The 72,089-nt window shown below is 34.2% G+C and overlaps 1 protein-coding gene and 1 long non-coding RNA gene across 2 annotated transcripts; both read right to left on the reverse strand.

The window, feature by feature from the left end:
• Window positions 1–26,599: 26,599 nt before the first annotated feature.
• LOC128285379 (uncharacterized) lies at window positions 26,600–27,223 on the reverse strand. The gene is made up of 2 exons (XR_008275890.1): window positions 26,901–27,223; window positions 26,600–26,634 (listed from the first exon to the last, which is right to left on the reverse strand). It is a non-coding gene; the product is annotated as an uncharacterized LOC128285379 (long non-coding RNA).
• Window positions 27,224–28,971: 1,748 nt separating this feature from the next.
• Window positions 28,972–32,186, reverse strand: LOC108466516 (short chain aldehyde dehydrogenase 1-like). The gene is made up of 2 exons (XM_017766881.2): window positions 32,072–32,186; window positions 28,972–29,913 (listed from the first exon to the last, which is right to left on the reverse strand). Exons 1-2 carry the CDS (start codon window positions 32,107–32,109, stop codon window positions 29,109–29,111), a joined length of 843 nt encoding a protein of 280 aa, XP_017622370.1. The 5' UTR covers window positions 32,110–32,186; the 3' UTR covers window positions 28,972–29,108.
• Between the last annotated feature and the right edge of the window lie 39,903 nt (window positions 32,187–72,089).

Consider the following 72,089-nt stretch of genomic DNA (forward strand, 5'->3'; position numbering starts at 1 on the left):
GTAGAACAAGAAGATAAACATATTCTACCTCATCAAGAATCTGTTGAGATAGTAAACTTGGGAAATGAAGAAAAGAGGCAAGAAGTGAAGATTGGGACCTCCATTGCAGATAATACCAAACATGATTTGATCATTTTGCTTCATGAGTATAAAGATTTATTTGCATGGTCGTATCAGGACATGCCAGGATTGGATGAGGATGTAGTGGTCCATAGACTCCCACTGAAACCAGAATGCAAACCCATTCAATAGAAGCTAAGACGAATGAGACCTGAAATGCTGTTAAAGATAAAAGAAGAAGTCAAGAAACAATTCGATGCTGGCTTCCTACAAGTCTCCAAATACCCACAATGGGTAGCTAACATAGTCCCAGTACCAAAGAAAGACGGCAAAGTACGAATGTGTGTGGATTATCGTGATCTGAATCGAGCAAGTCCTAAAGATAATTTTCCCTTGCCACACATCGATACATTGGTGGATAATACAGCCAAACATTCATTGTTTTCGTTCATGAATGGATTCTCGGGTTATAATCAGATAAAGATGGCTCCTGAGGATATAGAGAAAACTACTTTCATAACGATGTGGGGAACATTCTGTTATAAGGTGATGCCGTTCGGATTAAAGAACGCTGGAGTAACATATCAGAGGGCCATGGTGATGTTGTTTCATGACATGATGCACAAAGAAATAGAAGTCTATGTCGATGACATGATCGCCAAATCCAAGGGGGAAAGAGAGCATGTTGGAAACCTCAGGAAGTTGTTAGAAAGACTGAGAAAGTTCCAGCTGAAGCTTAATCCAGCCAAGTGTACATTTGGAGCTACCTCGGGAAAATTGCTAGGCTTCATTGTCAGCGAGAGAGGCATCGAAGTTGATCCATATAAGATAAAAGCCATACAAGAACTACCACCTCCGCGCACGCAAAAAGAAGTCAGAGGATTTTTAGGGAGGTTGAATTACATCGTTCGGTTCATCGCTCAACTTACCAACCAGTGTGACCCAATTTTTTGACTCATTCGGAAACATAATCCGGGAGAATGGAACGAAGAGTGCCAAGTGGCTTTTGACAAGATAAAACAGTATTTGTCTAGTCCCCCGTTGTTAGTACAGCCAACTCTAGGAAGACCGTTAATATTGTATCTGACTGTGTTCGAAAATTCAATGGGTTGCGTACTGGGGCAACATGATGAGTCAGGGAAAAGAGAAAAGCCGATTTACTATCTCAGCAAAAAGTTCACAGAGTATGAGACAAAGTACTCGTCAATTGAAAAATTCTGTTGCGCTTTGGTTTGGGTAGTTCGGAGGCTCAAGCAATATATGTTGTATCATACGACATGGTTAATTTAAAAGCTGGACCCAATAAAGTACATGATGGAATCACCCGCACTCTCTGGAAGAATGGCGCAATGGCAGATCCTATTATCAGAATACGACATCGTCTATGTAAGCCAAAAGTCGATAAAAGAAAGTGCAATAGCTGACTTCTTCGCAACTCGAACAACGGATGAATACGATCCATTGAGATTTGATTTTCCGGATGAAGACTTGATGTGCATTACAGAAAAAGAGTGCGAGTCATCAAAAGAGAAGTCATGGAAGATGAGCTTTGATGGTGCATCGAATGCATTGGGGCATGGGATTGGAGCAGTCTTAGTATCACCGGAAGGGAACTATTATCCGTTCACTGCCAGGCTGAATTTCTTCTGTACCAATAACATAGCGGAATATGAGGCCTGTATCATGGGACTTTGTACAGCTATTGAACGAAACGTCGAAATCTTAGAGGTATATGGGGACTCAGCGTTGGTGATATACCAAATCCGTGGAGAGTGGGAAGTGAGAGATTTGAAATTAGTTAAATACGGTGATCTAGTGGCAAGACTGATTAAAGAATTCAAAGAAATAACTTTTAATTACTTCCCACGAGAAGAAAACCAATTAGCTAATGCCCTGGCCACTTTGGTTTCAATGTTCAAAGCGAACAGAGAAACAGAAATAATGCCTCTTCAAATGAGCATATATGATGTCCCTGCACATTGTTTCAGCATTGAAAAAGAGCCAGATGGAAGGCCATGGTTCCATGATATCTTAGAATATGTCAAGAATCAAAAGTATCCCGAATAAGCAAATGAGAACGATAAAAGAACACTCAGAAGAATAGCAGTAGGATTTGTTCTTGATGGGGACATTCTGTACAAAAGAGGAAAAGATCAAGTGCTCTTGAGATGCGTGGATGCTGTCGAAGCCAGAAAAATACTTGAAGATGTCCATGAGGGAATTTACGGGACACATGCTAATGGTTTCACTATGGCTAGGAAGACTATGAGACTCGGTTATTACTGGCTGACAATGGAAAGTGATTGCATTAGTTTTGCACGAAAATGCCACAAATGTCAAATTTATGGTGATAAAATTCATGTACCCCCTTCGCCCATTCATGTCATGACTTCACTGTGGCCTTTTTCTATAAAGGGCATGGATGTCATAGGGCCAATTTCCCCAAAAGCTTCTAATGGACACCGATTCATTTTTATAGTGATATATTACTTCACGAAATGGATAGAAGCCGCTTCATTTGCTAACGTGATGAAGACTGCAGTTTGCAGGTTCTTAAAAAAGAAAATCAGTTGTCGCTATGGTTTGCCCGAAAGAATCATTTCAGATAACGCTTTGAATTTGAACAACAAGATGATGAAGGAAGTGTGTGAACAATTTCAAATAAAGCATCATAACTCATCACCCTATCGCCCGAAAATGAATAGAACAGTTGAAGCAGCCAACAAGAATATTAAGAAAATTATTGGGAATTGATCATATAAAGATTGGCATGAGAAGCTACCATTTTCTTTGTATGCATATCGCACATCTATGCGGACATCTACGGGAGCAACTCCTTTCTCTTTGGTCTATGGAATGGAAGCTGTGTTACCTATCGAAGTTGAGATCCCTTCTCTACGAGTCTTAATGGAGTCGAAACTAGAGGAAGCAGAATGGGTTCGAGCTCGATATGACCAGTTAAACCTCATCGAAGAAAAATGTTTAAAGGCAATTTGTCATGGACAGATGTACCAGAAGAGAATGATCGCGGCCCACGACAAGAAAGTACAGCCAAGAGAATTCTATGAAGGAGAACTCGTGTTGAGAAAGATTCTCCCAATACAAAAAGACTTCTGAGGAAAATAGGCAGCAAATTGGGAAGGACCATATGTCGTAAAGAAGGCTTTCTCAGGTGGAGCTTTGATCCTCACTGAGATGGATGGGAAAGAGTTACCTAACCCAGTGAACTCAGATGCTGTAAAGAAATATTATGCCTAAAAAAAAGAGAAATCAAGGTGAAAACTCGAAAAAGGGCGTCTTGATGAACAAAAAGGATTAGGATGAAAACCTGAAAGGGCGTTCTAATGAAGCAAACACTGGGCTTGAAAAGTAAGGCGTTTTGAACGGTAGGTCAAACAGCGAGACTACAGTATTTAAAGTATTTCTGAAAACTCGAGATCTTCTACGCAAGAAGCCATGCTTGAAAATATTCTTAATTAAGAAACATGGAAGAGTTCATGCGTTGAAAATCTAAGCATTTGTGTCCGCTGAATGCGATCCCCATTCTTTTTATTACACTTTTCTTCCTTTGAAATAAATAAGTTTTTCGTACCTACCTGACCATTTTCATGCATCTCATTGTGTGGTTTATTTAAATAATAAATAGTAAAATGACATACTCTGAACAAAAGAAATGTTAAGCATTACTCGGATAAGAATTTGATAAGTACAAGAGTCTCAAAGTAAGGACAAAGTTCAACCAGGGGCAAAAGAGTGATATCTGAGAAACGTTGATTACTCGTGAAGCTTGAGGACGGGTACAGGGCCTAAAGAGAAAGTCAAGAGCTGAAGTAATGAACGCAGATCATTACAAAAATCGTGACAAAAAAGGACATAAGACAAACATGCCTAAGGCGCATAGCATAATTATGTAGGCATAAAGGCATTTAAGACAAACATGTGCATATCATGATAACATCATGCATGACATATACAGGTACTCCAGTAGAGCAAGAGGATGTGATGATAGTTGTACTGAATCAAAGGAAAAGACACATGAGTTCCACCAGATGACATGTTTTGGTATTCTGATGTTTTTATTTCTGTTTCAAAAATCAACTCATATTGTAAGAAGTGAGTTGAGCCTCAAGACACGCTGAGGTATTTTCAATTTCAGTTTTTCAATTTATGTTTCAAAAATCAACTCATATTGCGAGAGGTGAGTTGAGCCTCGGGACACGTTGAGGTATTTTCAATTTCTGTTATTTAAAAAAATCAAGCACATATTGTGAGAGGTGAGTTTAGCCTCGACTCACATGCTGAGGTATTTTCAGTTTCTGTTTTTCAATTTCTGTTCGTCAAAATCAACTACGAGAGGTGAGTTGAGCCTCAGGACACGCTGAGGTATTTTCAATTTTTGTTTTTTAATTTATGTTTCAAAAATCAACTCATATTGTGAGAGGTGAGTTGAGCCTCGGGACACGCTGAGGTATTTTCTATTTTTTTTTTTAAAATCAAGCTCATATTGCGAAAGGTGAGTTGAGCCTCGGGACACGCTGAGGTATTTTCAGTTTCTGATTTTTAAATTTTGTTTTTATCAAAAGTCAGCTCATATTGCAAGAGGTAAGTTGAGCCTCGGGTCACATGCCGAGGATAAAGATTGAAGTTAATTGAAGACACAAATTTTGCCTCCTTGAAGTTGCAGTGAAGTAGGTTGAAGTTACAAGTCTTATCTCCCTGAAGTTGTAGCAGAGCCCTGAAGTTATAGTGAAGCTGATCGAAGTTGCAATGGAGCACATTGAAGTTGCAGATTTTATCTTCCTGAAGATACAGCGAAGTAGATTAAAGACAATGGATCTTATATCCCTGAAGATGCGAGCAGATTAAAGCTACAAGGCATATCTCCGAATTTACAGCGGATTGAACCAAAGCTACAAGATGCGGTGGACTGGAAAGAGACTACCTGAACAAGAAGCGCACCAAAGAAGTCAAGACTCAGCAAGACCAAGCAAAATTGGCCTTTCTTTGTGTCTTTGCTCTATTCCCGTTACACGATAATGAGCAAAGAGGGGCAGCTGTTGTAGGGCAATTTTGGCCTGTTTACAATCAAACCCGAGAGGCCCAATTATTAAACTAAAACCCAACAAATTAAACCCAAAACAGACCCTAAGCCAATACCCAACAGAGGCCCACCTAAGCTTGTAGCACCCCAAACCCGGCCCAGAAGTTATGGCTGGATCCGGCATGCCACATCAAAAACGTAAAAAAAAATTCCATTCTAAGTCCAGAAAATTGTACTTGATGTTCAAAAGATTAATTCATTAAGGGTTAAAGTGAATGGAAGTCATGCACCGGTAGGAAACCGAAAAAGAGGTGGTGAGTCCATCTGATCGCTTAAGTACCAAGCTCCTTCGGATCCAATCCTAGACATGCATACCACCATTGTCACACCTTAACGTCATGGATATTTCTAGGAAACCGATTTGATTAAGTCATTTTAGGAAAAGTGATTAATTTTGGAAAATACTTTCATTGCGGAAGCTTTGCTTGTTGTCGTGTTATTTTGAAATCAATTGTTGTTTTTGAAAACGCTACTAAAGCTATCCAATTTCGACAGCTTAAAATAAGTAATACCTATCTTAGTAATACATATTAAAACCATCAAAATAATTAAGCGGCCTTATTACATTTAAAACCCAAAACTTCAAACGTAAATAAAAGGATGTCTAGTTCACGGAAGAAAATCAAACTTTCGAATGGGTGGCCACTCCGAATTCCTCACACTCCAAGCCCACTATGGTTGGGGATTACTGCGTGGATGAAAATAAAAGGGTGAGTTTGGGGAAACTCAGTGTAAAATAACCCAACCATAGCCTATATCACTCAAACCACGAAATAGAATAAGTTGGCCTTAGCCTGCAATGTAATTCGAATAAAGCCCATAGGCCCATAATGAACGTAATGATATTACATGTTTATGCAGAAACCCAACCATATCCAACCGTATACACCCCCGTACCAACCTTACACCGTGTGGGGAGACAACTCGACCCACCCAACCGCTACACACCACAGAATTTGCAGCATGGCTGCCAGAACAGATAATGTGACAGATTCACCAGATACAGATAATTGTGGCAGAGCCACTAGAACAGATATATGTGGCAGAGCCACCAGATCAGATATTTGTGGCAGAGCCACCAGATCAGATATTTGTGGCATAGCCACCAGAACGCTTCCTCCATAATATAACCCATGTCCCCATGCAATGATATATAATCATGGCATACATCATACGTAATCGTGTCGTCATGCTTTTCACCAAAATTAACCCTAGGGGTATAACGGTAATTTTGCACCTAGAGGTATAACAAGAATTTTCCATACATAGGGTATTATAGTAATTTAGCTAATTTTAGAGTTTTCATGCATATCCTAACTATTTACGTACTATCGTAACACTTACAGCAAGATACTTATTTAATTGGGCCCGCTGGCCCATGAACCCGATCTTTGGCCCATTAAGCCCAAATTATCAAAATGTACGAAATCGTATGCGTCGCAGCTTTATTACTTTAGATTACCAAATATACAAACCCAACTATCTTACGAGCATTCGACACTCACAAATTCCCAAAATATTGACTTTTCTAATTTCGCTTTTCGCTTTTGCCAATCTAGTCTATGAGAGGGTGTCGATTACACACTGCTTATGACGATATGTCGACGAGATCCACACACGAACCGCCTACAATTGGATTACTAACACGTTAATCTAACTATTCAAATACAAACTACGATTAACCCCTTACAATATTCGCCAACCACACCTACAGATCATAGTAAGCTTATAAGAAATCAATAAGCAACTCATTAACAAATTTTTGTCAATGTTTACCACATAATCATAATTTCACTACAAGCTGTCTTCCTGAGCAAAAGTCACTAAATTATTTATAACTGGAGCTAAGAAACTCCAAATCAAGTGCCGTTAATTTTCCCTGAAAATAGACTCATATATCTTTTATCCATAAAATTTTCAGAATTTTTGGCATGGCCAATCAATACCAGATTTTTCTTAAAGTTTCCCATGTTTCACTGTTTGACTAATCTGACCACTCTTCATTACGAATCAAATTTCTCATTGTAAAGAATTCAAAATATGTTCTTGTTTATTTCATTAGAAACTAGACTCAATAAGCTTTAATTACATAATTTATTCAGCTTCTAACTCATCTCCCACAATTTATGGTGATTTTCCAAAGTCACGTTACTGCTGCTGTCCCAAGCAGATTTATTACCAAATCACTCTTTCACACCTAACTTGCATGCTTGTTATTTAAACATGTATATCACCAATCAATCATCACATATCTATGATTTTACTTAAGTATAATCTCCATTTCATCATTTTAAAGCACAACATGTTAGCCGATTTTTCCCTTTAGCATCTAAGGCACATGCATGCTCATTTGTTTGGCTCAACTTCACCTATCTTCCATTTTTCATCAAAAGAACATGAAACAACAACCATTTCCTTCATTTTAATTCATGACTAAATGCTCACAACACAACTAAAAATCAAAATATACTTCAAGAGTTAAGGTAGAATCAAGAAGAACTCATGAACCTCAAAATAGAAGCAAGGTACCAAGAACTTACGTTCAATTTTCCTCCTCCTAATGACCGAATACTCAAGAGCTTTCTCCTCTCCTTTCTCTTATATAACTTTCAACTATGATGAACAAAGATGGACAAAACTTTGTTCTTTTCACCCCTTTTTCTTTTAATAAAACTTCATATTTCATCCATTTAATTCTTTAATACAAAAGACATGAAATTCTTATCATGAAACATTTACCTAACCCATTATCATGAAACATTTACCTAACCCATTATCATGGAACATTTACCTAACCTATTATCATGGAACATTTACCTAACCTTTTATCAATTTGTATCAATTTGTACCATAAATTATGGATATCAAGTGTACATTTTGTCTACAACAACATGATGGCTGGCCACTTCATGTAAAATGGGAGGTTTGTCATGCAAATCCTCCTATTTTGCACTCCTATTTATTTGGCCACTTCAATTTAGCCTATAGCATTTTCAAACATTTTCACATAGGTCCTATTTCATAATTTCACCCCCTTTTTCTTATGGAACAAAAATTAACTAAAATTGTCGGGTTCTATCTTAAGTTTGGGCTTTCTAGAGGCCCACTAACATAATTAAACCTATGCCAACATTCACAGGATTCCCGAAAAATTGGGGCGCTACAAAGCTAGCCCAATCCTGAAACCCTAACCTGAACCTTCAGTAGCCACTTGCTCCTGACACCTCCTATGCTCCAGCCACCAACTCGGGTCAAATCCACCGCCCAAGCACCCACCACACCTGCAAACATTAAAACAAGAAAAGACAGAGAAAGAAAAACACGCAACCAAATAGCAAAAACATGACCATTTTGTAAAGGCTATAAAAGCCGATTCAAACTTTGTAACGAGGGGACAGATTTCAAAGAAAATAATAGAGATTCGGCAAAATTTTCATTCAATATAAAACACTAGAAGTTTAAAGCAAAAGCAGTGATTCAAAGGCATCAAAAATAAATAAATACAAAAGCCAAATCGGAAGAAAATAGGTGATTTTCATTTCCTTTTGTATATTTCGAATCTTCTTATATTTTCTCATTTTTTTTACATTTATAGATAGATAAACAAAAGGGAAATAAATAACCGAAAAAAAAAATTTACCTTTTCCGGCAACCGGAAGGTGACCGACCCTGTGGCCGGAAATCTCTTTTCCCTCTCTCTCCCTTTTTTTTTCTTTCCTTCAGCTGAAATGATTTTTTTTTCTAAAAAAAAGCCCTTTTTAGCCTCCCAAAACGACGTCGTTTTGAGGTTGGCTATTAAGCCTCAAAACGACGTCGTTTTGCCCTGGATCGGGTCGACCCGACCCTACCCACTCAGGATCCGCGTGTTTTTGTATAATGGTCTAATTGCGCGTGCGGTCCTTCCGCTTTTTCTATATTTTGCAATCAGGTTTTTATTTCTTTTAAATTGGCCCTGAAATTTATCGCGCTTTGCGATTTGGTCCTCCCTTAAGCGACGTCGTTTTAAGGGCTCGGGTAAATTGCTTATTTGGCCCTTTGTAGTCGCACGCGCGTTCAAATGGGTCCTTTTTTTTATATTTTATTTCAAATTTGCCCCTAAACTTCATTTTTAATTCAATTTTGTCCTTTTTCCACTGCTTCTCATTATTTTATTTTAATTTTAATATTATGTATACTATTATATTTTATTATTATTATATTTATTATTTATTAGCATTAGTAGTATTTTTACTTAATACTTATATGTATATATATTATATAGTATTATTAATAGTTTTTTGTTATTATTATTTTTCTTAATATTATACTATGTATATATTCTTTTAATATATTAGGTATATTTTAAATTCTTTATTACGTATATATATATTTTTTATACTATATTATGTATACATTCTTAAATATTATTAGTTATATATTTTATATTATCATATATATATATATATATGTCTAATATTATATTACATATATACTTTAAATGCTATATCGAGTAATTATATATTATGTACAGCTTTTTCTTAAATATTATATTATATATATTTAAATACTAATACTATGTATATATGTTGTCAATATATATATATATATGTTTACGTATATATAGCGTTACTATTTTTTTTTCCCTGTACATCTTGTCGTTTATATATTCTTATTATTACTATATCTATTATTTATTAGTATTTTACCATTACTATTATTAGTATTATTTTTAATACTATATTTTAATACTATATATTGTATATATTTTAATAACTATATAATGTATATATTATATATATATATATATATCATGTATATATATTTTAATATTATATTTTTATATATATTATGTATATATTTCTAATATCACGTTATTCATACATTTTTATATTATCTCATGTAAATACTTTCAATACTATATTATGCATATATTTTTGTCCATATTATATATATACTTTTAATACTCAATACTATTATTATGAATATATTTTCGTATATTTATGTATATATATATTTTTTCTTTTATTAATATATTATTATCATTATTTTTCCACTTTATATTATATTATTTTTATTTTCGTATATACTTATACTTACTTCATTACTCCTTAATCATTACCATTACCACTATTATTAGTATAATCATCATTCTTTTCACCATTATTAACATGTATATACACATATATATGTATATATATATTTTACATAGATATTGTTATTTTCTATTATTGTTATAAATACATTATTTTTCTTATTATATTAATAGTACATTATTTTTATTTTCTTGTAAATATTGTTATTGTTATTTTAATGTTCTTAGATTTTAATATTTTTTATTATTAGTTGCATCATTGTTTGCATTATTTACTAATTCTTATTATAATAATGTTTTACTCATATTTTTTAATTAATTTCAACAAATAAGGCAACGTACCGATTTAACATTAAGTCATCGATTTCGTCGCTACGTTGGGTGAATATCAATCGGCTCGTGTTAAAAACGGAACATCCTTCTCGCCAGAAACCAAAAAACTTGAAATTTCTCGTGTTTTAATCGGATCACGATTAGATGTTACATTGAACTCGCAATTTTGAAATTCAAGACAACGCATGTTTAACGAGATACCAATTTTGGGCGTCGCGAGGGTGCTAATACCTTCCTCGTGCGTAATCGACTCCCGAACCCTATTTTTCTCTGGCTTTTGACGTAGACCTAAACTCGACCTTCTTTTTTAAAAAAAATAATTTTTCTTTTAAAAAAAGAGGATTTATTAGGTGTCCGATCACACCTAGGAAAAAGGATCGATGGCGACTCCCTTTCTTATAAAATCGAAAGTCGGTTTTCAAATTTTCAATAAATCGCCTCAATTAGCGACCGAAAGCAAAATTTTTACGTCGTTACAGTTAAAATTGAAGTATTAAAAACACGTCATGACATCAACATATAAACATATTAAATTTTATATGAAAAAAAAACGGACAAAGCTTGAAAAGTTATATTGAGATAAGACATAAATTGATAAAATTATAAATTTTGGAAGGAGTAAAAAAATTTTTTTTTTAAAGTATAAAAATGCCAAAAAAAAAACTTTTTGAAAGAAATATGGAAGAGAAGGGGTTGGCACCTCAACTTAGGGGTGGCGGTAAGGGAGTTGGTTAAGACCTCGACTCAGGGGTAGTGGCAAAGGGTTGGTTGAGCCCGATCTTTCTAAAATAAGAAATTCAACTTTTAATCTTTTAAAAATTATAAAATTTTATGTTAGTACATAATAAAAATACATTTTATCTCCTCAAAATGAGTTTATTTAGTCCTTTAAAAATTATAAAGATATATATAAACTATTAAAATGAAATTACATTTTAGCTATCATAAAATTATATAACTTAATTTCACCTCTTCTCTCCCCGGTAAAATGTTCTAGCTTAGATCTTGCCCCAGCCATAATTTTTATAGATTAGAACTCAAACCTAAATGCTTAGGTCTTAGCCCTTTGCCAACATATTTAAGATCTCTTTACCTACTATTTACATCTAATAATTATAAATTTTGTTAATTTCAAGTAAAAAAAAAAAACAAACAAACCCTTCAGATTATATGATTTTTCAGTAAGCATCACTTTAACGCCTTAGATCTGCATGTTTTGTCAATTTATGTATAAAATTGCAAGCTTGAAGCCACATTTTTAGATATTTTTAATTGATGGGATTTATACTATCAATTCAGTGAAGAGTTTTAGTTTAGTATGGGTGTTAAAAAAGTTAATACTTTTTGTCCATTTATGATTTTTTTCATTTTTAAATTTATTTTTAAATTTTAAAATTTAATTCATTAACTCTTTTATTCAATAATACTTAGTTGAAATCCGATTTTAAAATTATTCAAACCCAAGCTTGATCCACTCAAAAAGCGATATTATCTGTTTAAAAATAAAATAATAAAATATATTATTTTATATTTATATTTATATTTATATTTATATATTTTAATAATTAAATTTAATCCAAAGATAAAAACCTTCCTATATTGGAAGACGATTGCATTTTGCTTTCTCCACTAAAAAAATTGGATAAATTAACTCTTGTACATTAGAAAAAGGTGTCAATTGATCATTCCATTAAAATTTTTATCCATATGTGTTGTTAAGTGATGATTTGGATTTTTTTTTTTTTGAAGTTTTCTAATGTAAGTGACATGGAATTAAATGATGGTAGGATTAGGTCTTAGTACTAGAAGTCAGATTACATTTTGCCATCTCCACTAAAAAATGGGCAAATAAGTCCATGTACTTTAGATTAAAGAGCAAACTAATCATTCTATTAAAAATTTCATCCATTTCTACTTTTAAGCGAGGATGTGACTAAAAGAGCAACTAGATAGGATTACATGATGTGCCACGTGTACTTCATGCTCATATAGCTATTTTGTCACATCAATAAATATTTAAAATTCAAAACTAAAAATAAAAATGTATAATGATTGTTTTGGCCCTTCAACTTTACAAAAAATTCATTTTAGCCATCCATTTGATTTTTTGCTTCTTTTAGCCCTTGAACTTGCATTTTTTTGTCAAATCACCCCAAAATGGATGGAAAAGTTAATGTTATCTTTGTTGATCTGGCATACACATGAATTGCCATGTCGATGACATGTTAGCATTTCATTAAATTTTTTATAATTTTAATGATTTTTAATTTTTAAAAATATTTTTATAACTTTTTTTGAATTTTTAAAATTTTTAAAAAAGTAATTAAATATTGGCGTGCCATCCATGTGGCAATCCATATGTATGCCATGTATGCAAAGTTAAAAACGTTAATTTTTTCATCCATTTTGGGGTAATTTGAAAAAAAAAGAAAATTTAAGGGCTAAAAAGGTAAAATTTTAAATGAAGAGCTAAAATGACTTTTTTTAGTAGAGTTGAAGGGTCAAATAAGTTATTATGCCAAATAAATATTTTTTAATAATTATTTAAAAACCACTTTATGGTGTCTAGATCATCTTGGACATGATTTTTAAAATAATTATAAAATGTTATAGAAAATTATTTAAAATTATTAAAATTTAAGAAAATGATTTGATACACTACTAGTGGAATTTTTGGACTCCACAAATAGGTTAAGGGTTTGACAAATGTATTATAGGGTGTAAAAAATAATAAAAAATTAATTGCATAAATATAACACTTGTCACACTCTCAATTCGCTTATGGAATCTAAAAAACTTAGCTGGCGATATATCAAATAATTACCCTAAAATTTATAAGAAATTATATTTTTTTAAAAGGAAAAAATACTTGGTACACTACTAGTGCGATTTTTAAATTCACAAGTAAAGTTAGAAGATTTACAAGTATTCTATAATGGTATAATAAAATATTAAAAATAAATATTTAAAAAAACAGACACATGCCAATTTTTTAAAGTTGCTTGTAGAATAAAAAAAAAGCATACTGCCAGTGTACCAAATACTCACTTTTTTTAAAGTATTAATGTAACAGCCTAATTTTCAGTGGTGTCGAAACAGTACTTTGAGATCACTAAATCCGACAAATGAGTAGGAAATATTACCAATTTAGTGAGTATAAGTTAAATCTGAAGTTAGGAAAAATTTTGAAATAGTGAATAGTGTACTAAAAATAAATATTAAAATAATTAGAATTGAAAACGAGGTATCGAGAATTCGGGAATTTTAAATGGAGCAATAAATATTTTTATAAATATTTATGGAGTGTTAATAAGTTAGTATTAAAGTTTCGTCAAGAAATTTTAAAGTTCTGATAGTTAATTGAACAAAAAGGACTAAATTGTATCAAATGCAAAAATTGTGGGAAATGATAAAATAGCTTAAATGATAAAATAAAGAGGGTTTAAAAGGAAAATAGACCAAAGGTCTCTTTGAGCTGGACGGCAAGGGCATGAAATCAGCAAGAAAATAAGAAGAATTAAGGGAAAAATTGGAAAATTGCAAAATTTACTTAATAAAGCTAGGACTAAAGTGGAATTTTGTAGATTTCTCTTTATTTTTCTGCATTCTCATCAGAAAAAAACACCATGGAAGAGTTCCCTTAAGCTTTTTTTTCATATTTTTACTTCAAGTAAGTTCAATTCTTGATTATTTCTTAAAATTTTTGTGTTTTTGTGACTTTTACAACTAGGTCCACTTGTTGAATTCATTAGTTTTTGATTCTATGAAAGAAATTGAAAGTTTCTATGAATATTTTCTGGAATTATATGATGATTTGGCATGGAATTAGAGCTTTAAATTGTCTATATGCTGATTTTATTGAAAGAATTGAATAGAAAGTGAATGTTTGGGACCTAATTGTAAAAGAGTTTGAAGTTAGAGTTTTATGTGGAAATTCTGAATTTCAATAGTTATGAAATAACTTATAATGTATAGTAAAAGTATTAATTGAGAAAATTATCTTAATTGAGGGGTTAATTGAGCAAGGACTGAATTGTATGAATTGTGAAATTTGGGGCAAAATGGAAATAAACATTTTGCACTAAAACTGTTTTGGACATCAGCAGTAGTCTAACTTTGAAAAATCACCAAAATTTGTAGAAATAGAATTATAGGATAAAAAAAATATGAAATTAAATCTTATTGAGTCTAGTTTCTTCTAGAAGAAATGATGTAAGCAATGGAATTGTAAATCATGAGATATGATAAATTTTGTGGGACAATGTCAGAATGATTTCGGGTTCCCCTGTTCTGACTTTGTAAAATAATAAAAAATTGGATAAAAATAATTAGGGGCTTAATTTATATTTTTAGAATCCTGATTGAGTCTATTTTCAAGAGAAACAAACGAGAACATCATTCGAATCCTGTACGAGGAGATAATTAATTTTTAGTGAAGAAGGGTCGGAACTGTCAGACAGCAGAACAGGGGAGATTTCAATGAATAAACTGTATTAATTGGCCCAACAAAAAATTATGAAATTTTTTTGGTAAGAAGATATATGAGTCTAGTTTCAGGAAAAATTAGCGGATGTTAATTTGGAGTTCCGTAGCTTCAGATATAAATAATTTAGTGACTATGACATGGGTGGATAGCTTGAATATTCACATAAGTAATTAGTGAAAATTATGGATAAGGTTACTTACAAGTGTGTATTTATACCAAGGATGTGGATCGAGAGGAGGAGGAGGAAAAATATATGAATGACTCGTGTATAAATTGATCACATGCCCGATAATAATAGATAAGTGTTGGATTAGAAATGATATAATGTTTTATTTGGAATATTTATTATGAAATTATGATTATCGTTGTAATACAAAAATTTTATATGGCTAAATTTTAGTGATTATTTGTTAATTTTATGAGTTTCATGATGTGTTATTTCATATGTATTGATGATAAAATCGTGAATAATGTAAAAGCATGAAAATTGAATAAATTATCAAATTGAGCATTTCAGTTCAGTGACAAGATGAATTGAAGGAAAAGACCATGGTTGGACCATGGCAACAAGTGATAAGTGATAGCTTCGGCTACACTTATCTGATCAAAGACAAGTGAAAGTGATAAGTGATAGCTTCAGCTACACTTATCTAATCAAGGACAAATGACAAGTGAAAAGTGGTAGCTCCAGCTACCTGATCAGTGAAAAATGGTAGCTCCGCCTACCTGATCAGTGAATAGTGGTAGCTTCGGCTACAAGTGACAAGTGATTTCTGTATAAGACCATATTTGGGATATGGCATCGGTGTGATATATGCTACTGTATAAGACCATATCTGGGATATGGCATCAGTGAGATATGTGATTCGTGTAAGACCATAGCTGCGCTATCGCATCGATATGTGATATGTGATTACGTGTAAGACCATAGCTGCGCTATAGCATCATTATGTGAAGATGTGTAAGACCATAGTTGAACTATGGCATCGAGAAAACGAAGTACTCAATTTCGTAAAACGTTCACTAATTTGACAAAGTTTGGCAAGTGTTACATGGAATTATGTGATACAAGGAAGTACGAGTTGATAAGATATGAGTATAGAACTTGGTTGATGAATGAATTCATTTGTAATTATATAATTGTTCTTCTTGAATGTACTGTCCATATGTATTGATAATTCAAATGTTTTAATGAATAAAGTTCCGACATGGAATAAATTGAACACGAGACAAATAATTATGAAACTGAACTCGGAATTCATGAAAATGATGGTTATTGATATATGGAGACATGAGACACTGATATATGAATATGGAAAATGTTTGATAAATGTGTTTATTCATAATTATGGAATTATATACATCATGTGTACTATTTGCATAAAGATGATATTTCAAATACTTTGGTTATTTAAGCTTAGAAATAGTATGAAATCAAGATAAGTTGTTATGAAAATATATTTAGATTACAGAGATATGGCTGATATATGTTGTATGATTACATAACGTGAAATTGTGTATATATATGAGAAATTTAATGAGAATTGAGCCCATACACGTTTCTTGCTATTTATATGAAGTGTACGACTGACAAGGGTGATGAAGTTATAAACAGAGAGTTATACGGGTTGAAAACACGGGCGTGTGACTCTCCAAAGTGTGAAAATTTTCTAAGTGTTGCAAAAGTTTCATATGTTTATGGTTTGGTCCTGAACCACCCTGAATGTATGTTTTGGGCCCCGTATGCCCATATAAGGGACGTTAAACATATGTATGAAAGTTTTTAATTTAGAAGAAATTTTATGGCCGATTTTTACATGATTGATCATATTAAGTTCGGTAATGCCTCATACCCTATTCTAGGCCCGGAATACGGGTAGGGGGTGTTACAATTAAAAACAACATCCCAAATAAACTTAGGGAAATGGCTGTTCGGGTTCAAATGAGCCTAGACAACCAATTGTCTAAGTTCATTTTAAAGTTGAGGGACTAAAATTCATGCTCTAAATTTTTATTCATTTTATATAAAAATATAAAACAATCATATAATTTATTTTGTACAAAGAATGGCTTTTTAGTTCTTTTTAAATTGAGTTGATATCGATTAATTTATAATACCAATTTAATTAAGGGTTTTATGTTTAGTACGAGATATTTAAATTTTGTTTTAATATATATATTTTTGTCTAATTACGGTTTTTTAAAAAATCTATTCTAAGAATTTAATTCATCTACTCTTTTTATTTAATAATGACTTATTTAGTCGAGGTGCTCATAAGGACCAAATTGATGAAAATTATAAATAATGAGGGCTAAAAATTGTTTTATCTTTTTTATAACAACCAAATCAACAATTCTAATGTAAAAATTGACGGAGGAACCAAAATTTTAAATAAAAAGAATATACAAACTTAACGTCTCAAAATTAAAGTATAAAACTACATTTCAAATTTCGAATGAGTGAAGAAACCGTTGAAATATTTAAATAAATATAAATATATTTTTTCTTTATCTTATATTTCATTTGTAACTAAATTATTGAAATAATCAAATTCTATTTAATTTAAATAGCAATAATGTTATTTTTCTTGAAAAACACTTTTATAACTATTATATTATTAAGTTAAATAAAAAACTAAAAATTTTAACAATTATATCTGGTTAAAAGATAATAAGTAAATGGCGCAATTCATCCATAGTTAAGAATTTTGTTCATTGATGAACTCATTTGTTGTTCTTCAATATATTGAATATCCATCTTCTTTTCTTGTATGAGTATCCACCTTTTCCTTGTAGTGTTTGTCGGATAACACGTAATATTTTTAAATTTATATTAATTAAATATATTTATAATTATGATTAATCAAAATTTAATTTATATAATTATCTAAAATAGTTTACTATTTTTTATATGAATTTAATTTCATGTTTCTACTCTCTAGTAGTCCTTTTAATTTTTCATCATAATTTATCTCATCACCATGTTTGCATCCAAACATATATTTATTAGTGCTAATTTTAAGTCCACTACTACAATATTCAAACTTATCGTTATAATAAATAATCACAATGTCATCACTATTTTTAATGTAACATCCTCAACCCGACCTAGACGTTAGGCTCGAATTCAGAAAATTACATTAGCCACCGAAATGGTCCAGTAAGCTATCGTAATTTTTAAAATAGTCATATTAAAACATTTGTTTATCTTAAAAGAAAACTTAGTACATTTACAGAAAACTCAGGAGTTAACAAAAACCGATTTAGTTTAATTTTTTTGTAAAGGTGACAACTTTCGAAAACTTAGTTAATTTCCAAGTTATTTATTATTCAAAATTTACTTATAATCTAGCAGCGGAAATGTGAAATTCAACTTTGTTTTAATTAAGTAGAATCAGGATAATTTTATGTATAATTAATTTTAAATTCTTATTTCAATATCCTAAATTCAAAATAACTACCATGCATGCTAAACAAACCCAAAATCGAATTTCCATGCCACAATTCAAATAAAATAATATAGTTCCCAAAATAATTGAAATTTCAAATAGTAAATATAAAATACTTTTCAACAAAAAGATCAATCCGAGCTGAGTCCTCCGTATAACGAGTCCACGTCCTAACCTGCTTAGTTATCTATAAAGATAGAAATAAAAGGAGTGAGCTTATGAAGCTCGGTGTGAGTTCAATCCCAAGAAAACCAAAGCAAACAATAGACAAATCGTACAAAATATCAACTCATAGAGTGACCACAGTTGAAGTAATTCGGAATTTTGATAGATCGAATGAACTCATCTCCATAATATCTTAATATTCACATCTATGCAAATGCCTATGAATGCAATGCAAATTCAATTTATCAGAAAAGGTCCTACCCCACCGCTACACACCACAGTCGGAGTTCCCTAGAATTCCTTTACCTTCACACCCCGTTATGGATAATGTAACACCCCAAACCTGGCCTAAACATTATGGCCGAATCTGACTATGTCACATGGTAGTGCTTTTCGAGAAATATCCCGTTGCTAAACCTCCTTTTTCATTACCTTATGTTATTTTCAAATCATGTCGTTCGTTTTCAAAACATTAATCATTTGCAAATTGATATTCAATTTCCAAAATGTTTTCCATTGCGGAAACTTTAAACAGTTTGCGTAATCGTGGTATTTTTGATAAAACATCATTTTCATTTGAAAACCCGAATTTTACATAACACTAGCATATATAAATCATAAAATCGTATAAATCCAAATTTAAACCAAAATCTGTAAAGGCTATAATTACAGTAAAATACTCCCAAATAAAAAGAAAATCATGAATAGGTAATAAACAGTGTAAAAGAAGTCGTGTGGCCACCATTGAGTCCTCCGCTGCACCGACCAGCCTATATCCGGGGATTACCTATACAGATTAAGTAGAAGGGGTGAGTTTACGTAAACTCTATGTGTAATCCCCATACAAATGAGTAGACAACAACCAGATATTCACAGTCTAGGCTTAAGCCTTTTTCGGTATCAGTATCAGACCAGTTAGGGCCTTAGCCCATTCAGTATAAAAACAGTCATGCAGTAGGGCTTCAGCCCATCACATATTAGTAACAGTAACGAATATGCAGTCATAGAAATCCTACCCATCAAGCCTCTACACACCATCTCCGTCCAACCCTACACTCCATGTGGGGACATAATCGACCCACCCATCCCTACACTCCAAGTAGAACTGAATGCGACATTAGACAGTAGTTTACAGCTGTGCTGGCAGTAAATTAAGCTCGAAGCCTTTTAGCACACTTCCTCCGAACAATATCAACCCCCAAACCAATGCAATGCAATATATAAATATGACATGCTATAACATAATATCATGAATGTAATCAGGGCATACAGTATCAATTGGTGGGACATCATCATACTTTTTCATATCACCATACATCATTTCAACAATTAGGGTCAGGTAATGCTTATCGACCTACAAGAGGTTCACAGTCGACTTGGGCGACCCGTGCAACCTTAGAAAACATATCTGCAAAATGGGCTCACACGCCCATTTGGCGTACCCGTGTGGTCCCACATGCCTGTGTGGTCTACATGGCCTAAATTGGCCTTGGCCATGTGGATCACACGGCCTGACCCAAAATCCCACACACCTGTGTGGCCTACACGCCCGTGTGGCCCACACGGCCCAAATCAATCGAGCCCGTGTGTCACACACGGCCTACCTAGCCATTACACGGCCGTGTCTGGTGCACACAGCCTAGCCTCTTCGATCACGCGCCGGTGTTATGGCATACAGCCTACCACATGGCCGTGTGGCGTCGACAAAATGGTTTTTGACTTTCGTTGAAACCTCATTTTCTGTGTTTTCGGGTACACACCTGGTTTTGTTTTAATGTGAAAAGTATGCCGAGGATTCCAGAACCTAGATATCAACGTAACAACACTCAAAGTTAGACCTAAAATCTGGTTAAAGCAAAAACATAAAATCGACCATAACTCTATTCGCACAACCACATTTACCTCAACACTCTAAATGATTTAAGCTACAAATTCGATAAAGGAAAAACACGTTCTACATGATCCGTTGCTACCCAAAACAATAATAACCCCAATCAATCCTTAGAATATCATAAGATGCCGAAAAGCACAACTTTACTTACCAAATCATGTAACGAAAACAGCGTTAACAAAACGAAAACACGACGGCCAAAAATAAGGAATCGAAGATAAAATGAGGAAAAATAGTAGGGAAACAACAAGGGAAAGGGCAGGAAAAGATGAAAAAAACGTAAAAATAGTTTGGGAAAGAAATTCTGCAGAGAAGGAAACACAAATTCGTTTTTTCCTCAAATACTTAGATAACTCCCCACTAAATCACATCCTAACCACCACTCTCAGTCTTTCAGTACAATTGGAACTCTTTCAGTCAAACAAGCAAAAATATTCTCCCTTACTCACGCAGGGATTCGAACACAGGACCATCAACAAGCCAACACACTACTTAACCAGTAGACCAGCAGGCCCATTCTATTAACTATTTACCATCTTTTATTTAAAATCCTACCAACCAAAGATTGGGCTTTATTCATAAAAATACCAAAAATTCACCAAATTCAGGCTCGAACCCAAGACTTCTCAGGCACTCCCAGAACACTTAACCACTGAAGCAGATACATAGTTGTATCACACAATCGCAAAAACAAAAAATTCAGAATTTGGGACATTACAAATAAACCACTGATCATTGCAGACGAACTACTAATGATAAGAATATTGGTGGATGAATCATTTGTATGTGCAGATAAAAGCTACTAATGCGTTGTAGATGAACCACTGGTTGAGTAGATAAACTGCTGACTAAAAATTGGTGGATGAACCATCCATGGGTATAGATAAAAGCTACTTAATACGTTGTGGATAAACAACTGATGGAGCAGATGACTGTAACTAAAATAAGTTATGGATAAACCACTAGTCGAGCAGATAAAATGCCGATTACTTCTTTTGTTCAAATCGTCCCACCCCATGCAATGCAACATGACATGCTATAACAGATCAATACGGCAGCAATAACATGCTTATAACAAATATATATACAATATCAATTATCACACTTGTCATATGACAGTAGCAATAAACTTATTTAACATGTATTTGGTTTAACGATAGTAGTAGGCATGTATGTCATGCAATTAGTAAAACTGTGGTATGGGAAAAATTGTTAAATCATCACAATTATAGTGACGTAAACATGTAATATTTTCATATCATGCATATATAGTAATAATTCAGTCAATCAAATTCATTGATTCTATTATTCATATTATTAGTGTAAAACCCCTAACCCGAATCTGATACCAGAACAGGGTTACAGAGCATTATCGAACTTATAACTCAATCATTCAAACATTTTATAAACAATTCTCATTCAAATAAAAAAAACATTCAAACTCATTCATATAGTCCTTAATACGAGCCCTCAGGGCCTTAAAATAGATATTAAAAATGGTTTAGGACTAAACCGAGCACTCAAGGAATTTTTGAAAAAACATAAAAAAATTTCGAAGTGCAGGGGGCACACGTTCGTGTCTCAGGCTGTGTGGGCATTCGAAATGGATCACATGGTGGTGACCCAGCACCCCATGTAACTCTCTGACTTGGGTCACACGGCCAGACCACATGCCCATGTGCCAAGCCGTGTACCCTTCGAGATGACCTCACATGCCCTTGTGCTAGGCTGTGTGAAAACTGGAGAGTATACTGTCTTGCGCCACATGGCTAAGCCACATGCCCATGTGCTAGGCCGTTTGAAGCTACTGACTTGGTTACTAAAGAGATACCAAAGGACCCACGGCCGTGTCACTTGGCCATGTGTCACTTGGCCATGTGTCACACACGGCTGAGACCCACGGCCGTGTCACTTGGCCATGTGTCACACACGGCTAAGACACACGCCCGTGTGGACAAAAATAGGCTATTTTCCAAGCCACATTTCTCACCTGAAGTGATACCAACCTAAGCTCAACAATGCACATACATCCATGGTATAAATAGGAACTTAAACCATCCAATATCAAGTTTATAACTTGCACTAATCACACCTACACATAATATCCACAAGCACATTCATTTGACCACTTTAAAACATACCAAAAATACTTCCAAAGTATAAATGGTCAATTACATACTTTAGACCTTGTGCTATCTTAGCATACTTGCCCATCTCAAAACCAACCAATTGCTACACAAAATACCAATCCACAACAAGCCATTCATAAAGCAATTATACACAACATATCAAAAGGCCATATATACATATTTACATATCAAAACATATATTATTCTCAAGTCAACTCACTTGGCTAATTACACAACCAACATACAGACTACCTTAACCAAAACACCTATACATGCCCTTTAACCCAAAATATAAAAAATCCAAAGTACCAAAATGTGAGTTTGATTGTGCGACACGATCTCCGACGACTTCCAAATCGAGCAAGCTTCTAAAATACTATAAAACAGGGAAACATAAATCAAGTAAGCAATTAAGCTAAGTAAGTTCGTATAAATAATCAATAACTTACCAATTCATCCACAATTTAAATAAGCATAATTAAAACATAGATAAATTCCAGTTTGGCCCAAAGCCTATCACATAAACACGAGTAGGTTAGTCATGCATGAATTCAACCGCTATATATATTATTTTTCGTATTTCTCACGAATACCTATACTAGTTTGTATTAATTTGGACCACCTCGTATTATCACTGAGCTCATTGAATTCTTTAAATATCGATGAATATACTTACCTTGTCTTTCCGAATCTGAGAACGGCTTATGGATATGAGTACATCGTTTTCTTATGCCATAGTCCAACTATGGTCTTACACGTAAATAGCCATAACCCTGCCATGGTCTTACATTCGTAGTGCCACAACCCAGTTATGGTTTTATCATTTGAATGCCATATCCCAAATATAGTCTTACATACAAATACTGCCATGGTCCAACCATGGTCTTATCTATCAATTCATAATTTGTATAAAACGATTGTTCTCAATCCTGCGATGTACTTGTTTGAACATTTAAATTCTATTTCAAAGTCCAACAATAAATATGAAAATTTTCATAATATCATTCATCAATTTAATAAATAAACATTAAATGTTTAACTATACGAACTTACCTCATATTTATACGGAAACAATCAACCTATCAATCCACTACTTTATCTTTGCCTCGATCTAAATCCATGGCTTTTCTTGATCTAAATCATCAAATTTAACTAATTCAATACTTATTATATTCAATTCAATCCAATTTCATGTTATGAAAAAATTACCATTTTGCCCCTATACTTTTGACCTTTTTACAATTAGTCTTTAGGCTCGTAAAATGAAATTCATGCAAATTTCTCTACACCCAAGCCTAGCCAAATTTTATAGGTGCTCATAGTAGCTCATATAATTCACAAATTCACACATTTATCACATAAATTTCACATTTTTCAATTTAACCCCCAAATGACAATTTCACTAAAAATCACTTAACAAAAATTGTTTATTTAATAACCAAGATTCATTTTCTTCCATTAAACTCCAAAAAAAACCAAAATAGTCTCATGGAAAATAGGGATTTTCACTTATAATGATATTTAGTCCCCTAGTTAGCTAGCTTAAACTACAAGGGTTCCAAAAACACAAAAATCAACAAAAACAACCACCAAAACAACTTACATGCAAGGGACTTTGTGGCTGAAAATTCAAGCTTTCCTTTGCTCTTAGTTTGTTGAAATTTTCAGTTGAAGAAGAAGGAGGAAGATGACCATTTAGTTTTGTTTTATTTAATTTAACTTTAGTCATCAAATTACCAACCCTTACCAACTTTGATTTTTCATGATTACACTCCATGTACATCCACTATCTCCTTAAATGGTTTAATTACCACATAAGGACCTCCACATTAAGGTTCTGTAGCTATTTAATACCTTTAGCTACTAGAACACCACTTTCGCATTTTATGTGATTTAGTCCTTTTTTCACAAATTGAGCATACAAACGGTAAAATTTCTTAACGAAATTTTTATGCCATAATTCTAACATGCTGTAAACTACAAAATAATATTAAAAAAAATTTTACAATCTCAGATTTGTAGTCCCAAAACCACTATTTCGATTTCACTGAAAACGGATCGTTATAATTAGGGACTTAATTGAATGAAATAAAACACTAAAAATAGTTCGGGATCTATTCAAGGACTAAGCCAAACAATTCATAAAATTTTGGTCAAAACTATAAACAGAGGTCACACGGTCGTGTGAGATGCCATAGATTGTGTGGAGGGGTCATGTAATAGACTGTAACCGTGTGACATATACAAAAATTAACCTAAATAGGAGACATCACCGTGTGGCAAGTCATATTGAAGGGTCTTGGTCGTGTGGTTCATAAACTAGCCTAGGGTTTACAGGGCACATGGCCATGTGGGAGGTCGTGTGGTCTACACCTTGTGTGGCTTTAAACCTACATATCGTTTGCCCAGATTTACTTGTAAAAGAACACACACCTTTCGCTGGGGGTTCAATTGATGTTCTCACGCTCGGTTTTGGTCTAATTCACCTAAATCAGGTCCTTCAAATGACATTTATACACGAGTTACAATTAACTTTCAAAATTTTGACGAGGTTGTCAAAAGTTTCAACAAGATCCATGAAAGATTGATTAAATTGAATGAATGATTAGTTTCAATTAAAAATACTACAAAAATTTAGTATCTAAACTTTAGAACGAGATGTACTTATCATTTCTTGGAAAAGGTCAGGGTGCTATTGATGGAAATTATGAAACTGATAGAAAAACATTTGAATGAAGGTTGATTTGATTCGAGGAAAAAAATAGTCAATAACTCAAAAATAGAAATATGATGCAATTTGAGAGAAAAGAGAATGAAAAGAAAAGAAAAAGAAAATAAATAGAAGATGAAGAGGAAATTTACTAAAGTTATGAAAAGGATAGTTATTCTAGTCAAATTAGGAATAGGAAGGACTAAATAGATAGGGTTTGTAAACCTTAGGGGCTGCAAAGGTAATTTACCCAAAATTTGAGCGAAATTAAAAAGGAATGGAAGGGGAAAGGTGTGGCTAGGACTTGAGTAAATAGGAAAGGAACTAGCATGCTAACCATTAGGCCTAAGGCCTATTTCTTATTCAATTTTTACTCCTAGGTTCTGAAAATAAAAGAAAATGAAATGGGAGGAATATATAGGGTTTGAACTTAGGACTTCTAAGATAAATGCAATATCACTTAGCCATTAAGCTTATATCTTATTTCTTATCTATTCATTATGATTAATCCCCTATATTTCAAGATGTGACGTTTAATCTCACTCAAGTCAATTTCATCGCCCATCTTAAAGGAGCCCAAGTTAGGTAAATAAGTTATTAAAAATAATATTTTTATATATTTCATGTCCATTTTACAATCCATGTTCGGGGTTCATGGTTGTCCCTCTCAACAATGTTGTCTTTAATGTTTGAGTCTGCGTTCTCTCCTTAAAAGTGTGATGTGTTTTACTATTACACCCAACACTTATTGGTAGCTATTAAAAATAATAATATGAAATGAACTCGGACACACTATGAAAACAACATGAGAAAATAATTAAATCACAAAGTGAAAATAACATGAATTGACACAAATACACAAATGCCATAATTTTCCTTAAAATAATTCAATTAAAAAGAATTTTGATATGAAAAATAAAAATAAAGTCTATCTTATACATGAAATTGAATTAAATTAAAAATATCTTATTTATTTTAATTGTAATAGGTCAATTTTGGCCCAGGCCCAGGTTACAAAAATAAAACAAAATTTAAACCAAATAAATAAGGTCCCAGTCTAATTACATATCAAGCCCCAAAACACGACCCAATTGCAGTCCAAATGCAAGAAAACCCTAGTGGCCCAAATGACCCAAAAGTTAAACTCAGTTTCAGTGAAAATTGAAACCCTAGCCATATGCCACGTCGGCGTCCTTCTTCGCATGCTTCTGCCACCACCATCAGCCATTCCACTATCACCTGCAAGAAAAAAACAACACGCAAGATGTCAAGCAGAAGAAACAATATAGAAACAGACAAAAAAATAGAAACAAAAGGTTGTTTAATCTGACTATAAAAGCTCGAACATCTACTTTGTATTTTTTTACATACATCAAAGAATCAAAAAAAGAAAACAAAAATTGCAAAAGGTGATTTACGATTTTTTTTATTTGTTGTTCTTTTATTTTTATTTTTTTATATGTTAAAAATAAAAGGAAGCATAAAAATTTTGAAACCTAGCTTACCTTTTCGGAATCCCACCACCGGGAGTGGAGGAGGATGCCGTCCCCGATGATGGACAGTCTTCTTCGGCAAGACGACAGAGAAACCGAAAAGTTTCCTTCAAATCTTATTATTTTTGGTTGAGTTTTAAGGAAAATCCCCCTCAGATCCGAGTTCTAAGAACCAGAGGGCTCAAAACGAGAGTTTTTGGTACACTCCGGCCGCCGTATACGACGGCCACCGTCAGCGACGGCCAGCGGCCATGGTGGACGGATGGTGGCCCACTTGCCGGCGAGGGGGAGAGTGAGAGAGCAAAGAAAGCTCTCACAATTTTTTTAAAAAAAAAATGGACAGAATGATTTTTTTTTTAAATTAGCTTTTATAGAGGTTCAAAACGACGCCGTCTTGTGCCTAACCCGCGCGAGACCCGATCCGCTCTTGGGGATCCGCGTGTTTATATTTTTTGGGCTATTTACGACCCGATCCTTTCGCATTTTTGGGCTATTTTACTTTAGTCCTATTTTCATTTTTTATTTCTTTTAAATTTGACCACTGATTTTTTTTGCTCGTTTCAATTTAGTCCTTGGCTCGCTGATGTCCTGGAGAAGGGACGCGTGCCTAGGGAACTGAGTTATTTTCCCATTTGGTCCTCGCTAGTCTTAGCACATTTTATTTTGATCCTTGTTAGCCTGTTTTTATTATTTACAATTTGTACCCGAATTTCATTTCGATTACAATTCCATCCTTAGTCTGTTTAATCTATTTAAAAAAAACTATTTTATTTAATATTCTGCTTAATATTTTATTTATTTAATTTCTTTTTAATCAGATTTATATTGTTTATTTCTTTATTTATTTACTTACTTATTATTTTCTTTTAAAATTGGCTTGTTTTATTTTACTTTTGCCCTTATCATTGTTATTTTTATTCCATCATTTATTTATTTATTACTTTTTATCTATTTTCAAATTTTATATTTATTATTATTGTTGTTGTTATTGTTACTTATATTATCATTTGCATCATTATTGTTATTGTTTATGCATATTAACATTATGATTCATTAATATCAATGCTATATTGTTACATTTTATTATGCATATCATGTCATTGTTCCTCCAAATTCATTTTGCATTATCATTATTCACCAAGTCTAACCCTTTTCACGTTTTAACCATTTTTTAAACATAATCAAATAAGACATAATCATATATCTTTTAAAATATTTCATTAATTCTTACCTAAATTCGTAAAAAAAAAAAGTGATTTTTTTAAAAAATAAAGGTAATATTTCGTATTTGGAACTTCGAGAAGTTGTATCCTAACTTACGAGGTTTCGATTTTCTCGTTGAATCTAAAAAGCCGAATATCCTTTTAAAATTAAAATATATAGGTCTTTTTTAAAATATATATATATATATATATATTAAAAGGCAAGATTATTCTCAAAGGTTCAAAATGTCATGTCCTAACTCACAGGATGTGACATTTTGTTATCTCGAGACTAGAGGTCTTTAACGCTCGTTTTAATTTATTCAAGCTTTTTTTTAAAAAATTAACATTAATAAAAAGAGGGATCGTATTTTAAATTCTTTTGGAGTTTTTAATTTTCGATATTAAGACAGTAATTAATCAATTAGGTACCAATTTTGGGCGTTACGTGGTCCTAATCCTTTCTCGTACGTAATCGACTCCCGAACCCGTTTTTTGAATTTCGTAGACCAAAACCGTTGTTTTAGTAAATCAAAACCATTTATTAAAACGATCAAATTATAAGGTGATCCGATCACACCTCATAAAAAAGGATTGGTGGTGACTCCATTTTTGTTTTTTAAATAAGTCAACCTTTTTCAAAAAAAATGATTTCGACATTAATTATCATATTTTTACCAAGTCATGTCTTGTTATTGTATGATGGTGTTTGTGTCGTGTTGTAGGGATAGTTTCAATTGATTCGAATGGAATTTTTGGATTTCTTCAACCATTCAAGATAATTAATTTGGATCTTGTTTATTTCATATTAATTTTGAGTTAATAATTTCTAACTTGGTTTCATTTAGAGCCGATAAACATAAAATTGCAACAAATTTGAGTTTCATCCAAATTCAAAAGCTCATTTATTTAAGACATGTTACGATTCATTTATTTAATTCTAAGGCAAGGTGTTTTGGAATTGTCAAATATATGAATGAAGCATTAAGCCCTAAAACCCCATTGCAAAAGGCAGCATCTATTCAGCAATACAGTCTTCCATCAGACCCTTTTTCCATGTTTGATTATTGATACTATAGGCTCCATCGACAGGCAAGTTGACACCACTCACATATTTGGCCTCATCGCTAGCTAGAAACAGGGCAGCCTGCGCAATATCTTCTGCTTCGAGTATGGCCTCTTTCAACACTCCATTTCTCAAAATCATCTCTTCTACCTTTCTCTTATCCGATGTCTTTAACGTTTTAAACATCATAGGAGTCGCAATGCCGTGAGGCGAGATGCAATTGACTCGTATCCCATACTCCCCTAACTCTCCGCTCAAGCTCTTAGCCAATCCCACCACAGCATGCTTTGATGTGATGTAGGCATGAGGAACGCCGACGTAAAGCAATGAAGCGACGCTAGCGGTGAAGAGAATGCACCCCTTTTGGGCCGGAACCATCACTCGAGCAGCATGCTTGGCACCCAAGAAACCACCAACCACATTGACATCAAGGACCTTCCTAAAGTTATCAACTTCTGAAGCAATGGCTCTCAACTCATCCTCCCCTGCAACGCCGGCATTATTGAACATGATATCAAGCTTACCATACCTAGAGACCGCTAAGTCCACGGCGTTTTGGACATCCGTTTCGCACGTCACATCACAATGGATATAGCTGATGATATCTGGGGTTCCGAGCTCTTTGCAGAGAGATTGACCTAATTCATCTTGGATATCAGCAATAAGAACCTTGGCTCCATGCTTGAGAAACAGCCTAGCTGTGCTCTCTCCTATGCCACTTGCACCACCAGTTATCAATGCTACCTTGCCTTCTAACCTGCATTAAAGCGAAGATGGGGTTCATTACGATGGATTTTGGCCATTTGGGTCTCTCCATGCAGTACAATTTCTCAAATTTTTTCGTGTTTTTCTTTCTTATAAGAAGTAGGGATACATGTTCCGAGATTAAATTGAAACCCGTGTTAATTGAAAACTTAAACATAAATTCTTTGTCTCAATCACTGTGAATATATTTGAATAGCATTTGGTTCGTATATACATATTAATTATGGATAAAAAATGCAATTAGATCGAAATCTTTTCTTGATAAAACATATATATTATTAAGGAATGATTTACTTGGATTAAAACTTAAGTAGCTTTACACCTTTCAGTAATTTTTATATGCTAATATTTTAACAATTCAGTTGTCATATTTCATACTCCAATCATGTAAATCATGCATATCAAGTTTGACATAAATTTAAATTTTTTAACTATTTATTTTTTGTGAAAAGATTTAATCAATTAAATATATATTAATTATAAAAATATTTTAGATCAATATGTTAGAGATATTGGACTGATTCAGAAATTTTGCATGCATAACAAATAAAATTATTTTTATAAATTTAACGGTGAATCGTTAAAATATTAATAGCATAAAAATATAAAAAAATGGTGTAACAATAGTTTAATTTTATACTGTATAAATAGATCCATCTCATATTAATAATATATACACAAACAATGATGTATATTAAACAAATTTAAAGTTAAAATTGAATTAAGTAACTAACAATATAAAAAAAATAGTATCAACACGACTTAAAGATATCAACATATCAAAATTTATATGAAATAAACGGGGCAAAGCCTACAAAGTTGTGTTGGTGCAAGATATAAATCGATAAAATTATATATTTTGAAAGGATTAAAATAAAAACTTTTTTAAGTTTAAAAATATCAGAAGAAAATTGAAATTTTTGAAGGTAATACGAGGCGGAAGGGGTAGAGGCCCCAACCCAAGGGCAGCAGCAATGGGATTGGTTGGGCATAGCTCCCTTAAAACGAGAAATTCAAATTTTTGATCTAAATTGTATTTTAGCCGCTAAAAATAATAATTTTTATTTATTTTTTTAAAAATTATAAAGATATTGTTAAGTTAATTACTATCATTGGCCCAAAATTCGAATGGGCTTGGGCCAGATCCTAATGAGCTCACAAGATGAGTTCGAAGACCAAGGTCACAGTTCAAGCTCGCTCTCTTGCAAGGTTACACGTGCATAAGACTGTATAAACACATGTTGAGTCTAAAGTAAGGATACGTGTCCGTATGCATGAAGCCTACTTAGCATGTCAAGTCATGAACAATTGTCATATAATATAAATATGCAGATACCACTACCTGAGGGAGATAAAGAAAAACACTCAACATTTGGGATTTGGGTTGGATCCTAATGAGCTCATAAACCAAGCTCATAGGTCGAGCTTGCTCTCCTACGAGGTTACACGTACATAATACCGTATAAACACGTGTTAAATCTAGAATATGATATGTGTCTGTATGCATGAAACCTACTTAACATGTCATGTCAATAAACAGTAATCATATCATATAAATATATAAATACTACTACTTGAAGGAGATAAGAAACACTCAACAAATATAAACTATTAAAATTATGAAATTATATTATAACCCTCATTAAATTCTACAACTTAACTCTGTGCTCCCAAAAATTTAATCTAAATTCGTTGTTTCTAATACCATAATTTTTATAGGTTACAACTCAAAGCTAAATACTTTTGGGTTCATATCTTAACCCTTTGGGAATATATTCAAGATCTCATTAGCTAATATTTATATCTAATAATTGCAGATTTGTTCATTTGAAGTAAAAAGAAAAAACTTTAGATCATATGATTTTTCAGTAAGTCCAATTTCTTTTCATCACTTCAACGCATTAGATGGAAATATTTCCTTTCAAAAACAATATATTAATAAAATAGATAAAGTATATTTTTCAAAAAAGAAGTCATGTTTGAACATTTGATTCAATAAAAGATTATATATTCAATGCATTAATAAAATAGATAAAGTATATTTTTCAAAAAGAAGTCATGTTTGAACATTTGATTCAATAAAAGATTATATATTATATTGATAAAAATAAGATTTAGAATCGAAAAAGGAAATTAAAAACAGATTTTACCTCTTGGCTACCGAAGACTGAGCAGGACTACTCATCATATATAGCTTTCAACAAAACAATTCAATGTGTAAACTCCTTTGTTATGATATCATCTCTTTATAGTTGCAAAGTGACCAATTATACATTAACTTCCACGTGTGTATAGTTTAAAATTTAGTACGTAAGCTTTCAAGCACAAATTTCGAGATAATTTCAATAATCGAGGCAATTCTTTTAAAGAAAAATTTAAAATATACATCAAATTTGAATTTATGTAATTTTATATATAAAATTTTATTTAAATAAATTTTTATAAATCATTATCATAATTATCAGTATAGATATGTTTACATATTATATATACAAATAGATATTACATAATTATCTATTACATATTATATACGTTTACATATTATATACACAAATAGTTATATTTATTTAATATATAAATAAATTAATAGAATTTTTTACTTAAATAATATAAAATAATAAAATAAATACTTAAATAGGATAGGCACTACCTTTTTTATATATCTAGGCAAAATGAATGATTGACCAATCAGCTACACCCCTTTTCCCACCACCAATAATGGTTTCAATCATGAAATTTTTTTAAAAAAAATTTGGGTACCGCTTGGGCAATCGATAATACCAGAATTTTACACAAAAAAATACACGATATTTTTATATTGGTAAAACGAGAAAAATATATATATTTTATTGGTATCGTCAATGTGTCAAGCGGTATTTTAATATTTTATCATGAAATATATTTTTTAAAGCTAAAAAAAAGCTTAAATTTTATCAAGTATTGAATCCGGACCCATTAACTTTAGGGTGGGTTCAGATAAACAGTGGAATGCGGTGCGTTTAACTTACTTTTTGTCTCACGCTAAAATACTATTACAATTTTTAATCTCACACCTTCGTTGTTTTTACAATAATATAAGATAAAAGCACTGTTCACCTAAATTCACTTTTAATAAAAAATATTATATTATTATATTATTATTATTATAAAAGGGGGTTGGTTTGCGAACAGAGATCACTCTAAAAAAAAAATCAGAAGCCGCAGCTGAAGGTCCCCAAAAATCAAAAGATATTTTTAATTTTTTTTTAGTTTAGTAATAGGATATGTTATTTTGTTAAAAGGCTAGTACTAATTATCTCCTTCTGAAAATTAAAAAAAGATATGTTTATTTTTTTAGTATAATTAGCTATATTAGTAGTGTAGAAGCCCAAATTGCCCGGGTCCGATTTCATCAAAACCCAACCAAACCTCTAAACCCACTAAAACCCTTAACTCATGACCCATTTACATCTACCCAAACCCATTACAAACCTAAACATTAAACCCAATTCAAAAGCCCATTAAACCCCCCCAAAAAAAAACCTAACCCAAAAAAAAAAAAAAAGAAAAAGAAAAAACCTAGCCAAAAAAAAAAAAAAAAAAAACCTAACAAAAAAAAAATAATAAAAAAACTTAGCGACCTAACCACTTTCCCACTTGCCCTATTTTTCCTCCCATTGTCTACCACCACCACCTACAAAATAGAAAAAAAAAATAGAAAATCATGTAAAAGATGGCTATAAAAAGCCATTCAAAAATCATGTAAGGGAGGAGGAATTTTGATCAATACAAAGAATTTATCTTCAAAAATACCTAAAGGTGATTTTATCTTCGTTATTATTTTATTTTTATTTTTTTCTTTTTTCAATCTATTAATCTATATATATACATCATAATAAAAAAATATAATAAATATATATATACAAAACAAATATAAAAATTACATTTTTCGCCACATATGTGTGGTCGGCGCCGGTGACGGACGGCCGATGGTCGACCATTGACTGCCCTTGGCCGATTCCCTTCCCCTCCCTTCTCTCTTCCTCTCTCTTCTTTTTCATTTATTTTTCAGTATTTACCTTAGATTTCATATTATTTTGCTATTTAATTTAGCTTTAAATATTAATCATGTTATATATGTAATATTGTTATCACTATTATTTTTATATATTGTTATTATTATATTATATTTAGCTATATATATATATTTTCTTTATGTTCCGTTTCTTACTATTGTATGCATATATATCTATTATTATATTTATTATTAATATTGTTAGCATTAGTACTTTTACTTAATGTGTATGTAGATATACATGTACATATTAATAGTTTTTATCATATGTGTATATTGTATATATTATATTTATATTATATTTATATTCTTAATGTTATTAGTTGTATATTTCTTGTATATTTCCATGTATATATTTTATATTGTCTCATGTACATACTCAAAATACTATTATATATATATGTATTTTTAATACCATATCATGTATATAGTATTATATTTATTTTATCCCTATTATATTTATTATTAATATTAGTACACATATTTTATTATAGGAGTATATATATTCTTTTCTTTATATAGTATTATTTTCATATATCGTTATATTTATTATTATATTTATCATTTTTCTCTATTGTTACTTACTATTTTGTTTTAAATTATTATGTATTATTTGGTATATATCGTCTTTTATTATTACTCTTATTATCATTATTAGTACATGTCCATTATATATGTAGATATTTTAATACATATAAGTACATATTCATGTAGTGTTGTTAGCATATATATATATAAAATATATTTTTCTGTTATTAATATTTCTAATATATGTTGTATATTTTCATTTTGGTATGTCATGTATATATATATATATGTATATGTATGTTTTATGTATATATTGTTATTTTCTATTGTCATTATGAATATATTATTTTTCTTATTATATTGGTAGTACATCATTTCTATTTTTTTGTAAATATTAATATTGTTGTTTTAATATTCTCGGTTTAACATTTCATTATTAATTGCATCGTTGTTTTGTATTATTTACTTAATTCTTATTTTAAACAATGTTTTACTCGTAATTTTAATTTCAATAAATAAGGCAGATGCCGATTTAATATTAAGTCATTGATTTCATCGCTATGTTGGGTGAATATCAATCGACTCGTGTTAAAACGGTACGTCCTTCTCAAAAAAAAACGAAACTTGAAATTTCTCGTGTTTTGATCGGATCACGATTCAATGTTACTTTGAACTTGCAATTTTAAAATTAAGACAATACTTGTTTAATAAGATACCAATTTTGGGCGTCGCGAGGGTGTTAATACCTTCCTCACAGAATCAAACTCGAACCCAACTTTACTTTGGCTTTTGACGAGACCTAAATTCGGCCTTCATTTTTGCGCAAGAATAAGTTTTCTTTTCTAAAAAGGATGATTTATTAGGTGTCCGGTCACACCGGAAAAAGATCGGTGGCGACTCCTGCTTATTTTAAAATCAAAATTTAAGTTTTCAAGTTTTCAATAGATCGCCACAATTAGCGACCCGAAACCAAAACATATTTTTTCACGTCGCTACAGCTGGCGACTCCACTGGGGACGCTTTTTGAGAGTCGAGTCGAATTAAACTCGCATTGTCAAAATTTTCAAAGTTCCTTGTTCAAATTAACATTTAGTCGTGATCCTCAAATTTTTGTTTTCAAGAAAATCATGCATTTGCATCGTGTTGTATATATTCTAACTTGTTTTATCCGGTTGTTTTTCACTTTAAATTTTGTGATTTTAGTTTTGGTTTAGTTTTTTAAATAAAACGTAAAGGTTTGCAAGTTTCTCCCCACACACCGTGCGTGCATTTTGTTGCATAACATGAGCTCTATACCGAGCTTCGTCCTTGTTTAAGTGAAAGTAAACGCTACGCCTTCGTGAGTTAACTCGTCCCTCCGCACAAGCTAGTGAATACTTTGGTTACATATGACTTATGCTTTCGTGAGTTAACTTGTCCCTCCGCATAGGCATAAGTAAATGTAATCCTCGAATTGAACTCGTGAGCCTGTGATGGGCTATGACCGAGACTTCGTGCTGATCTTAGCAGATGATAGTACGAGCAATTCGAGTATCTGTCTAGAACCGAGACTGCATATAATGAACCATACGAGCTATCCAATTAGAGCCATGCCGAACCTCTGTCCGCTTATAGTCACCAAAATAAGTACACGGAAAATGCCTTTTGCCTTTTATTTACACTTGTTTATGCAAAAGAATTGGATTGGGTAGTTTAATTTGTTTTTCAAATTATATTTGTTGTGTTTACTAACCAAGTTTGTTTGTTTTATTTTTATTTTCATCATGCATCATAGGCATCATATTAGGAAGGTGTTGATTAAAGGTTGGTTGCCAAAAACGGGTTTCGATGGGGAGTCAATTACACAAATAACAGAGAAGAATGCCGTGGTTCGGACCGGTCTCTAAAACTCGAGAGAAAAGGGGATAGTCTAGTGGAAGGGTGTGTTGCCAATTTGCCCGAACATATAACTGTAAATGTTCGCCAAAATAACCTTGAGGATTTGGTTCAATTTGGAATCGGTGGGATTCGGACACTAAGGACATTTTCACCGAGAGGTATGGAGATATAGCTCACCGATCACCATCCGTAGACGAACAGTTGATTCAAGCCATGGTTCAATTCGGGACCCAACTTATCGTTGTTTCACCTTCAATCAAGAAGACATGACTCCAACCATAGAAGAGTATCTTTGCTTTACTCGCATCGACAATGTACAATTCGCAAAATATATGTGAAGGAGCCTAAGCCGATGACCTTCAAGAAAAGTTAGTGAGACCGACAAACATGGTGATGCATGGGCTGAAAAATGATAAAGAAGAAGAATGAAACCATTTGCATTCCATGGTCCTCCCTACGAGATTTTGTTCTGAACCATCCCGACATGCTAAAAAGGGTAAATCTATTCGCTTTGGCCATTTATGGTTTGGTCATTTTCCCAAAAGTTCTCGGACATCTCGCAGCTTGCGATGAGTTGATTTCTTGAAAGGTTAAAACAAGGAGTCAACCCTGTCTCGACTATCCTAGCCGAGACCTTCAGGTCCCTGAGTACTTGTCGAAGGGTTGGAAAGGGACGATTTAGTGGATGTGCGCAGTTGCTCAATGTTTGGATTTTGAGTCATTTTTGGAAAGTAGAGCACACTCCGTTCCATATGTTTTCAAAAACATTTGCCCCGCTAGAAGCTTACCTCAAGAAAGAATGGCCGAAGGAAGTTACCGGGCAACATTAGGTATCAGTCTTTCAGAATCTTCGCGCCGAGGATATAACATGGAGAGCACCCTGGATCTGTCCTTCAATTCTGCTATACAAATGTGGAAGCCAAGATTGGGTACCTTTACTCGGGTTATGGAGAGGAGTTGGATATGCTCCGCTATTAGTCCAAAGACAATTTTCTTCGCGACAATTCCTACCCGCGACTGGAGGATTAGCACAGTTCGAGTTCGCTTTTACGGGTGAAGGATATATGAAGAGAGTCCGAGACATTGCAAAGTCTTGGAAGGAAATTCATTTCATGGAATTAGCCTTGTATGCTGATACCCTTACCCAAGATTACGACATATGGAGGAAGCAACGGGTAAATAGTCAGCAAATCTCGTCAACAAACTACACTATCCAGAATCCTTTCTCAGAGGAAACGCTGTCTGAGCTAGAAATGGCAAGACAAGAATTCGAACGAGAAAAGGCCAAGATGTCTCGGGACCTTAGTGCCCTTCAAGAAGAAAACTATCAGCTGAAGATTGAAGCTCAGGTTGAAAAGTCCAGAACTGAAAAAGTACAAAGAGAAGCCGAGATCGTGAGAAACGACTTAAGGGACCTTCATTTGGAAAACAAGAAATTAAGAAACACTATAAAGAATTACGGGTTGGGCAAGTCGACAGCAGAATGGAAGGAAGAAATTAGCAATATCAAGGGAGGAATGAAGTTTTGGAAGGGAAAAGCAAAGAAAGAGGAGGAAAAGGCTGCGCGCGCTATGATAGAGTTAAGAAGGAAGAACGCCGAGTATGAAATAGTGACTGCAGAATTGGCGAATAGTCAGTCTGAACATCAAGAATTAAAAAGGAAAACACGAGATCTAGAAAATGTGCTGCAATCTCGTCAACAACAATTAGATAACCTCCTGAAGGCTCTAGAAGAAAAGAGTGAGCAGTACGATAGGGACATTCACGCGTATGAAGGAACTCTCAAAGAAAAAGAAATGCAACTCGGCTTCTTGATCAATGAAATTCGCAAAGCGGCTATGCAAGTTGTTCAATTATCAGATGAAGCCGAAGTTCTCAGTTGCCAATTCCCTCCGAGCCAAAGATCGAGCATATCAGAGTTTTTAGAACAAGTGAAGAAACAAGGCAATGTGGCTAGGAAATTTGTGTAACCGTTGGAAAAATGGAAACTTTGTGTAATAGACTATGTTGATAAATGAAATGCCTAAATATGGGGCTATCTTGAAATCAACACCAATTTCTTTTGCATTCTTTGCATAACTAACATTTTGACATTCGTGCATTCATTCATGCATTCATCCATACATTGCATATTCCATAATCGGTCATCAAGACAAAATATATAATTCGCAGTTGTAATACCACAAGACTGGAACCACGTCATCAGTATAAAACGCGCCGACAAGCTAGAGTGATGGAGGCTGAATTCAATGAGAAAATTGAAAGGTTGGAAAGGGCTCAAAAGGAATTGCAAGAGCAACTGGCCAAATCGCAACAAGAAACGAGAGACCTAATGGTGAGATCTCGAGAGGAATCACTCGAGCAAAGAGATCAAATGGCCAAGATGATGGAGATGATGTCAGCTTTAGTTAAAGGAAAGGGACCCATGCGAAGTCCCGACATTGAAGAATCTCGATCAGAATTCACCACGATCGGGATCCACTCTATCCCTCGATTCACTCCACCGCCGCATATACAACACAAAGAGGGTATACTCAAGGGAACCCAACGGCTTGGAGCATCGACCTATGCCACCGCTCCACCCACTAATTTGGGGCAAGGAATATTCGCGTCAAACCGGGGGCTAGTCCTGCGATCCACTAGTTCGGATCTGGATGACCCAAAGAGAGGTAGCCAAGTTGAAATCGGATAACCATGACGCGAAATATAGGAGTCTAGAGGAAAGACTCAAAGCGATAGAAGGCACTGAAGTCTTCTCCGCACTAGGTGCCAAAGAACTCAGTTTGGTACCTGATCTGATTTTGCCCCCGAAGTTCAAAGTGCCTGATTTTGAGAAGTATGATGGGACAAGATGCCCAAAGGCGCATCTGGTCATGTTTTGCCGAAAAATGACTGGTTATGTGAACGAGGATAGACTACTTATACATTGCTTTCAAGATAGTCTAACAGGGTCAGCTCTTCGGTGGTACAATCAACTTAGTAGAGAAAAGATTCGATCCTGGAAGGACTTGGCGTCAGCATTTTGCGAACAGTACAAGCATGTATCGGAGATGGTGCGGCATCAGTATGACCTTGCAAATGATGGAGAAGAAACCAGCGAATCCTTTAGACAAGATGCGCAAAGATGGAGAGATATCTCGCCCAAGTGAAGCCTCCACTAACTAAGACTGAGATAACAGTCCTTTTCATCAATACTCTGAAAGCACCATTCTATGACAAGCTGGTGGGAAGTGCTACGAAGGATTTTTCGGATATCGTAATATCCGGTGAACTCATAGAGAATGCCGTCAAGAGCGGTAGAATGGAAGGATCAGAAGGCTCAAGAAAAGCAGCACCCGTAAGGAAGAAAGAGCCAGAAACCCACATGGTGGGAACTGGGAGTCGTTACATTCCCAATTCGTATCCTAACCAACCCCGACCTCGAAATTATCCACCCCCGAATTTCTATTATCCTCCTCAAACCCCTTACTACCAAGCATCACCGCCTACCTACCCTGTATACGCCATGAATAACCAAAGGCCCGTCACCACATTCCCACAAAACACTCTACCCACTCAAAGCCAACCCAGAAATGAACCAAGACCAACAAGGCCCAATCCCGAGAGACAGCAATTCACCCCTATTCCTGTATCATATGGGGAATTGTACCCAAAACTTCTGGAGAAGCAATTAATATCTCCCCATTACATGGCCCCCCTTAAACCTCCATACCCGAAATGGTACGATCCAAATGCTAGTTGCGCATACCATGCAGGAACCAGGGCATTCTCTCGAGAACTGTCTTGCTTTCAAAAGGAGAGTTCAAGGGCTCATCGATCACGGGCATTTTGCGATTTGATGGTACTGGCAAGATGACCGAATCCATTCCCAAACCACACCAAGGGAATGTGGCCTTGATGAGAGAGGAGGATAAACAACAAAATAAAAGATGGGTTTCAAGTACGAACACCTCTGCAGAGAATCAGGAGATACTAAGTGAGAAAGGGTTGCTCTGTCGTTTTAACGGAGTATCCAAAGGAAAAGATGCAAAAGGTCACGCTTTTGCAAGCTCCATGGTATTGGGGAGCATGACATTCGATCCTGCGAAGAATTGAAAGCTTCTCGCAAAGTATGATGGACAATAAGGAGATTGGGATTTTTGTAAAGCCAAAGAGGCCGATAGTGGAGAAATATGTGCCTCGACAATCAATCATCGGGTTTCCCATATAGCGCCCGAATGAATCGTTAATAATCTATTATGACGCGAAGAAGGAGCCGTGAAACCAAAATGATAATTGAAGTACCATCTCCTTTCCCTTATAAGGACAATAAAACAAGATCTGGTGGAAGTACGACGTCAACATCGTTACACCTGAAGGTGAAAAGCTTGAAACCGAAGACATTGGGGAAGTAGGTCATTTTACCCGCAGTGGACGGTGCTATTCTAAAGAAGTGGAACCGGTGAAGAAAAGTAGCGACTTGAAGCAAAAAGGGAAAGCAGTGATGCACAAAGTCGAAGTCGAGCAAGAAATTCCACTCGTGCAAGAAACTAAAAAGCCTGTGAATGAGGAAGAAGCTCAAGAATTCTTGAAATTTATTAAGCACAGCGAGTATAGTGTGGTGGAACAATTGAGTAAGCGACCAATATGAATCTCGATTCTATCTCTCTTGTTAAATTGAGCCACACCGAATGCTTTATTGAAAGTGTTAAATCAAGCTTATGTGGCCAACAACATATCTGTCGAAAAGCTTGATAGGTGGGTAAACAATCTGAATGCGGACAATTTCATCTCTTTTAGTGACGATGAGATACCGCCAAATGGTAGAGGCTCGGTGAAAGCGCTGCATATCACGACCCGCTGCAAGGGCTACATAATACCGAACGTACTCATCGATAATGGGTCAGCGCTAAATGTTATGCCATTGGCTACGCTTTCCAGAATACCGATGGATTTGTCATACTTAAAGCCCTGTCATTCCATGGTAAGGGCATTCGACGGGACGAGGCGCGAAGTCATGGGAAAGATCGAAATCCCTTTGGAAGTAGGCCCTTACATCTATGAGGTCGAATTCCAAGTCATGGACATTACACCCTCTTATAAGCGCTTTTGGGAAGACCTTGGATCCATTCTGCTGGAGCAGTCCCATCATCCCTCCATCAAAAGTTGAAATTTATCATGGATGGTCTGTTTGGTCACGGTCGAGGCGAAGAAGACATTGTCGCATCTATCTCTGCTGATCGCCATACACGGAAGTAAGCAAGGACGCAGTGGAATGTTCCTTCGATCCCTTGAATTCGTCAATGCCACTTTCATCGTTGAAGGAAACAAATTCGATGCCAAACCGTAGAAATACCGAATGAGTGTCAAGTTGACCGTAGGAAGGGAGCTCGTGCGAGAAGAGGTTTAGGGAGACATCTACAAGGTATAGTTAGGGCTTTAAAGCCGATTGCATCACAAGGCCCGATACGGTTTGGGGTTCCAACGACATGCGCCAAAGAAGAAGACAGTGGAAGAAGGATCAAGAGAGAAGAATTGCAAGAACTTTGGGCGAGTACGAATGGGAACCAATAGAGTACCCTCCTTTGTCAAAAACATTTACATCTGGAATGATGTACCTGGACAAGATGATCCACGAAACATCTTTGGGGTTAATTGAAAGGGGTTTTCGAATATCGATATAAATGTCATTGACAAAGAAGCTGGTGCAAGTAAAGATGTCTCGAGGATACGCCCTTGCCCTCCTGGTTTCATGTTTAACAATTGGACTGCTGATGAGCTTCTTGTAGTTTATAAGTCTTCAGAGTAATGCTAAACATTAACCTTCTATTGTGCCCTTAGATATAATAGAATTCTTTTGTAAGAGCTTGCATTCACTCTTTATCATCTAAATGAATATCAATGAAGGTGCATTTTGTCACGATTTTTCGCATTATCACTAATTTCATAATCATCTTCTCATTTCATAGCCTATCCTTACATTTGCCTCATTGCCACGACATAATATTTTGTTTGTTGTTTCCAATACTTGGATGTCCCTCTATAGCTTCCTTTTCTATTCAACTTTCAGGTGCTCAAATATTGACGACATGAATAAGCCCGTTACGAATCTTGAAATTGATTTTGAGAAGGTTGTTTGCTTAGGAGAATTTGAAGCTGAAGAAAATGCTGAAGATTATGTCTCATCTCCTGAATTGTTAAGAATGGTGGAACAAGAGGATAAACAGATTTTTCCTCACGAAGAATATGTGGAAACAATAAATTTGGGCACTGAAGAAAGGAAACAAGAAGTGAAGATCGGGACTTCTATTTCAGAGAGTACCAGGCATAATTTGATCACTTTACTCCACGAATACAAAGATGTTTTCGCATGGTCATACCAGGACATGCCAGGGCTAGATGAAGATTTAGTGGTCCATAAGCTCCCATTAAAGCCAGAATGCAAGCCCATCCAGCAAAAATTAAGACGGATGAGGCCCGAAATGCTGTTGAAAATAAAAGAGGAAGTCAAGAAACAATTTGACGCTGGCTTCCTACAAGCCTCCAAATATCCAGAATGGGTGGCTAACATAGTCCCGGTACCAAAGAAAGATGGAAAAGTACGAATGTGCGTGGATTACCGCGACTTGAATCGAGCAAGCCCAAAAGATAATTTTCCCTTGCCACATATTGACACATTGGTGGACAACACAGCAAAACATTCATTGTTTTCTTTCATGGATGGATTCTCGGGGTATAATCAGATCAAGATGGCCCAGGAGGATATGGAGAAAACTACCTTCATAACAATGTGGGGAACGTTCGCTACAAGATGATGCCATTCGGGTTAAAGAATCTTTGGGGCAACATATCAGAGGGCTATGGTGACGTTATTCCATGACATGATGCATAAAGAAATAGAGGTCTACGTCGATGATATGATTGCTAAATCTCGAGGAGAAGAAGAGCATGTAGTGAACCTCAAGAAGTTGTTCGAAAGGCTAAGAAAGTTTCAATAAAGCTTAATCCGAGCAAATGTACATTCGGGGCTACCTCGGGAAAGTTGCTAGGCTTCATTGTCGATAAAGAGGTATCGAAGTTGATCCAGATAAAATAAAAGCCATCCAAGAATTACCACCTCCAGCGCACGCAAAAGGAAGTTAGAGGATTTTAGGAGATTAAACTACATCGCCTGATTTATCGCTCAACTTACCAACCAATGCGACCAATCTTTCGCTTCTTGAAAACATAACCCGGGAGAATGGAATGAGGAATGCCGGTGGCATTTGATAAGATAAAACAATATTTGTCCGATCCTCCAAAGCTAGTACCGCCAACTCCGAAAGACCATTGATTTTGTATTTGACGTGTTTGAAAGTTCAATAGGTTGCATACTAGGGCAACACGACGAGTCAGGAAAGAAAGAAAAAGCGATCTACTACCTCAGCAAAAAGTTCACTGAATATGAGGCAAAATATTCGTCCATTGAGAAATATTGTTGCGCTCTGGTTTGGGTAGCTCGGAGACTCGGACAATATATGTTGTATCACACGACATGGCTAATTTCAAAGTGGACCCAATAAAATACATGATGGAATCGCCGCACTATCGGGAAGAATGGCGCGATGGCAGATCCTCCTTCCGGAATATGACATTGCCTATGTAAATCAGAAGTCGATAAAAGGGAGCGCAATAGCTGACTTCTTAGCAACTCGAACGACAGAGGAATATGAGTCTTTAAGATTCGATTTCCCAGACGAAGACTTAATGTGTATCACAGAAATAGAATCCGAGTCATCAAAAGAGAAGTCATGGAAGATGTGCTTTGATGGTGCATCAAATGCACTAGGGCATGGAATTGGAGTAATCCTGGTATCACCAGACGGGAATCATTATCCGTTCACCGCAAGACTGAACTTCTTCTGTACCAATAATATCGCAGAGTATGAGGCCTGTATTATGGGGCTTCGTGCAGCTATCGAGCGAAACATCGAGATCTTGGAGGTGTACGGGGACTCAGCCCTAGTGATTTACCAAACCGTGGAGAGTGGGAAGTGAGGGACTCAAAATTGATTAAGTCTGATGATTTAGTGGTTGGATTGATCAAGGAGTTCAAAGAAATAACTTTTCATTACTTCCATGAGAAGAGAACCAATGGGCGACGCCTACGCCACTTTGGCTTCAATGTTCAAAGCAAGTAAAGAAGCGAAATAATGCCCTCAAAATGAGCATATACGAGGTCCCCGCACCTTCGTTGTAGCATTGAGAAAGAGGCGACGGACGGCCATGGTTCCATGATATCTTAGAATATATCAAGAATCAAAGCTATCCCGAACAAGCAAATGAGAACGACAAAAGAACAATCGGAAGAATGGCGGTGGATTTGTTCTTGATGGGGATATCTGTATAAAGAGGAAAGGATCAAGTACTTTTGAGATGCGTGGATGATGTCGAAGCGGAAAGATACTTGAAGATGTCCATGAAGGAATCATGGGACACATGCCAATGGTTTCAATATGGCGGAAAGATTACGAGACTCGGTTACTCTTGGTTGACGATGGAAAGCGATCATATCGGTTTGCGAGAAAATGCCACAAATGTCAAATCTATGGCGATAAAATTCATGTAGCCCTTCGCCCTTCACGTCATGACTTCTCCGTGGCCTTTTTCTATGTGGGGCATGGATGTTATAGGCCAATTTCTCCAAAAGCATCAAATGGACATCGATTCATTTTGTGGTTATCGATTACTTCACAAAATGGATAGAAGCGCTTGTTTGCCAATGTGACGAGGATCGCAGTTTGTAAGTTTTGAAAAGGAAATCATTTGCCGGTATGGTTTGCTGAAAGAATCATTTCAGATAATGCCACGAATCTGAACAATAAAATGATGAAAGAAGTGTGCAAGCGCCAAATAAAGCATCATAATTCCTCGCCCTATCGCTTAAAGATGAATGGGGTCATTGAAGCGACTAACAAGAACATTAAGAGGATCATTGGGAAAATGATGAGACATATAAAGATTGGCACGAGAAACTTCCATTTGCTTTGTTTGCATATCGCACATCTGTGCGAACATCTACGGAGCAACTCCTTTCTCTAGTCTATGGAATGGAAGTCATGCTACCTATCGAGGTTGAGATCCCTCTCTGCGAGTATTGATGGAATCAAAGTTAGAAGAAGCGAGAATGGGTTCGAGCTCGATATGATCGATTGAACCTCATTGAAGAAAAAGCGTCTAAGGGCAATTTGTCACGGGCAAATGTACCAAAAGAGGATGATCGCACCCATGACAAGAAGGTACGACCAAGAGAATTCCATGAAGGAGAACTCGTCTTTGAGAAAAATTCTCCCAATACAAAAAGACCATGAGGAAAATGGGCACCAAATTGGGAAGGACCATACGTTGTAAAAAAGGCATTCTCAGGCGGAGCTTTGATCCTTACCGAGATGGATGGGAAGGAGTTACCAAATCCAGTGAATTCAGATACTTCTGTGAAGAAATATTATGCTTAAAAAAAAAGGAAAATCAAGATGAAAACCGAAAAAGGCATCTTAAAAAAAGAAAAGAAAAGAAAAAGAAAAGAGAGAGGGATCAAGGTGAAAACCGAAAAGGCATCTTGATTAACACAAAAGATTAGGATGAAAACCGAAAGGCGTCCTAATGAGGTAAACACGGCTTAAAGAGTGTGGCGTTTAACAATGGGTCAAACAGTGAGACTACAGTATTTGAAGCATTTCTGAAAGCTTGAAATCTTCTACGCAAGAAGCCGCTTCGAAAAGATTTTGATTGAGGAACGAGGAAGAGTTCATGTGTTGAATATCTAGAGCATTTGTATCCGTTGAATACGATCATTTCTTTCTTTTGACATTTTTACTCTCATTGGTTAACTTGCTTTGTTTGCCACATTTGAAATAGATGAATATGAGATATCATTTTGTCCCTATCGACCTTTTCATGTATCTCATTATGTGTTTATTTACATGATAAATGGTGAAATGACATACTCTAAACAAAAGAAATGTTAAGCATTACGGATGAAAATTTGATAAGCACAAGAGTCTCAAAGTAAGAACAAAGTTCAATCGAGGCGGAAGAGTAATATCTGAGAAACGTCGATTACTCGTGAAGCTTGAAGCCGTATAAGGCACGAAGAGAAAGTCGAGAATCAAAGCAATGAACACGGATCCTCAACAATCGTGGCTAAATGGACATCCGACAAACATGCTTAAGGAGCCTTTGCATAATCATGTAGGCATAAAAGCATTTAAGACAAACATGTGCATATCATGATAACATCATACATGGCATATCTGGTACTCCAACAGAGCAAGAAATCTTGAATGAGAGTCGCACTGAATCAAAGGAAAAGACACCCGAATTCTACCAAAGGACAGGTTTTGGTATTTTGATGTTTTTAATTCATGCTTTTCAAGGAAAATCAACTCATATTGCGAGAGATGAGTTGAGCCTCAAGACACGTTGAGGTATTTTTAATTGTTGTTCTCAAAATCAGCTCATATTGCGAGAAGTGAGTTGAGCCTCGGGGCACGCTGAGGTATTTTTTAGTTTTAAATTGACTCATATTGCGAGAGGTGAGTTAAGCCTTTTAATTTTGGTTTTTTCAAAATCAACTCATATTGCTAGAGGTGAGTTGAGCCTCGGGAACGCTGAGGTATTTTCAATTTTGTGTTTTAATTTCAACTCATATTATGACAGATGAGTTGAGCCTCAAGACACGTTGAGGTATTTTTAATTGTTGTTTTCAAAATCAACTCATATTGCGAAGTGAGTTGAGCCTCGGGGCACTGTTGAGGTATTTTTAGTTTTAAATTGACTCATATTGCGAGAGGTGAGTTAAGCCTTTTAATTTTTGTTTTCAAAATCAACTCATATTGCTAGAGGTGAGTTGAGCCTCGAGAACACGTTGAGGTATTTTCAATTTTGTGTTTTAATTTCAACTCATATTGCGAGAGGTGAGTTGAGCCTCGGGACACGATGAGGTAATCTCAATTTCTGTTTGTCAAGAATCAACTCATATTGCGAGAGGTGGGTTGAACCTTTTAATTTCTACTTTTTCAAAATCAGCTCATATTGCGAGAGGTGAGTTGAGCCCAAGGTCACGCCGAGGTATTTTCAATTTCCGTTTTTCAATTTCTGTCTTTCAAAAAAAAAAAATCAACTCATATTGCGAGAGGTGAGTTGAGCCTCGTGACACGTTGAGGTAATTTCAATTCTGTTGTCAAAAAATCAACTCAGATTATGAGTGGCGAGTTGAGCCTCGTGTCACACGCCGAGGTATTTTCAATTTCCGTTTTCAATTTCGCCTTTCAAAAAATCAACTCATATTGCGAGAGGTGAGTTGAGCCTCGTGACACGTTGAGGTAATTTCAATTCATTGTCAAAAAATCAACTCAGTATTGCAGTGGCGAGTTGAGCCTCGGGTCACACGCCGAGGTATTTTCAATTTCCGTTTTCAATTTTGCCTTTCAAAAAATCAACTCATATTGCGAGAGGTGAGTTGAGCCTCGGGACACGTTGAGGTAATTTCAATTCTGTTGTCAAAAAGTCAACTCAGATTGAAGCGGAGTTGAGCCTTAGGTCACACGCCGAGGTATTTTCAATTTCTGTTTTCAAAATTCAACTCATATTAGAGAAATGAGTTGAGCCTCAAGACACGTTGAGGTATTTTCAATTTCTGCTTTCAAAAATCAACTTATATTGCGAGAGGTGAGTTGAGCCTTGGCTCACGCGCTGAGCTATTTTCAATTTCTGTCTTTCAAAAAAATCAACTCATATTGCGAGAGGTGAGTTGAGCTTGAGATCACACTGAGGTTTTTTTTTTTTTTTTCAATTTATATTTTTCAAAAAAATCAACTCACATTGCGAGATGTGAGTTGAGCCTCGGGTCACATGTCGAGGTATTTTCAAAATCTGTTTTTCAAATTCTGTTTTCAAAAATCAACTCATATTGCGAGAAGTGAGTTGAGCCTTGGCTCACGTGCTGAGCTATTTTCAATTTTTGTTTTCAAAAAATTTCAACTCATATTGCGAGAGATGAGTTGAGCTTTTTAATTTCTGCGAGAGTTGAGTTGAGTCTTTTAATTTTTGTTCTTCAAAAATCAACTCATATTGCGAGAGGTGAGTTGAACCTCCGGTCACATATCGAGGTATTTTCAAAATCTGCTTTTCAAGTTAAGTTTCAAAAAAATCAACTCATATTGCGAGAGGTGAGTTGAGCCTTGGCTCACGCGCTGAGCTATTTTCAATTTCTGTTTTTAATGTCTGTTTTTAGAGAGTCAATTCATATTGCGAAAAATGAGTTGAGCTCAGGATCACATGCCGAGTAGAGAATAAAGATTGAAGGCGATTAAAGGCGCCGATTCGTCTCCTTAAAGTTGAAGTGGAGTTGATCGAGGGCATCGGACTTGCCTTTCTCGGAGTCGCAGAAGAGAAGACCAAAACCTTATCTCACCGAAGCGATAGAAGAGCATATTGAAGTTGTAGATCTTATCTTTCCGAGTTACAGATGAAGCGGATCGAAGCCACAAATCTCATATCCTTGAAGTTACATTGGAACAGATTGAAGCTACAAGTCATATCTCCGAATTTGCGATGATTGAACCAAAGCTACAAGATGCGGTGGATGAAAAGGACTAACTAAACAAGAAGAGTTCCAAAGCAAGTCAAGACCTAGCAAGACCGGCAAGTTTGGTCTTCCTTGAAAGTCTTTGCTCTATTATCGTTGCACGACAATGAGCAAAGAGGGGCAGCTGTAGAAGCCCAAATTGCCCGGGTCCGATTTCATCAAAACCCAACCAAACCTCTAAACCCACTAAAACCCTTAACTCATGACCCATTTACATCTACCCAAACCCATTACAAACCTAAACATTAAACCCAATTCAAAAGCCCATTAAACCCCCCCCAAAAAAAAACCTAACCCAAAAAAAAAAAAGAAAAAGAAAAAGAAAAAACCTAGCCAAAAAAAAAAGAAAAAAAAAAGAAAAAAGAAAAAACCTAACAAAAAAAAATAATAAAAAAACTTAGCCACCTAACCACTTTCCCACTTGCCCTATTTTTCCTCCCATTGTCTACCACCACCACCTACAAAATAGAAAAAAAAAAATAGAAAATCATGTAAAAGATGGCTATAAAAAGCCATTCAAAAATCATGTAAGGGAGGAGGGAATTTTGATCAATACAAAGAATTTATCTTCAAAAAATACCTAAAGGTGATTTTATCTTCGTTATTATTTTATTTTTATTTTTTTCTTTTTTGAATCTATTAATCTATATATATACATCATAATAAAAAATATAATAAATATATATATACAAAACAAATATAAAAAATTACATTTTTTCGCCACCACGTGCGTGCAGGTGGCGCCGATGACAGACGGATGGCGATGGTCGACCATTGACCGCCCTTGGCCAATTCCCTTCCCCTCCTTCTCTCTCCCTCTCTCTTCTTTTTCATTTATTTTTCAGATTTACCTTAGATTTCATATTATTTTGCTATTTAATTTAGCTTTAAATATTAATCATGTTATATATGTAATATTGTTATCACTATTATTTTTATATATTGTTATTATTATATTATATTTAGCTATATATATATATTTTCTTTATGTTCCGTTTCTTACTATTGTATGCATATATATCTATTATTATATTTATTATTAATATTGTTAGCATTAGTACTTTTACTTAATGTGTATGTAGATATACATGTACATATTAATAGTTTTTATCATATGTGTATATTGTATATATTATATTTATATTATATTTATATTCTTAATGTTATTAGTTGTATATTTCTTGTATATTTCCATGTATATATTTTATATTGTCTCATGTACATACTCAAATACTATTATATATATATCGTATTTTTAATACCATATCATGTATATAGTATTATATTTATTTTATCCTATTATATTTATTATTAATATTAGTACACATATTTTATTATAGGAGTATATATATTCTTTTCTTTATATAGTATTATTTTCATATATCGTTATATTTATTATTATATTTATCATTTTTCTCTATTGTTACTTACTATTTTGTTTTAAATTATTATGTATTATTTGGTATATATCGTCTTTTATTATTACTCTTATTATCATTATTAGTACATGTCCATTATATATGTAGATATTTTAATACATATAAGTACATATTCATGTAGTGTTGTTAGCATATATATATATAAAATATATTTTTCTGTTATTAATATTTCTAATATATGTTGTATATTTTCATTTTGGTATGTCATGTATATATATATATGTATATGTATGTTTTATGTATATATTGTTATTTTCTATTGTCATTATGAATATATTATTTTTCTTATTATATTGGTAGTACATCATTTCTATTTTTTGTAAATATTAATATTGTTGTTTTAATATTCTCGTTTTAACATTTCATTATTAATTGCATCGTTGTTTTGTATTATTTACTGAATTCTTATTTTAAACAATGTTTTACTCGTAATTTTTAATTTCAATAAATAAGGCAACATGCCGATTTAATATTAAGTCATTGATTTCATCGCTATGTTGGGTGAATATCAATCGACTCGTGTTAAAACGGTACGTCCTTCTCAAAAAAAAAAACGAAACTTGAAATTTCTCGTGTTTTGATCGGATCACGATTCAATGTTACTTTGAACTTGCAATTTTGAAAATTAAGACAATACTTGTTTAATAAGATACCAATTTTGGGCGTCGAGGGTGCTAATACCTTCCTCACAGAATCGACTCGAACCCAACTTTACTTTGGCTTTTGACGAGACCTAAATTCGGCCTTCATTTTTGCGCAAGAATAAGTTTTCTTTTCTAAAAAGGATGATTTATTAGGTGTCCGGTCACACTGGAAAAAAGATCGATGGCGACTCCTGCTTTATTTTAAAAATCAAAATTTAAGTTTTCAAGTTTTCAATAGATCGCCACAATTAGCGACCCGAAACCAAAACATATTTTTTCACGTCGCTACAAGTAGTAGTTGAGTATTAATGTATATTATTTGTGTTAAAATGTTAGTATTAATTATTTTGCATATTTGATTTTTTTATATTACAAATATTTGGATGGTCCTTCCTCCTTCCCATCGCCAAAGGTCCAAAAAATGGATATGTATTTCTTTTCTAATAGTATAATTATTAATGGTTTAAAATTGTGTTAAAAGTTTAAATTTTGTTCTGTAATAATATATTAACTTTGAAAATAATTAAAATTGTGTTAGTTTAAATATTTGTAATAGTATTTTTTTTTTAAATTAGAGTGGTGTATGTCAATTTTTAGTTTTTTTTTTAAGGATAGGTTTGGTAGTGCATGTTTATTTTAGTAGAATTGTTAGAATTTTGTATTAAGATAGATTTGTGTTGAAAGTAATATTAAGATTGGTTTGATTAGTGTATTTTTTATTTTAATAATAATTTGCATTTTAAGATATAAAAGTAAACATTATATATTTGTTTGAGTAATTAGATTTTTATTGATTACGAAAATGGGCTTCGAAAAAAGTTTTTGTAATTTTTACATTGTTTATTTGTTAAGTCGACGATTAAAATTTTAATTGTTTGTGCATATATTGATATGGGTTCTTTAATTATTACAGAAGATTACACAACAGAAAAGATTTCACGTTGGTCACGAGTTCGGATTCTAATACTTAATAAAATTTTAATTTTTTGAACTTTTAAGAAATATTAAAAATAATATTTTATATTCATATTTATATTTATATATTCTAATAATTAAATTTAATAAAAATATTTTAATTTAAATTTAAGCAGGACTAATTTAATATAAAAAAATTTGTTTAAGAACAATCCAATCGAAGTCTGAATGAATGGATCACGACACATGAAAAGACACCACTGTTTTGGCTTTTATAAAATGTGCCGGTGATTCAAAAAACAGAAAAAAGGTAACTGGCTTAAGATATTTTGTTCAACTTCATGTGTGGTTGCAGATTTGTTCAGAAGTGTAAGCCCACAAATTTCCTTTTTTGTTATTCCTTCCTTTCTTTCTTTCGTTCTTTTCCACGTTCTCCTTTTGTTATTTCTTTATTTTTGTTATTATTTTTCCTTTTTATTTTTTTTTATTTTATTTCTTTTTTTTTATTTTCAACTCAAAACTTTAGTCTTCGCATTTAATAGTTATCAATGATATCATTCACAGTGGACTTTCATACTGACGTCAACATTAAAGAAGAGTTTTCCTTCTCCTCTACTTCTACTATTCAAATCTCTTATAAGTCTGTTTTAAATCCTTTAAAATAATTACCAAAGCTTCAAACTATTCTTTTTTCGATATTTATTTTATACCGTCGAATTGTCATTAGTCAAAGATATGTTATTTCCCGCCATTAAATATGCCACCTCACTGTTCAAATCACCAAACGAAGTCTTGGAACTCCAAACCTAGACTCAAAGTTCTCTTTTTCTTTTTTACTTGTTGTTGATTCGATCTAAAAAATAATTTTTTTTTTAATTTTTTCTAAATTTAAACTGATGCCTTAGCGGCACCACCTTAAAAAGTAATTTTTTTTTCCTTTATTGGCATTTTATGTGATCTGTATTTAGAGAGAGTATAAATATTTTTTAAATGCCGCTTACTACGTTAATAGCACCACTTAAAAAAGTTTTTTTTGAAAGTTGGGGGAAATTTAGGAGGATGTCATATTGACTCAATCCATAAATCTACTTAAAATTATATATTTCATAAATATTATATATAAACAAGAAATCAATTGTACAAAAACAACAGTCTGCACGCATCTCCACGTGATTCATATTTGGATAAGCAATCGATTTCAGGTTGAGTGAACTCCTGGCATCACCTTTAGTGGCTCAGGCTCACTCAATCGAGCTCAAATCAATTTGACTTTGGAAGCAACTAAAAGGTAAAGTGCCAAAACATGCCAACCACACATTTTTCATCTTACAATATGCTATTCAGCAGTGTATTTACCCACGTAAGTTCAATGAACCAAAAACCTGTCCTGGTGACAAAAAAGAAGACTATATTGTTGAATAGATTCTGCCTTTGCAATGGGATTTTAGGGGTTAATGGTTCATATATATTAAAACCAAGTATCGTTGCATTAATCTGCTCCGATCTTTGTATGATTTCAACAATCTTCCTTTTATTCGATGTATTAGTGTTAATTGAAGAAGCTTTCGAGTTTTGTTTCCAATTTGTACTTTCATTTTAATAAATTTTAATATGGGTTCTAAGTGTAATTTTCTTTTGAGTTTTTTTTTTATATTTCATAATTAGCTGTTTATTTTTTTTAAAAAATACTTACAGAGATTAGTTACTATTATTGGGGATGAATGCCAAAAAAATTGGTGAAAGATTTTATATCTTCTTATATTTTCTTAGTAATTAGGGTGTATTAATAGGTTTTTGCCTTAATGAGTTTTATATGGGAGGATAATGTTGGTGTATTGGGTCTTAATAACTTTATTCTTAGTTGAGAAAAAAATTGTTAATTACACTTACCAAATGCAACTATCTTTATTTCAATATCTTTGAATTAACCTCCATCAAAACAATGGTTTCATCTATTATCTTGGGTGAATATTTGTTTCATTTTGAATGGAATTTAAAAATTTTACAATTTACAAATTTGCCACGTTTCTTATTTTTATTTTTAAACTTTCTTACTATATTCTATAAATATTTATCATCACTCCAAACTTTATTTATAAAATTTAAATTTGTAACAACTTAAACGTTAAGATCAAATATGGAGGAATTACATAATTTTAAAAATAATATTTACGGAAAAACACTAAACACATGCATAATTTTAAAAATCTCATCGCAAAGACAGAAAACATGGCGAATATTAGTTGTATAACACAGCCACGTTGCAAGTCTGATGCAGCCTCCTTTGTCTCAATTCTCCATTCTGTTACAAAGGACATTTTTTTATGATATTATATATTCACACTTACTGTTATTGTAAAGCACAAGTTTTTCAGCAATATAATGATTTAGCAAATATTTTCTCTATATTCATTTTACCTGAGCATTGTTAATAACAGGCAAGTTGACACCACTCATATTTGGCCTCGTCACTAGCTAGAAATTAATAGGGCAGCCCCAGCCTGTGCAGTATCTTCTTCTTCGAGTATTGTCCCTTTCAACACTCCATCTCTGTCTTTTTCTTGATCGAAACTCCTAACATGTTCAGTAGCAAAGGAGTCGAAACGGCATGAGGAGAAATGCAATTAACTCTAATCTCATATTCTCCTAACTCCCTAAAATAAGAAATTCAACTTTTCATATTTTAAAAATTATAAAATTTTATGTTAGAATTATACTTTTATCTCCTCAAAATAATAAAAATTTTATTTAATCTTTTAAAATTATAAATATATAAATTATTAAAATTCTAAAATTACATTTTAACTCTTATCAAAATTATATAACTTAATTTTGCCTCCCCTCCTCTCAATAAAATGTTCTAGCTTCGTCTGCCCCAGCCATATTTTTATATTAGAACTCAAACCTAAATGCTTTAAGGTTAGGTCTGAGCCCTTTAAGATATCATTAGCTACTATTTCTATCTAATAATTATAGATTTTGTTAATTTGAAGTAAAAAAAAAAAAAAAAAACTTCAGATTATATGATTTTTCAGTAAGTCCAATCTCTTTTCATCACTTTAACGCATTAGATCTGCATGTTTTTGTCAATTTATGTATAAAAATTGCATGCTTGAAGCCACATTTTTCCAAGGCAGGAGGGCTTAAAACGAACTTAAAAACCTATAGATATTCACGTCTGCACAGTTTTAAAATTTTTAGGTATGCATCCAACCACAAATTTTTAGATATTCTCAATAATTGAGGGCAATTTTTATTATTATATAGAAACACCAAAGAAAGAAAATTATGCAAAAATATATTTTTTTCCACATCAAAATACTTAAATTTTAAACTCTATAAAAATAATAGGCATAATAGTTTTTATGCCTCCAACTTTACAAAAAAATTATTTTAGTCATCCATTTAATTTTTTTTTGCCTCTTTTGATCTTTGAATTTATATTTTTTATCAAATCATCCCAAAAATAGATGAAAAATAACGTTTATTAACTTTATTTATGTGACATAAACATTTTATTAAAAAATATAAAATTATAAATTAATATAATAATAAAATTGTATTTTAATTCTCACAAGATATTATAACTAACTCAGTTTCAACCTAAAAAATCTAGCTTCACCCATATACTAATTAATTATAATATCATATATTATAAAAATAACATACTTAATCAAATATTAAACAAATTCTGAATATTATATATATTAATGAATTAAATTGTAAAAAAGAAAAGAAAAGAAATAGACTGTATATTTCTTTAATATAATTCAATAATAAATACATATGTTATCTTAATAAAAACAAGATTTGGTAAAATGAAAAACACATTATTTTACCTCTTAGCTACCAAAGAATTAGTAGCTACTCGTAGTCTCTCCCCAACTCATAAATAAGAGGACAATACGCTTTAACACACTCAAACTCACGTCCTCCTGAATTAGCAATAATGCCCATGCTAATTGAATTAAGACTCAATTGACAATTTAATTGATTAAAGTTAATTGAGTTAAAAGAGAAGATTCTATATAGATGGATGTATAATAATATTTTTATATTTATAAAAATTGATTACATGGTTTTATTTTGTTGGTGCCTAAATCTTAGTTTTTAGGATGATCTTAATATAAGTTATTTTCTTAATACTACTAGTTTCTAATGTCACATGCATTATAGTTATGATTTTATGCGTTTAATATTTAATTAATGTTTTAAATATTATATTTTTAATTGCGTAATTAATGCAAAATAATACTTCTTATTTGAATTATTGAATATGATTAAAGTATATTAACTTATCAATTCAAATATTATAATAAAAATTTTAAAATCATAATTAAAACATTTTTAACATATTCAACGTATAATATAGATTTAATTTATGTAATTAATAAAAAGTAACATTTTTAAAAATAATAATTAATTAACATAATTAACTTTAATATCAATTAAGTGATAATTAAGATGCTTAGAATTCTATTCAATTATAACTCTAATTAATATGAATATAATTAGCACAACTTTTTAGTGAAATGTTTTAACTAAAACTGTAATTATAATTATACTTAATTTTTCCCTATATTTTAGGCTTAGATTTCTATTCAAGTATTAACTTTATTTTAAAATTAGCATAATATTTTTAACTAATAATTTTAAATTAAATTATAATTATTTTTAAATATGTAATTCTCACTACTGAAATTGAATTGTACATCTAGAATAGCAGATACTTGACATGTCCCCCCTCTTCCAGGCCAGTCACAAGGGAAATGAAAAACTGATATTTACTTTGTCCGATATCAAACGCGAGCTGCGAGCAAATAGAACACCTTTTAGGAATATCAATACCATCACATGAATCGTAAATGCATGAATGTGATGGGCCACAAAATCTACGGCTCCTAATATAGGGAACAAAGCAACTTTGCCCCATACTGCCACTAAATCATTGCCTCCCTAGTTCAAACTGGCGCTTACTATTGCACCAGGTATCTAATTATCCCTAAACCCAATGTGAGTTTTTCTATTTTGCCTTGTCTCCCGCTGCGATCAAATAAGAATGGATAAGAGGCTCGTGGGATTGACATGAGGAGGTAAGGATGGCTATATTTGTAGGAGCGAACTCCAGGCGAATATGAAGCGCATGGATACAAGTTATGCCTTGAAATGAAGACAATTCTGAACCAACTTTGATGTGAGATGGTCCAAAAAAAATGGGTTCTAGTTATAATCTAGAAATGGTTTGTGTATATATTCCACAAAAAAAAAAACGAATCAAAGTAGGCGATAAAGTAGCCAGAAGGCATAAAAATAAAGGGATCATTTCAAAAGTTTTACCTAGACAGGATATGCCTTATTTGCAATATGGAAGACCTGTTGATATGGTCTTCAACCCATTAGGAGTACCTTCACGAATGAATGTAGGTCATGTAGGAACAAGGTTCAAGTCTACTGGTCTATTAGGATGCCTCAATTGTATACAAATGGTCACTTATCTATGCCCTCATTCCTGTTTTGGTCACCCCACTTTAAAAATCTTCAATTTAGGCACTAAAGTTTTAATTTGTTCGTGTTTTGGTCACTTGCAGTTAAATTGATAATGATAAGCCTTTTTCTAATTAGTATAATAACACATTTAGTCCTCAATACTTACATATTCTATCAATTTAATTCTAGTTCTACATAATTCCATAAATTTAACCTTCAAATTTACAAATTTTATCAATTCGTTCTTGTTTCGACTCGTTAGTCGAGAGAAGTTTTTTTAGGGCGTTTTACAAATTAATATGTGGAATGCCGTTGTTTTAGAAGTTGTAAGCGAAGTTTGAGGATCAAATTGATAGAATTTGTAAATGTAAAGGCTTAAATTTATTGAATTATTTGGAATTAGGATCAAATTAATAGAATATGTAAGTATTGAAGCTTAGATGAGTTATCGTACCAATTAGAAAAAGACTTTCTGTGATCAATTTAATGGTGGATGACCAAAATAGGAACAAATTCAAATATTAGTGCCTAAATTGAAAATTTTTAAAGTTGGGTGACCAAAATAGGAACGCGAGCATAGTTGGTGACCATTTGATAGTTTACCTAAATTATAATTACTTCTAAATAAATAATTATCACAACTTTTATGTTACTTCAATTTTATTAAATGTGAATTTAGTAATACGATGGATAATCAAGAGGATATTTTCGTCAGGTCAAAAGTTTTTCCAAACTCGTGTTTTTATATATTATTATAGGTAAATTCAAGAGAAATACATTTAAGCTTCATTTGTTTCATTGAAAATGATTTTGAAAAATGATTTTAGAAAATGATTTACTTTTCGGAAAAACTAATATTTTCTAATGTTTGGATTAATTTGTGTAAAATATTTTACATTGTTTGGTAGATTTCTTAAAATATTTCATAAAAGTTGTTTTCAATTAAATAAACATACATTTGAGATTTTCTTATTTTTCAATGTTTAATTGAATTTACTTTTATCTATAATTTTATATTTTACATTTTTGCATACATTAAAAATATTATGTTAAATTCAGATTCATTACAACGTCATTTTTTAATTAAATGACTACTAAGTGAGTATTTTTATTTAAAATGTGACATCAACGAAATTGACAAAAAATTAACGATGTCAACAATTGGACTTGATTTTCAAATTTGAAAAGTAAATGGACTAAATTCTTGAAAATAAAAGTACAAAGACTAAATTACAAATCATGAAGTGTACATAGACTTATGACATATTTTAACTTTTATACTACAAAACATTTATTATTAATATATTTATAATTGTAATAAATATTTATTATTAAAATATTAACATTGAATATTTTCAATAATATGCTAATAATATTATTTAAAATTATTATTTTTAAAATTTATTATTAAAATAAAATTGAAAGATTAAATAATTTATTAAATAATAAATTATATTTATTTTATTAATAATTTATTATAAGACTAAATATAAATAATTAAATATGTATGTTTAATAATATTAAAATTATAATATTTTAAATATTTTTAAAATAAAAATAAAATTTATTATCAATATAATAATATTAAGTTTGATTTAAGTTAATTTTATAAAATAAAATAAAATTATCTATAGATGAGCTCTTTTCCTGAAAATGACTTGTTGTAGGCCAATTTTGGGCCCTTCTACAAAATACCCATAGCCCAATAAACCCAAATATTTAAACCACTGACCCACAAAACCCAATGCACAGAAGCCCAAACCCCTTACAAACCCAAAATCCAAAACCCCAAAACCCTAATCAGCCGAACCACTCGCCGTTGCCCCATGTGCGCGATCACTTAGCCCACACGCGAGCTGCCAGACCACTTCCTCCTCTGCCCGAGACCTGGCACTGCCCATACCGTCTGACACTCCCACCACCAACACTGGCCATACCCTGCAAAACAAAGGGGACACGCAAACATCAAGTTGTAGAGAAATAAGACAGTGCACGAATGGCTATAAAGAGCCAAAAACACAACATTGTAAGGAGGGGGGATTTTGCGATGAATAAAAAGGAGTTTATTTTTGCATCAATATTAGTAGATTGAATACAAGAAATATTCAAAAATACACATACAATCAGTGACTCTAACATCAAATCAGAGATTGAGAAAACAAAAAACGATAAGGCCTAAGGTAAATTTTTCATTTTCTTTACTGTTTTGTTTCTTTTTTTTACACATAAATATTTAAAAACATTATAAATATAAATATATTATTAAGTAAAAAAAAGAAAAAATCTAAAATTTTACCTCCTCCCACCACTGCAGCAGTGGTGGTGCAGCACTACCATGAGCCTCCGGTGGCCGTCCGGTGACCGGTCCGTGGCCGGTGCTCTCCCCTCTCCTTTCTCCCCTCTCTTCTTCTCTCCTTTTTTTTTTCTTTCTCCCTTTCCCAAATGAAATTTTTTAAATTTTTTTTATCTTTTATAGGGGACCAAAACGGTGCGAAATTTTTAAATTTTTTATCTTTTATAGGGACCAAACGCACCGCTTTGGTCCCCCTATCTGAAAACGCCGCTTTTTGAGTATGGGTCGGTCGACCCGACCCGCTCCGACAGATCCGCGTGTTTTAAAGCGGAAGGGCTATTTGCTAATCAGCCCTTCCGCATTTTCATATTTTGCAATCAAGTTATTTTGTTTATAAATTAGCCACGAAATCTATTACGCTGCGATCTAGTCCTCCTTTCAACGACGCCGTTTCAAATGTTCGTAAATTACTTATTTAACCCTTTGCGATTACACGCTTTCAAATTGATCATTTTATTTATCTTTTGCTTTAAAATTAGCCCACAACTCTGTTTTATTTAATTTTAGTCCTTTTTTGTGTTTTTTGTTGTTTATTCTTATTTTCTTATTAAATATTCTTATTATTTATATAATATTAGTACTATTACTATTACTATTGTTCTTATTATTATTATTATTATTACTATTATTATTATTATTATTATTATTATTATTATGTATTAGTTTATGTTTTATTATACAATTATATATTTATAATACGTATATATATACTTAATATAGTTGTATATGCCTAAGTATTATTACCTTTTTATATGTATATATTACCTAAATGTTTTAGTATTATATATATTCTTCATATGTCGTATATATGTGTTCTTAATATACTATACTTTATATGTATCATATATTTTAATGTCGTATTATTATGTTTTAATATTATATATTTTCATATTATATTATATACATATACTTTTATATATTACTATGTGTATATTTTGATATTATCAGTTATATATTTCTTATGTATCTCCATGTATGTATTTGATATTGTCCCATGCGTATGTTTGTGTAGTCTTATTAATATTATTTATGTTATTAGCATTTTAAATATGTATCATATATGTTCATCGTTATATATTATGTATGTATATATATTTTCAATATTATTAGTCATACTTTTATATATATATATATATTATTCCATGTACATATTTCTTACTCTTATGTATATATATATCCTTAGTACCACGTTACATATATATTGTGTATATACTTGTTTTCTTACCCTATTATATTCATTGTTAATACATTTTTTTATATATGTATACATACCCTTTTGTAATAGTATTTTTACACATATATGTATATATTTTATTTTATTGTTGCTAGTTATGTACTTTTTTACTATCTTATACGTACTTCAAACATTATAATATAGTATATTTCTAACACTACTACTATTTATATAAATATTTTACGTATATACTCTTAATTATCTTCGTATGTGTATTCATTGTATTCTTATTACGTTCTCGTATTCAATGCTAACATTGCATTTGATCTTGCATGCACGGTTATTATTTTCTAATATTATTGTTATGTTTGTTATTTGTTTCAAATATATCAAACTGTTTCATTTGCTTATTTTCATTTCGTATCAATTATGTCTTGCATTCCCTTGAAAATTACGTTCCGATTTTCTAATTAATTTCAATAGTCAAGGCAATATATCAATTTAACATTAAGTCATCAAGTTCATCGCTATGTTGGGTGAACGTCAATTGACTCGTGTTAAAGCGATATACCCTTCTCAAAAACGGAATAAACTAAAATTTCTCGTTTTAATCGGATCACGACTAAATTTTACATTGAACCCGTATTTTTGAAAATCAAGACAACTTTGTGTTTATGAGATACCAATTTTGGGCGTCGCGAGGGTGCTAATACCTTCCTCGCACGTAATGACTCCGAGCCCTATTTTTCTTTGGATTTCGGCGTGAACCGAACTTAGCCTTCTTTTGTTTTAAAAATAGATCTAATAGGTGTCCGATCACACCTATAAAAAAGGATCGGTGGTGACTCCTTTTTATTTCAAAATCGAATTTCAGTTTTCAAACTTTTTCCCTAGATCGCCACAATTAGCGACCCCAAACTAAAATTTCTACGTCGCTACAGCTGGCGACTCCACTGGGGACCGCCTTTTTGAGAGTCGTGTCCGGAATTAAACACGTTTTGTCAAAATTTTCAAATTTCCTTGTTCAAAGTAAATATTTGGTCGTGATCCGAAAATCTCGTTTTCAAAATTCATGCATTTGTATCATGTTGTAAATATTTCTTCTAACTTGCTTATTTGGTTGTTTTTCAGTTTTCAATTTTTATGGTTTTAATTTTGGTTTATTTTATTTAAGTAAAACGTAAAGGTTTATGAGTTTTTCCCCACACACCGTGCACTTGCATTTTCGCATAACATGAGCTCTTTACCCGGGCTCCGTCCGTTTAAGTGAAAGTAAACGCTACGCCTTCGTGAGTTAACTCGTCCCTCCGCACAGGCTAGTGAATACTTTCGGGTTACATATGACTTATGCTTTCGTGAGTTAACTTGTCCTCCGCATAGGCATAAGTAAATGTAATCCTCGAATTGAACTCGTGAGCCTGTGATGGGTTATGACCGAGGCTTCGTGCTGATCTTAGCAGATGATAGTACGAGCAATTTGAGTAACTGTCTAGAACCGAGGCTGCATATAATGAACCATACGAGCTATCCAATTAGAGCCATGCCAAACCTCTGTCCGCTTATAGTCACCAAAATAAGTACACGGGGAAAATGCCTTTTGCCTTTTATTTACACTGTTTATGCAAAAGAATTAGATTGGGTAGTTTAATTTGTTTTTCAAATTATATTTGTTGTGTTTACTAACCAAGTTTGTTTGTTTTTATTTTTATTTTCATCATGCATCATAGGCATCATATTAGGAAGGTGTTGATTAAAGGTTGGTTGCCAAAAAACGGGTTTCGATGGGGAGTCAATTACACAAATAACCGAGAAGAATGCCGTGGTTCGGGACTGGTCTCTAAAAACTCAGAGAGAAAAGGGGGATAGTCTAGTGGAAGGGTGTGTTGCCAATTTGCCCGAACATATAACTGTAAATGTTCGCCAAAATAACCTTGAGGATTTGGTTCGAATTTGGAATCAGTGGGATTCAGACACTAAGGACATTTTCACTGAGAGGTATGGAGATATAACTCTCAAAGAAAAAGAAATGCAACTCGACTTCTTGATCAATGAAATTCGCAAAGCGGCTATGCAAGTTGTTCAATTATCAGATGAAGCCGAAGTTCTCAGTTACCAATTCCCTCCGAGCCAAAGATCGAGTATATCAGAGTTTTTAGAGCAAGTGAAGAAACAAGGCAATGTGGCTAGGAAATTTGTGTAACTGTTGGAAAAATGGAAACTTTTTGTAATAGACTATGTTGATAAATGAAATGCATAAATATGGGGCTATCTTGAAATCAACACCAAATTCTTGCATGTTTACTCATAACTAACATTTATGCATCATTTATTCTTTGGACATTCATCCATTCATATACTCATTCATTCATTCATCGCGTGTACATATCACCATAATCATCCACCGAAACTAAAGAACCGTATAATCCGCAGTTGCAAGACTTCAAATCTGGAACCACGCCATTCCTATAAAACGTGCCGACAAGCTAGAGTAATAGAAGCTGAATTCAGTGAGAGAATTGAAAGGATGGAAAGGGCTCAAAAGGAATTACAAGAGCAACTGGCCAAATCGCAACAAGAGACGAGAGACCTAATGGTGAGATCTCGAGAGGAATCACTCGAGCAAAGAGATCAAATGGCTAAAATGATGGAGATGATGACAACTTTGGTCAAAGGAAAAATGCAGAACCCCGATGTTATGGAACCTCAGTCAAGAATTCACCACGATCAGGATCTACTCTATCCCTCGGGATTCACTCCACCGCCCGCATATACAACACAAAGAGGATATACTCAAGGGGAACCCACAGGCTTGGAACATCGACCTATGCCACCTGCTCCACTCACTAATTTGGTGCAAGGAATATTCGCGTCGAACCCAGGGGCTAGTCCTGCTGATCCGCTAGTTCCAGATCTGGATGACCCAACAGAGGTAGCCAAGTTGAAATTGGATAACCATGACGCAAAATATAGGATTCTAGAGGAAAGACTCAAAGCAATAGAAGGCACTGAAGTCTTCTCTGCACTTGGTGCCAAAGAACTCAGTTTGGTACCTGATCTAATTTTGCCTCCGAAGTTCAAAGTGCCTGATTTTGAGAAGTATGATGGGACAAGGTGCCCAAAAGCACATCTCATTATGTTCTGTCGAAAAATGACCGGTTATGTGAACGAGGATAAACTACTCATACATTGCTTTCAAGATAGTCTAACAGGGTCAGCTCTTTGGTGGTACAATCAACTTAGTAGAGAAAAGATTCGATCCTGGAAGGACTTGGCGTCAGCATTTTGCGAGCAGTACAAGCATGTATCGGATATGGTGCCAGACCGTATGACCTTGCAAATGATGGAGAAAAAGTCATCATAGACTTTTAGACAGTATGCGCAGAGATGGAGAGACGTCTCAGCTCAAGTGGAACCCCCACTAACAAAAATAGAGATAACCGTTCTCTTTATCAACACCTTAAAGGCGCCGTTTTATGACAAACTAGTGGGAAGTGCCACGAAAGAGTTTACAGATATTGTAATATCTGGTGAGCTCATAGAGAATGCCGTCAAGAGCGGTAGAATGGAAGGCTCAGAAGGTTCAAAAAGGGCAGCACCTATGAAGAAGAAAGAACCAGAAGCCCACATGGTGGGAATGGGAAGCCGTTATGCCTCTAATCCATATCCGAACTAACCCCGACCTCGAAATTATCCACCTCCAAATTTCTATTATCCCCCTCAAAACTCTTACTACCAAGCACCACCTCCTTCCTATCCCGTTTACGCCACGAACAACTAAAGACCCGTCACCACTTTCCCACAAAACACGGTACCCGCCCAAAGCCAACCCAGAAACGAACCAAGACCAGCAAGGCATAATCCCGAGAGACCGCAATTTACCCCCATCCCTGTGTCGTATGGGGAATTGTACCCAAAACTTTTGGAAAAACAACTGATTTCTCCCAATTACATGGCACCCCTTAAACCTCTATACCCAAAGTGGTACGATCCAAACGCTAGTTGTGCATACCACGCATGGAACCAGGGGCACTCTACTGAGAACTGTCTTGCTTTCAAAATGAGAGTTCAAGGACTCATTGACGCGGGTATCATACGATTCGATAGTGCCAGTAACGCCACCGGGAACCCGTTCCCTAACTATACCGAAGGGAATATGAGCACAGTGGGGAAAGAGGATGAATGGAAGGTCAGAAGATGTGTTTTAGAAATAAGGATGCCTCTACAGAAAATCTGGGAGATATTGGTTAAGAAAGGATTGCTCTGTCACTCTGATAGAATTTTTGGAGAAGAAGGTCAAAGTTTTTGCAATTTTCATGGGATTGTTGGACATGACATTCAGTCATGTGAGGACTTTAAAAGGTTACTTCAAGACCGGATGGATAATAAGGAGATCAAGGTCCTTAACAAGAGGGAAGATGCCAACGAAAGAGAAGTATGCGTCTCTGATAGCCAATCATCAGGGCCCCCTTATAGTGCTGATCGACCGTTGGTAATTTATTACGAAGCGATGAGAGAGCCATTGAAACCACAGATGGTAATTGAAGTACCGTCTCCTTTCTCATATAAGGACAACAAAACAGTACCGTGGAGATATGATGTTAATATCGTTACACCGGAAGTTGAAAAGTCCAAAGCCATAACTGAAGATGTTGGGGAGGTAGGTCATTTTACTCGAAGTGGATGATGCTATTCTAAAGAAGTTGAACCGGTAAAGAAAAGTAGTGACTCGAAGCAAAAAGGGAAAGCAGTGATGCACGAAGTCGAAGTCGAGCAAGAAATTCCACCCGTGCAAGAAACTAAAAAGCCTGTGAATGAGGAAGAAGCTCAAGAATTCTTGAAATTTATTAAGCACAGCGAGTATAGTGTGGTGGAACAATTGAGCAAACAGTCAGCGTGAATCTCAGTTCTATCTCTACTGTTAAATTCAGAGCCACACCGGAATGCTTTATTGAAGGTGTTAAATCAAGCTTATGTGGCCAACAACATATATATCGAAAAGCTTGATAGGTGGGTAAACAATCTGAATGCAGATAATTTCATCTCTTTTAGTGATGATGAGATACCGCCAAATGGTAGAGGCTCGGTGAAAGCGCTGCATATCACGACTCGCTGTAAGGGCTACATAATACCGAGCGTACTCATCGATAATGGGTCGACGTTAAATGTTATGCCATTGGCTACGCTTTCGAATCTGATGGATTTGTCCCACTTAAGGCCCTGTCATTCCACGGTAAGGGCATTCACGAACGAGGCGCGAAGTCATAGGAAAGATCAAAATCCTTTGGAAGTGGGCCTTACATTTATGATGTCGAGTTCCAAGTCATGGACATTACACCTCTTATAAGCGCCTTTTGGGAAGACCCTGGATCCATTCTGCTGGAGCAGTCCCATCATCCCTCCATCAAAAGGTGAAATTTATCATGGACGGTTGTTTGGTCACTATCGAGGGAGAAGAAGACATTGTCGCATCTGTCTTTGCCGATGCACCGTACTTGGAAGTGAACAAAGACGCATTGGAATGTTCCTTTCGATCCCTTGAATTCGTCAATGCCACTTTCATCACTGAGGGAAACAGAATTCCGATGCCAAAACTGTCGAGAAATACCAGAATGGGTGTTAAGTTGACCATAGGAAGGAGAGCTCATGAGAGAAGAGGTTTAGAGAGACATCTGCAAGGAATAGTTAGGGCTTTAAAGCCAGTGCACCATAAGGCCCGATACAGTTTGGGGTTCCAGCCTGACATGCGTCAAAGAAGAAGACAGTGGAAGAAGGATCAAGAGAGAAGAATTGCAAGAACTTTGGGCGAGAACCGAATGGGAACCAATAGAGTACCCTCATTTGTCAAAAACATTTACATCTGCGGGAATGATGTACCCTGGACAAGATGATCCACGAAACATGTTGGGGTTAATTGAAAGGGGTTTTCAGAATGTCAGTATAAATGTCATTGACAAAGGGGCTGGTGCAAGTAAAGATGTCTCGAGGATACGCCATTGCCCTCCTGGTTTCATGTTGAACAATTGGACTACCGAGGAGCTTCTTGTAGTTTATAAGTCTTCAGAGTAATGCTAAACATTAACCTTCTATTGTGTCCTTAGATATAGTAGAATTCTTTTGTAAAAGCTTGCATTCGCTCTTTATCATTTAAATGAATATCAATGAAGATGCATTTTGTCACGATTTTTCGCATTATCACTAATTTCATAATTATTTTCTCATTTCATAGCCTATCCTTACATTTGCCTCATTGCCATGACATAACATTTTGTTTGTTGTTTCCAATACTTGGATGTCCCTCTATAGCTTCCTTTTCCATTCAACTTTCAGGTGCTCAGATATTGACGACATGAATAAGCCTGTTACGAATCTTCAAATTGATTTTGAGAAGGCTGTTTGCTTAGGAGAATTTGAAGCCGAAGAAAATGCTGAAGATTATGTCTCGTCTCCTGAATTGTTAAGAATGGTGGAACAAGAGGATTAACATTTTGCCTCATGAAGAATCTGTGGAAACAATAAATTTGGCCTCAAGAGAGAAACAAGAAGTGAAGATTGGGACTTCTATTTCAGAGAGTACCGGGCATAGTTTGATCACTTTACTCATGAATACAAAGATGTTTTGCATGGTCATACCAGACATGCCAGGGCTAGATGAAGATTTAGTGGTCCATAAGCTCCCATTAAAGCCAGAATCCAAGCCCATCCAGCAAAAATTAAGACGGATGAGACCCGAAATGCTGTTGAAAATAAAAGAGGAAGTCAAGAGGCAATTTGACACTAGCTTCCTACAAGCCTCCAAATATCCAGAATGGGTGGCTAATATAGTCCCGGTACCAAAGAAAGATGGCAAAGTACGAATGTGCGTGGATTACCGTGACCTGAATCGAGCAAGCCCAAAAGATAATTTTCCCTTGCCACATATTGACACGTTGGTGGACAACACAGCAAAACATTCATTGTTTTCTTTCATGGATGGATTCTCGGGTATAATCGGATCAAGATGGCCCCGAGGATATGGAGAAAACTACCTTCATAACAATGTGGGAGCGTTACGCTACAAGGTGATGCCATTCGGGTTAAAGAATCTTTGGGGCAACATATCGAGGGCTATGGTAATGTTATTCCATGACATGATGCACAAAGAAATAGAGGTCTACGTCGACGACATGATTGCTAAATCCCGAGGGGAAGAAGAGCATGTAGTGAACCTCAAGAAGTTGTTTGAAAGGCTGAGAAAGTTTCAGCTAAAGCTTAATCCAGCCAAATGTATATTTGGGGCTACCTCGGAAAAGTTGCTAGGCTTCATTGTCAGTGAAAGAGGTATCGAAGTTGATCTAGATAAAATAAAAGCCATCCAAGAATTACCACCTCCGCGCACGCAAAAGGAAGTTAGAGGATTTTTAGGGAGATTAAACTACATCGCCCGATTTATCGCTCAACTTACCAACCAATGCGACCCAATCTTTCGGCTTCTTGAAAACATAACCCGAGAATGGAGCGAGGAATGCGGATGGCCTTTAATAAGATAAAACAATATTTGTCCGATCCTCCAGTGCTAGTACCGCCAACTCCGGAAGACCATTGATATTGTATTTGATTGTGTTCGAAAGTTCAATGGGTTGCGTCTTTGGGCAACACGACGAGTCGGAAAGAAAGAAAAGCGATCTACTACCTCGGCAAAAGTTCACTGAATATGAGGCAAAATATTCGTCCATTGAGAAATATTGTTGCGCTCTGGTTTGGGTAACTCGGAGGCTCAGACAATATATGTTGTATCACACGACATGGCTAATTTCAAAATTGGACCCAATAAGATACATGATGGAATCGCCGCACTATCGGGAAGAATGGCACGATGGCGAGATCCTCCTTCGAATATGACATTGCCTATGTAAGTCGAAGTCGATAAAGGGAGCGCAATAGTGACTTCTTAGCAACTCGAACGACAGAGGAATATGAGCCTTTAAGATTCGATTTCCCAGACGAAGACTTAATGTGCATCACGAAATAGAATCCGAGTCATCAAAGAGAAGTCATGGAAGATGTGCTTTGATGGTGCGTCAAATGCTTTAGGGCATGGAATTGGAGCAATCTGGTATCACCAGACGGAATCATTATCCGTTCAACGCAAGATGAACTTAAATGCGTACCAATAATATCGCGAGAATATGAGGCTGTATCATGGGGCTTCGATGCACTATCGAGCGAAACATCGAGATCTTGGAGGTGTCGGGGACTCACCCTAGTGATTTACCAAATCCGTGGAGAGTGGGAAGTGAGAGACTCAAAATTGATTAAGTCTGATGATTTAGTGGTGGATTGATCAAGGAATTCAAAGAAATAACTTTTCATTACTTCCCATGAGAAGAGAACCAACTGGCTGATGCCCTGGCCACTTTTTTCTTCAATGTTCAAAGCAAGTAGAGAAGTAGAAATAATGCCCCTCAAAATGAGCACATACGAGATCCCTGCACACTGTTGTAGCATTGAGAAAGAGGCAGACGGACGGCCATGGTTCCATGATATCTTAGAATATATCAAGAATCAAAGCTATCCCGAACAAGCGAATGAGAACGACAAAAGAATAATCAGAAGAATGGCAGCGGGATTTGTTCTTGATGGGGATATCCTGTATAAAAGAGGAAATGATCAAGTACTTTTGAGATGCGTGGATGATGTTGAAGCGGAAAGATACTTGAAGATGTCCATGAAGGAATCATGGGACACATGCCAATGGTTTCGATATGGCGGAAAGATTATGAGACTCGGTTACTCTTGGTTGTGATGGAAAGCGGCGCATTAGTTTTGCGGAAAATGCCACAAATGTCAAATCTCTGATGATAAAATTCATGTAGCCCCTTCGCCTCTTCACGTCATGACTTCTCGGTGGCCTTTTTCTATGTGGGGCATGGATGTCATAGGGCTTATTTTCCCGAAAGCTTCTAATGGACATCGATTCATTTTGTGGTCATTGATTACTTCACAAAATAGATAGAAGCCGCCGTTTGCCAATGTGACCAAGACTGCAGTTCTGAGTTTTGAAGAAGGAAATCATTTGTCGATATGGTTTGCCTGAAAGAATCATTTCAGATAATGCCATGAATCTGAATAACAAGATGATGAAGGAAGTATGCGAGCAATTCTAAATAAAGCATCATAACTCCTCGCCTATCGCCCAAAGATGAGCAGAACATTGAAGCGACCAATAAAAATATTAAGAGGATCATTGGGAAAATGATTGAGACATTTAAAGATTGGCATGAGAAGCTTCCATTTGCTTTGTTTGCATATCGCACATCTGTACGAACATCTACGGGAGCAACTCCCTTCTCTCTTGTTTATGGAATGGAAGCTATGCTACCTATCGAGGTTGAGATCCCTTCTCTACGAGTCTTAATGGAATCAAAGTTAGAAGAAGCAGAATGGGTACAAGCTCGATATGATCAGTGAACCTCATTGAAGAAAAGCGTCTCGGGGCAATTTGTCACGGCGGATGTACCAAAAAGAATGATAGCGACCCATGACAAGAAGGTACGACTAAGAGAATTCCATGAAGGAGAACTTCGTCTTTGAGAAAAATTCTCCCAATACAAAAAGATCTGCGAGGAAATGGGCACCAAAGCGGGAAGGACCGTGCGTCGTAAAAAGGCATTCTTAGGAGGAGCTTTGATCCTTACCGAGATGGATGGGAAAGAGTTGTCGAATCCAGTGAACTCGGATCTTTGTGAAGAAATATTATGCTTAAGATGAAAACCGAAAAGGGCATCTTAATAATAAAAAAAGGATCAAAGCGAAAACCGAAAGGGCATCTTGACTAGTACAAAAGATTAGGATGAAAACCGGGAGGCGTCCTAATGAAACAAACTGGCGGTCGAGCGATAGGTCAAGCGGTGAGGCTCTGACATTTGAAGTATTTTGAAAGCTTGAAATCTTCTACAAGAAGCCGCTCGAAAAGATTTTGATTGAGGAGCGAGGAAGAGTTCATGTGTTGAATATCTAGAGCATTTGTATCCGTTGAATCGATCCTTTCTTTCTTTTGACATTTTTTACTCTCATTATTTAACACGCTTTGTTTGCCACATTTGAAATAGATGAATATGAAATATCATTTTGTCCCTATCGACCTTTTCATGCATCTCATTATTTACATGATAAATGGTGAAATAACATACTCTAAATAAAAGAAATGTTAAGCATTACCTGGATGAAAATTTAATAAGCACAAGAGTCTCAAAGTAAGAACAAAGTTTAATCGGGGGCAGAAGAGTGATATCTGAGAAACGTCGACTACTCGTAAAGCTTGAAGACGGGTACGAGGCCTGAAGAGAAAGTCGAGAATCAAAGCAATAAACACAGATCCTCAACAATCATGGCGAAAATGATATACGACAAATATGCTTAAGAGCCTTTGCCTAATCATGTAGGCATAAAGGCATTTAAGACAAACATGTGCATATCATGATGACATCATGCATGGCATATCTGAGTAATCCATAAAAGCAAGAGGATGTGATGATAGTGCATCTTGAATCAAAGGAAAAGACACCTGAGTTCTACCAAATGATAGGTTTTTGGTATTTTGATGTTTTTACTTCTGCTTTCAAAAATCAACTCATATTGCGAGAGGTGAGTTGAGCCTTGGCTCGCATGCCGAGGTATTTTCATTTTTTGCTTTTTTTAATTCATGTTTTCAGAAAATCAACTCATATTGCGAGAGGTGAGTTGAGCCTCAAGACACGTTGAGTAATTTCAATTTATGCTTCAAAAAAAAAATTAACTCATATTGCGAGAAGTGAGTTGAGCCTCGGGGCACGCCGAGGTATTTTCAAATTCTCTTGTTCAAATCCTGTCTTTAATTTTTACTTTTCCAAAATCAACTCATATTGCGAGAGGTGAGTTGAGCCTCAAGACACGTTAAGGTAATTTCAATTTATGTTTCAAAAATCAACTCATATTGCGAGAGGTGAGTTGAGCCTCGGGGCCCGCTGAGGTATTTTCAATTTCTACTTTCCAATTCCTGTTTTTCAAAAATCAACTCATATTGCGAGAGGTAAGTTGAGCCTTTCAATTTATATTTTTCAAAAAAATCAAC

This window comes from Gossypium arboreum, chromosome 2 (genome assembly GCF_025698485.1).
Source record: "Gossypium arboreum isolate Shixiya-1 chromosome 2, ASM2569848v2, whole genome shotgun sequence".
Taxonomy (NCBI): Eukaryota; Viridiplantae; Streptophyta; class Magnoliopsida; order Malvales; family Malvaceae; genus Gossypium; species Gossypium arboreum.

Bases quoted from the DNA above. Each gene is read 5' to 3' on its own strand.
- LOC108466516 (XM_017766881.2), bottom strand. From the start codon at position 32,109: ATGATGAGTAGTCCTGCTCAGTCTTCGGTAGCCAAGAG. The intron at 29,914-32,071 runs GTAAAATCTGTT...GCTTTAATGCAG, and splicing joins CAGTCTTCGGTAGCCAAGAG to GTTAGAAGGCAAGGTAGCAT.